Source organism: Schistocerca cancellata, chromosome 1 (genome assembly GCF_023864275.1).
Source record: "Schistocerca cancellata isolate TAMUIC-IGC-003103 chromosome 1, iqSchCanc2.1, whole genome shotgun sequence".
Taxonomy (NCBI): Eukaryota; Metazoa; Arthropoda; class Insecta; order Orthoptera; family Acrididae; genus Schistocerca; species Schistocerca cancellata.
The window spans coordinates 213,225,327-213,297,415 of NC_064626.1; positions in this window are offsets into that span (position 1 = coordinate 213,225,327).

A 72,089-nucleotide genomic window follows, 5' to 3' on the forward strand; every position below is an offset into this window, starting at 1 on the left:
CTAGAACCGCTCGGCCACACCGTCCGGTCTTTACTTTCGGAATACAGACTTCGCTACTGGAGTTTTACGATTCTATCGCCGTCAGAACGGTATTCGAAGCGGTAAAGGTCCAGTGACAAGTGTTTCTATGAAAAAGCTGATCACGAAGTTCGAAGGCACGGTTTTTTTTAGACGATGTGACAGTGCATGGAGAACAGGAAGAACCGGAGACTTCAGCGGGTTCATCTCCACCTGGCGAAGTCAGCGCTCTTGAAGTCGCACGTGGCACCGGCATTCCACGCTCTACTAGTTTGAGGGCACCTAGGCGTACCCTAAAATGCTATCCGTACAAAAGCCAACGTAATCATGAACTGTCAGCCACCGATTTTGTGATGCGGAGAGCGTTTGCGGTGTGAGCACTTAAAAAAATGCAGGAAAATGACGATTGTTTGTCTGGTGTGTTGTTGACCTACGGAGCCCATTTCGCACTTCGAAGATCTGTCAACGCCAATAACTGCAGAATTTGGGCTCAGTTGTTATGCTGATTATTATTTTTGTATCATATGAAGTTCCAACAGTTTGTTTTTGCGCACTTTCGTTGGTTTCAATAAAACCCCATGTCATGTCAAGCATGCATGTCAATTTTACATCTCTACCTACATTATTCTGTGAAACATTGAATTCGCAAACGTTAACAGACTTCTGGGTCACCTTGTATATTCACGACACAATTTGCAGAGAGCATTCACATACAACACTAAATGTACTTGCAAAATGATATCATTGTATAACTCATTGCGCAGAGACATGACATCATAAACAAAGGTATATTATCGTACGATACACAGTTAAGGAGATATAACACTGAGATCCGTGAATACGAAACTGCAGACCAAAATTCACTAGAGGTACAGGTGAATTATGTGTACAAATACGTGTGAAATATTTTAGATATGAGTGAAATATATGTGAAATGTGCGTATGCAGGATGAAAAACTGCTCCTAAAACCCTGAGTCGTTTTCAGTCGAACATGGTATAGACACTACCTAATGCCTGGAAAAAAAATACTATGGGGGTAAAAACCAGTAACCTTCTATTGGGATAGTGGCGGTAAAGGGAGCAAAAGAACGGACGGACAGCGAGGGTAAAGGAGGAGATGGACATGGACACAGATACGAGGAGGAGGAGGAGCAGGAGGAGGAGGGGATAGACAAAGGAAGAGGAGGAGGAAATGAACAGAGGGAGGGGGAAGGAGAAATAGGCAGGGAAAGGAAAAAGGAGATGGACAGAGAGAGGGAGAGGAGAAGATGAACAGATTGGGAAGGAGCAGATGGACAGAGGGAAAGGAGCAGATGGACAGAGAGGGAGGAGCAGATGGAGAGAAGGGAGAGGGAGGAAAAGATGGGTAGATAGGAGATGAGGAGGAGATGGAAAGAGAGAGGAAGGAGAAAATGGATAAAGAGGGGGAGAAGGAGATGCGGAAATACACTCCTGGAAATGGAAAAAAGAACACATTGACACCGGTGTGTCAGACCCACCATACTTGCTCCGGACACTGCGAGAGGGCTGTACAAGCAATGATCACACGCACGGCACAGCCGACACACCAGGAACCGCGGTGTTGGCCGTCGAATGGCGCTAGCTGCGCAGCATTTGTGCACCGCCGCCGTCAGTGTCAGCCAGTTTGCCGTGGCATACGGAGCTCCATCGCAGTCTTTAACACTGGTAGCATGCCGCGACAGCGTGGACGTGAACCGTATGTGCAGTTGACGGACTTTGAGCGAGGGCGTATAGTGGGCATGCGGGAGGCCGGGTGGACGTACCGCCGAATTGCTCAACACGTGGGGCGTGAAGTCTCCACAGTACATCGATGTTGTCGCCAGTGGTCGGCGGAAGGTGCACGTGCCCGTCGACCTGGGACCGGACCGCAGCGACGCACGGATGCACGCCAAGACCGTAGGATCCTACGCAGTGCCGTAGGGGACCGCACCGCCACTTCCCAGCAAATTAGGGACACTGTTGCTCCTGGGGTATCGGCGAGGACCATTCGCAACCGTCTCCATGAAGCTGGGCTACGGTCCCGCACACCGTTAGGCCGTCTTCCGCTCACGCCCCAACATCGTGCAGCCCGCCTCCAGTGGTGTCGCGACAGGCGTGAATGGAGGGACGAATGGAGTCGTGTCGTCTTCAGCGATGAGAGTCGCTTCTGCCTTGGTGCCAATGATGGTCGTATGCGTGTTTGGCGCCGTGCAGGTGAGCGCCACAATCAGGACTGCATACGACCGAGGCACACAGGGCCAACACCCGGCATCATGGTGTGGGGAGCGATCTCCTACACTGGCCGTACACCACTGGTGATCGTCGAGGGGACACTGAATAGTGCACGGTACATCCAGACCGTCATCGAACCCATCGTTCTACCATTCCTAGACCGGCAAGGGAACTTGCTGTTCCAACAGGACAATGCACGTCCGCATGTATCCCGTGCCACCCAACGTGCTCTAGAAGGTGTAAGTCAACTACCCTGGCCAGCATGATCTCCGGATCTGTCCCCCATTGAGCATGTTTGGGACTGGATGAAGCGTCGTCTCACGCGGTCTGCACGTCCAGCACAAACGCTGGTCCAACTGAGGCGCCAGGTGGAAATGGCATGGCAAGCCGTTCCACAGGACTACATCCAGCATCTCTACGATCGTCTCCATGGGAGAATAGCAGCCTGCATTGCTGCGAAAGGTGGATATACACTGTACTAGTGCCGACATTGTGCATGCTCTGTTGCCTGTGTCTATGTGCCTGTGGTTCTGTCAGTGTGATCATGTGATGTATCTGACCCCAGGAATGTGTCAATAAAGTTTCCCCTTCCTGGGACAATGAATTCACGGTGTTCTTATTTCAATTTCCAGGAGTGTAGATTTAAAAAAAAAGATTCAAGTGGCTCTGAGCACTATGGTACTTAACTTCTGACGTCATCAGTCCCCTAGAACTTAGAACTACTTAAACCTAACTAACCTAAGGACATCACACACATCCATGCCCGAGGCAGGATTCGAACCTGCGACCGTAGCGGTCGCGCGGGTCCAGACTGTAGAGCCTAGATCCGCTCGGCCGCGCCGGCCGGCGGGAAATGGATGTACAGGGGATAAAGGAGATGGACTAATAGAAGATTGGAATAAATACATACCAGAGCGACGCCAGGTACTTAGGTAGTTTTATATAAAAAAAATGTGACTGCTGCTCACTATTGTCCAACGGCGCACGATACGTGTTAGGCTCGAATACACCACAAGCTAAATGTCACCAGTCTCGGCATCCATAGAAATCTGCTCGCCATAATACTCCATAATGCCTCTAGGGGCTAAAATAAAATGGCACAGCCCACTGATAAAACGAAATAACGTGCAGTAATTCACTTTCTGCTATTCAAGGGCAGCAACGCTGCAACAATGCCTACTGGTGGAAGTGTATGGTAATAAAGCATCATCACAATACTGAGTGGTTACGTGGAGCTGACGCTTCAGTGTGATGAAACAAGTGTGAATGAAATAAGTGGCAGACCGTCTCTCTGTGAAGAAGCGGGAATCACAAGAGAAGTACCAACACTTGCCGCCGTCTGGCTATTGGAAGGAATTTTTTGAGTGCTCTAATACTGTCTGCTTGTCTTCACATACTCCCTATCGTGGACGCGAAAATAATCTTTAAGTCTGATCCAAGTAAGATCACCCACAGAAGAGGTGTAAAGTATCCTTAGAGGTAGCGGAAAGGTAAAATAACATGACAGCTCTGACCAAAACGTTACGGATTACTACATATACATGGATACTCTACAAATCCCATTTAATTTCCTGCAGAGTTGAAGTTCACCCGTACTCGCAGTTCTCTAAGAATAATTCTGAGTGTCAAAGAGTAATTTGTCTTGCACTTCTAGATGCAGTGGCTTCCTCCGGTTCTCTTTAAAAGAACTAACGTGGTTATAGGGAGTGTTTGAAATTTTCAGTAGCTGCCTGACTTCCGATTCCCAATTAACGGGTGTATTTAACATTACCTCGTAATATTCTGGTATCTTGAACGTGGTCAGCATCGGACCTCATCTCTTCTAGCAGAGGTTACTGATTATTAATTGAAGGGTTGTAAGAGGCAACAAGGAAATTCTACAGAGCAATAGTCGACATGTATCGTAAAACGAGAGCTGGCCTGTTACATTTAAAATATCGTGTGGTACACACATACTGGAATAGCACAAACCAGACACAGACAAAGTCTCGCCGCAGAACAAGACAAACGGAACCATTATGCAATATAAACGCCGGCCGGGGTGGCGGCCAAGCGGTTAAAGGCGCTACAGTCTGGAAACAGCGACCGCTACGATCGCAGGTTCGAATCCTGCCTCGGGCATGGATGTATGTGATGTCCTTAGGTTAGTTAGGTTTAAGTAGTTCTAAGTTCTAGGGGACTGATGACCTTAGAAGTTAAGTCACATAGTGCTCAGAGCCATTTGAACCATTTTTTTTTTTTGCAATATAAACGACAGTTCTGTTAACTCTTTCAGCCCTTGATCAGAGAGACAGAGTATACACTGATTGATAAATTGTAATGATTGTTATCACGAGAAGGAATAAACTGACGCACAGGTAGTGGCAGTACCGAACTTTCTCGCACAAGCATGATTAGCTTTGTCGCGCCTGGATATGAAAACCGTTGCATTTCTGATGGTTCCCGACTGAAATGATCGCGGTTGCATTTCCTTTAATGTGAAACGGTACTAATCCGAGTTTTAAAGTCCATGGCTGCTACTGAGAACAATATTCAAGCACAAAGACGTAAAATGGCGCAAAGTCTGCACTATTTAACTCCATGTACCTATTACAGTGTTAGCATACTGGAAACGCATTCCGGAGGACGACTTTTCAAACCTGTGTACGGTCATTCGTGATTTCCCTAAATCGCTTCAGGCAAATGCCAGTATGGTTGCTTTGAAAGGCCACAGCCGACTACCTTCCCTAGTCCGATAAGACCTATGTCCTCGCTATTTGCCTGCCCCCCCCCCCCACCAATCAACCAACCAACCTTCTCCAGCTAAAACTGCAAGCAACTCAGGGGGGGGGGGGGGGAGGGTGGCCTCTCCCGTCAGTATCGCAACCAAGTACGCGTCCTCCGGAAGAAAGAGGAATCCGTAGCCAATCTAACCAGAGTTAGGGTTCAGTTTTGTTCTGGGCCGCAAGGCCTGATCTCGCGGTTCGAAGGTTGGGCTCCCTGGAGTGGCGGCAATCCGTCGAAAAATTAAATGGCTCTGAGCACTATGGGACTTAACATCTGTGGTCATCAGTCCCCTAGAACTTAGAACTACTTAAACCTAACTAACCTAAGGACATCACACACATCCATGCCCGAGGCAGGATTCGAACCTGCGACCGTAGCGGTCACGCGGTTCCAGACTGTAGCGCCCAGAACCGCATGGGCCACACCGGCCGGCTCGAAAAATTAAGGACAGATTGGTGTCTCCCTGCCATGAAAAAAATCGTGGCCTGGAATTCAAATTAACGGAACGAGCAGCCTTTGTGGATGTCTGCCATACAGAACTGTTCAAAAGGAAGCAACATATTTCAAACATGTATTGTTCTCAAACTACAAATGATAGAAACACAACTCCAACGATTCTGGAAACAGAAAACTTCAAATTTTTATGCATTGAATGTTAGCACCATGTGTTACAAGACAATTTCCAAAACGTTGGATCATTTCCTGCTACAAACGAAGCAGCTGATCCCTCGTTATCGAATTCACAGCTTCAACAATGCAATGTCGCAGGCGTTTAAGAGTGTCAGGCACAGGGGGACAAAAATGCGGTGTTTTATGTAAACCCACAGATAAAAGTCACAAGGTGTGAGGTCTGGAGACCTGGCAGGCCACCGGTCATGAAGTTCATTTTCTACTCCTCCTCATAGGAGGAACGGTAAGAGAATGAAATTCATCCGCGAAAGAAGATTATTTCATCTTCATGCAAGCTGGTGCCCCGCCTCATTTCTCTAAGCGAGTGCGACGTTACCTAAATGACACCATTCCAGAAGGTTGAAATTAAAGAGGAGCAGCAGAAGATGAACTTCCTCTCTGGTGGCCTTCCAGGTCTCCAGGCCTCACACCTTGTGGCTTTTATCTGTAGGGTGACGTAAAAGACCGCGTTTTTATCTCCCCCCCCCCCCCCCCTATGCCTGACCGTCTTGAAAATCTGCGAAATTGGATTGTTGAGCATGTGAATTCGATAACGAGAGACCAGCTGCTTCGTGTGTGACAGGAAATGAGTCACCGTCTTGATTTTTGTCGTGTAACACATTGTGGTTACGTTGATTGAATATAAATTTGATCTTTCTCTTTCTGGAACGTTCGAACGCTGTTTTTCTGTCTTTTGTAGTTTGGAAGCAATAAATGTTTCAAATCTGTTGCTTTTTTCTTAATAGCCCTGTATTGCAAATTACTGGGAATAGATAACCAAGGCTCATCGGACAATTACTGCGACCCCACGAGACAATAGTCATTTGGTTAGGCATGTCTATGGTGATATCTGAGCACCGGGGAAAAGTAGTTTCATACAGCGTAATTGAAAATTAATTTCGTCGACTTCCAGAATATTAATCGGATCGACGTTTGTGATATAGCAACTGAATCGTAAATCTGCGCATAGTTTGAATTCACTTTCAGAAAAGCGTTTTCTTTTTTTTCTTTTTTTTACAACACTCTCTTTGTTAGAAAGGCTGAATAGCGTGGCAGTCGTTGCTAGTGCACACCTTGTGATGTGGTGGCGAAAAGTATCTGCACTGCACACTGTTCGTAATTATTTTCAAGTAAAATCAGCTGCTTCGGGGAATATCAGGCTGTAAATTAAACTCCGATACATTGTCCGTCAAATAACTAATGCAGCTCGTAGGTCCCTAACTATGCCTTAAGCTATTCAGAATACTCTAATTCAATATGAGTTCAATTAAAACTGGCCAGGCGCAAAATGAGTGATCTACGTCAGTTTATCAAGAATGCAGCACGATTGACAGTACATAGTGAGATTTTGCTCATGTTTCTTGTTCAGCAGTAGTGGCCTCCCCCACATTCTCTGGCTGCGGTAATGTCGACCTGCTGACGTGGCCGTAGCAGCTGCCCGAGAACTTCTGAATTCTCTACGGCTCGTTGCAGTAAACAGCTTCCTGTAACAGTTTTGCACCAAATTAGCACAAATACATCCTCCCTCGCACCACACTCATAGTGCGCATGGGCAACAACATTGATTAATAAAATCTCCTGTTATTATTAAGTACGCGATGACGAAAACTACGTACTGACGCCCGTGATTGGTGAATCATCACGTAAGTGGTTACTAAAACAAAGCAAAGCTATACAAACAGCCGAGCTAATCCAAAGAAACGGCAAGATTGCTCAACTGAAAATTGGCCTTCATATGAGAATATCGGCATAAATGTATTTTTGTCCTCACTATTGCAGTCATATAACCGGACCTTTGGGGGACACTGCACACGCATGTACTTTTATATCCGTTCCTAATGAACTATTTATAACACTTTAAAATATTTTCATTTCATGTCCATAGTTGGGACCAGCTACGACTGGACCAGAGTGTAAATATTTTTATCTCTTTGTGATATTCATCCTAACATTAAAATTGAACCTTTCAAATGACTGGTGCCGAGAATGTTACGTCACCAGCTTTCAAATGTGTCATTCTTTTAGCACAACATTTTTCAGGACTACGTTATCCAATTATCAAGTGCTATGAAACAAAGAAACCAATCAATAAATTGGAATCCCACACGTACTGATAACTATATAAAAATATTTATACCATCCTGTAGTGTAGGCTAGTGCTTTTTTGCCATTAGGCACCGTCGAAAGTAAAAATCCAATAGGAAACAGACTTTTTAAAACGGAAAACACTTCGTAGAACATCTCATACTGGCGTTTTGTACCCTCAAACCACAGTTGCAAACTAAAAGCAGCCGCACCATAGACAAGGCACTTCTGCAAGTCTTATGTCACAGTCCCCAAAGATGCAAATATAGGAACATCATAAGCCCTAGCAAATTTTAAAACCCCATACTGCCCCAATGTTGCCACGAGTGTATCCATATCAAATGAACAACACACAAATCCTAACGCTCTGCCTCGTGATGACTGGGTGTTGTGTGATGTCCTTAGGTTAGTCAGGTTTAAGTAGTTCTAAGTCTAGGGGACTGATGACCATAGCTATGAAGTCCCATAGTGCTCAGAGCCATTTGAACCATTTGAACAAATCTTAACGTTGCTAATACGTATAAGTCGAGGTTGCTACACAACGAGAAAGTGGACCCAGGAATGCCCGTTGGTCATTTAACATACTGACACATTCCTTTCTTTGAAGCGCGAAGATCTCCACGTAGTCGAAATTTCGCAACAACCGCCCTTTATCCTCAACACAACACATAACCAATCAAGTGACATGCACGGGAATTAAAATTACGTACTGGCGGTCATCATAGGTGAACCGTCAAATCCTGATGCTCTAAGATCGGTGTACCACAATGAAAGTGAAAGCGGAAAAAGTGAAAATCAGCCATGGATCAGTTGTTGTCACCTTGCACGAGCTGATCATAGCGGGCAAATGGTCACAGGAGCGTACGGGTACTAGCGGTATCTCCCAACGCGTCTAAAACCATCCGTCGTTAAAAGGTATGTGGACGATGAGCTGGTAACGTGACAGCTTGTGATTTCCACTACACTGCACTGCGGAGCGTGAAATGAAGTATCTTTCATGTTAGACTTTCAATTCGTGGAGAGCAACATGACCAATTAGATGCGACATCGTTTTACGTCACAAACAGGAGCTAGGAGCGCCATAATGTTTGGCGTTATGCATCGTTATTCGTGGGTTTTCTTCATCATGAAGTACCTTGTATGAATATAAACTGTTTCAAAGTATCAGGAAATTGAGCATGTCTCGAAAACGCGTCATTTTATATTAACTATATTCGGGTACTGTATCTGATTTCTAAAAGATTCTGGGTCTTTCTTGTCTGAAAAGTCAATGTTATTTACATTTTTTTAGTCATCAGTCTTCTGACTCGTCACACGAGGCGCGCCACGAAATGCTCTCCTGCGCCAGCCTCACCATCTCAGAGTAGCACTTGCAACCCACGTCCTCAATTATTTGCTGCATATAACCCAATCTCTGTCTTCCTCTACAGTTTTTGCCCTCTATACCTCCCTCTAGCACAATGGAAGTCATTCCCTGATGTCTTAACAGATGTCCTATCGTCTTGTTCCTTCTTCTTGTCAGTGTTTCCCACATATTCTCTTCCTCTCCTATTCTGCGCAGAACCTCCTTGTTCATAACTTACCAGTTCACCTAATTTTCGTCTGTAGCGTTCTGATTTTCGCATAGTCCATGTTTCACTGCCATACAATGCTGTGCCCCAATCGCACATTCTCAGAAAATTCTTCCTCATATTATGGCTTATGGCTGTTACTAGTAGACTTCTCTTGGCCAGGAATGCCCTTTCTGCCAGTGCTAGCCTACTTTTGATGTCCTCCTTGCTCCGTACGTCACTCTATACTTCGCTGCCTAGGTAGCAGAAATCCTTAACTTATTCAATTTCGCGACCATCAATCCTGATGTTAAGTTTTTCGCTTTTCTCATTTCTGTTACTTCTCATTATTTTCGTCCTTACTACTCTCATTATTTTCGTCCTTATTACTGTCTCTCCATATTCTGCACTCATTAGACCATTCTGTTCGGCAGATCATGTAATTCTTCTTCACTTTCACTCAGGATAGCAATTTTATCAGTGAGTCGTACCACTGATATCCTTTCACCTTCTATTTTACGTCCACTCTTGAATCCCTTTCTTATTCCCATATTGCTTCTTCGATATACAGACTGGACAGTAGGGGCGAAAGACTACATCCCGTTTTTAATACGAGCACTTCGTTCTTGGTAGACCACACTTATTATTCCCTCTTCGCTCTTTAACATATTGTACATTACCCGTCTCTCCCTATAGCTTACCCCTATTTTTCCCTGATTTTCGAACGTCTTGCACCCTGTTACACTGTCGAAAGCTTTTTTCAGGTCGACAAATCCTGTGAAAGTTTTTTGATTTTTCTTTAGTCTTCCTTCCATTATCAAAAGCACAGAATTGTCTCCCTGGTACCTTTACCTTTCCTAAAGCCAAACTGATCATCATCTAACACCTTCTCAATTTTCCTGTCCATTCTTCTGTATATTATTACTGTCAGCAGCTTGGATGAGGTGTTACGCTTATTATGCGATAATTCTCGCACTTGTCAGCTCTATCAGTCTTCGTAATTGTGTGGATAATGTTTTCCCGAAAGTCAAATGGTATACATTCGACACACCAACGTGAAGAGTCGTTTTGTTGCCACTTCCCCCAATGATTCTAGCAATTCTGATGAAATGTTATATATCCCTTCTGCGTTTGTAGCGTGGCAGATATTAGCACCTTACATGACATTTATTCAGAAAATAAATGACAATTACCACGCAGACAGGTATAGCCGTTAGGCAGAATAACACTAATAGCAAAAGCAAGGTTCATACTGGTAAGTAAGATTTTGAGAACTTTGCGTATTATGATTGGGAAGGTGGTTTGGACCGACACAGGAAGAGCTATTTTGGGGTGTAGGACAGACGACGTGGCCGGTGGCTGGCCGGAGCTTCACAGGGCGGCTGCTTTGCCGGCAGTGCCACCAGTGGCCACAGGGGGCACCGGGCCAGCCTGAGACCACACAGGTGGAAGGAGGGGGAGAGAGCGTGCATGCGAGACAGAGAGAGACTGCTGCTCGCCGTTGCGGCTGTAGAAAGGTTGGAACGGGACACACACACGGCGCGCCCATGAAAGGTGGGAGAACCGCGCGAAATTCCTGATTGCCCGAAAACGCGTAGGGGTACACGTGAGAGGAACTGCAAAGTTTGGAGGCAAAAAGAGGTAAGGGGACTCGCGTGCCTGGCGTGGTAAGGGCACACACGGTGAGTCAGGTCGGTGAGTGGATGCCTAGACATAGTTAGGTTTGGACATATTGTTGGCATTTCGACCAGTTATCCATCTCCATTTGTTCAGAGTTAGTGCCTACGTCACCACAAAAGCAGAATCATCTGTTGCTCTGCGAAGAGAAAACACATTTGTGCTCACTTGTGGCGTTCGAATGCAACATTAAGTGTTCCTTTGCTGCTGCGCTCTTGAACCTACCAACTACTCCTGGCATTTGTGCAAGTAGATTGTGTATCGACCAGTGACGGACTGTGCAGTTGAGCAACTTTTGGTCAGCAGTTTTTAGGACGGAAATCACGTCCACGTTTAGATAAAGTCCATATTTCGCAGGGGAAAGACGACGTCACGGCAGTACCTGCGACGACCGTCGTGATCTTCACGTTGAATTACGGTGATACTGGCGCAAACAGCTGGCAAAGTAGGGCACTGTAATTGTAAATGAGTACGTGTTCCACTAGCTCTTTGCTTGAGCTCTCTGATTCTGCGTCCGTCTAGGTGGAGCTTCAGTAGAACAGCGACTTGCGTGACCAGTGTCAACCAATAGAAGTTAAGGAAAAGAACGCGATAAGAAATAGAGTTTCCATTGTGCCAATGATAAGGTAGTTCGATTAGGGAGTTAATTTTATTTGTGTTGTAATGTCTTAGGTTAGTAATATTGCTCATACTATTTTAATTAATTATTTCTGATTACACACCATAATTAAATGTGTTGTAGCAAACCACTTATTCAGAATAATAATTTTATTAACATAAATTATTATTCAAAATTTATGCAAACGTTAATTGGGAGTATTATTTGCGGAGTTAAACAGAGCCAAAGTCGGATAGCAGTAAAGAAGTAAGGCTGTTTGATAGATATTATACTGCCGTACGTTGCACCTTATTTGATCTTAAATCCTCCACAGCTCTCTGAAATTCTGATTCAAATACTGGATGCCCTGTCTTCTAAATCGACTCCTGTTTCTTCTTCTATCACATCGGAAAAATCTTCCCACTCATAAAAGCTTTCAGCATACTCTTTCCATCTATCTGCTGTCTCCTCTGCATTTAACAGCGGAGTCCCCATTGCAGTCTTAATGTTACAACCCTTGCTTTTAATTTCGCAGAAGGTTGACACACCTATAAACCGATTCCGTCCTTCCGACAATCATTTCTTTTTCGATTTCTCCTAATTCTCCCTGCAGCAATTTCGTCTAAGTTCCCCTGCACTTCATGTTTCATTCCTCAGCGACTTTTATTTCTGTATGCCTGAATTTTCCTCAACATTTTTGTACTTCCTTCTTTTATCGATCAAGTGAAGTATTTCTCCAGTTACCCATGGCTTCTTCCCAGTTAACTACTTTGTACCTATGTTTTCTTTACCAAATTTTTTGATTGCCCTTTTCAGAGGTATCCATTCCTCTTCAATTGACCATCCTAGTGAGCTATTCCTTCTCGCAGTATCTGTACCTTAGCTTCAAGCATGTCTCGCTGGTCGTAGTTTGTATTCAAAAAATGAAAAGCATAGAGACAGAAGTGATGACACTTTCTGCATGTCGCAACCATCATTTTGCAGGACAATGCTCAAGCACGTACAGTGCAAGCTGCTACTGATTTGATTGACTGATTGGGCTGCTAAGTACTATACCACATACTGCACTCCTCTGACTTAAGCCCTCGTGAGTTCAACTCTATTTCTAAACTGAAGGAAACACTTCACGACATTCGCTTCAGAACTGCTAAAATTTCGTCGGGCAATAGACCACGCCGCTGGAACTGTCAACACAACTGGCACTGCTAAGAGTATCCTACGACTTCCACATGGCTGGCAACGGGTTATACACAATCCTGGTGACTACTTTGAATGTCAGTCAAACTTTGAAACACGTACCTATTTTGTAAGAGCTGTAAATAAATAGTTGCCACTGTTAAAGTTCCAAATCTCGTATATATAGTTCAGTTGACATCAAATGAATTCACAATCTGAAAATAAGTTTAGAGATCTGTAATACGAGTATGCTTCTTCAGCATTCCTTCAGATATGCGAAATAAAGTAGTATTGGTGACGTGCTTGTCAAGCGGAACCGCGAAGTAACAACTGCAGCTGGATCAAGACCAGGTAGATCACATGTACTGCCGGACAGGGCCGTCGATGTTTACGGATGGTGGTTGAAAAATTCAGCGGAAGCAATCATTCGTACATTCCTAAGTGCTACCAGTAGTCTAGCGGGCACGATGAATGTGCGTAGTGGCAGAATTTTCGAGATGCTCCTAATAAGCCACATATTTCGGTAGTCAATGCTAAACAACACTTGAGGTGGTGTAAACAGTGGCACCAGTGCACGCGTGTGATTTGGAGGGATTAATGATGCTATTACCTTTCGCATTTCATTGTAAGGCTTTGGGTCTGGGTTGGGTTGTTTGGGGGAAGAGACCAACCAGCGAGGTCATCGGTCTCATCGGATTAGGGAAGGATGGGGAAGGAAGTCGGCCGTGCCCTTTCAAAGGAACCATCCTAGCATTTTCCGGGAGCGATTTAGGGAAATCAAGGAAAACCTAAATCAGGATGGCCGGACGCGGGATTGAACCGTCGTCGCCGTCCGATGTGGAGGAGGAGATTAGTGTTTAACGTCCCGTCGACAACGAGATCATTAGAAACGGAGCACAAGCTCGGATTACGGAAGGATGGGGAAGGAAATCGGCCGTGCCCTTTCTAAGGAACCATCCCGGCATTTGCCTGAAGCGATTTAGGGAAATCACGGAAAACCTAAATCAGGATGGCCGGACGCGGGATTGAACCGTCGTCCTCCCGAATGCGAGTCCAGTGGGCTAACCACTGCGCCACCTCGCTCGGTTGTCCGATGTGGCCGTGCAGTTCTAGGCGCTTCAGTCCAGAACCGCGGTGCTGCTACGGTCGCAGGTTCGAATCCTGCCTCGGTCATGGATGTGTGTGATGACCTTTGGTTAGTTAGGTTTCAGTAGCTCTAAGTCTAGGGGACTGATGACCTCAGATGTTAGGTCCCATAGTGCCGAGAGCCATTTGCACCATTTTTTTGAACCGTCTTCCTCCCGAAAGCGAGTCCAGTCTGCGACCACTGCGCCACCTCGCTCGGTGCTTTGGGTTTGGCGAATGCCTGGAATATGTTACCTGCCATCATACGTAGTGCCAAAAGAGAATACGGAAGAAGTGGTGTTATGGTATTAGGGTGTTTTCCGTGGTAATGTCTGTTCCCGTCAGTGAGAGTAGAAATACCAAAAAGTGGAAGTATATGAATACATTTTACAGCATCGTGTACTGCATTTAGGAGAGGAACAGTTTGGAGACGTTTCAGCATTACACTGCACTACTGGACTCTGTCATGCAGCAGTCTCCCTTCCCGAGTACGGGGACCCGGGTTCGATTCCCGGCGGGGTGATGGGGTTTTCACCTGCCTCGAGATGACAGGGTGTTTGTCTTGTCCTCATCATTTCATCCTCATTCATGAAAGTGCCGAGGTTTCATCAAATGGTATATGTAGGAAGTAGTAATATGTTGCCTAACTCCTTTGGGAATCTCTGCACTCAATATTTCAACAGTACCCAACGCCTGTGGTAGCTTCTGCCTCGGAAGCTGGTTGAGAGTCGTAACGCTCTCGCACTTGATGAACGATCTTGTGACGAAACCTCGCACACTTCGTTGGATTTCCCTGAATCTGCTATTAATTCAGTCTAGTAGGGGTCACACGCTGACGAACAACGCTCAACAGCCGGTCTTACAACTGGTTTGCAGGGCAGTTCTTTCGTGGTCAAATTACAGTTCATTACGATCCTGCCAATTAATCATAGCCTCTATCTGTTTTTCACATGGCTGGATCTATTTGATCATTCCATTTTAAGTTTCTGCGGGCGACCACTGCTAGGTATTTACCTGCTGTCGTTCTTTATGTGCAGCGCTAAAGCATGGACTGCACACCGACCAGCACAGCGCTGCGAAGTGGCATCAAGAAGACGCTGAGCCACGCGCCAATGGGAAGAGAGGATAGCGAAACACCTCCAGGAAGATAGAGTTCAGGACCCCCTGTCAATGCTGATGTAACCAGCTGCCCATCGCTGGTCGGCTCCAGTACCGTCGCAGACTTCGAGAGCATCAGTACTAATAGGAAGACGATACTTAGCCTGCATTCATCGTACAGTAGTAGTGTATAAAAGAATTTGTGTGTAGGAGTCACAGGGAGCAAGTTATGTTCCTTGTCTTTTTAGAAACGCAGAGTTCTGTTAATTTGTAAGTGTTTTGTACAGATGATGTGGGATTCCTGCCACCGGTCATCGCAACTTCTCTCCTTCCTTGCGTCGATGTTGACTCCGACAGTAGTCGACACGACGCTTTCAACTAATTTATCACCAACAGCGTAACCGGAAAGTAGTGGGTCTCATCCCTTATTTATGCTCAACAGGTAACATTTATTTACGTTCAGGGTGACATACAGTTCTTTCGCCGCGCGGGGTAGCCGAGCGGTTTGAGGCGTCTTGTCACAGTCCGCGCGGCATCCCCATAAGAGGTTCGAGTCCTCCCTCGGGCATAAGTGTGTGTGTGTCATCCTTAGCGTAAGTTAGTTTAAGTAGTGTGTAAGCTTAGGGACCGATGACCTCAGCAGTTTGGTCCCATAAGACCTTACCACAAATTTCCAATTTACAGTTCCTTCACCAACCGTCGATCTTCCTCAGGTCCTCCGGCGTTCAACCTTCCTATGAATTAGTGCACCGCTTGCAAATAGCCTCATATTCCTTCTGAAATTATCCACTAAATCATTTATAGACAGGGTGTTTATAATTAAACTTTCGCTACTTGAGCCAAAACAGACATAAAAACATTTACCACATTGGAACCCAACTTTAGAGTAATGATATTCGGTCTGTGCGTTGCAGAATAAGCGTTGTTAGTAGTATTAGTGCCATGACATGACGTTCGGCGTCGGTTATGAAATGGTAACGTAGAGTTGAAGCAAAGCGACGCCCACGAGAGGGACGGGCCGCAGCGCTGGTGCCAGGGCACCTGAAAGAGCAATTAACTATTTCACATGAGGTTAGTAATTTTTGACTGCTCCTTTAAATCCATGCTAGCTTTCAACAGCAGACGACAAAATTAAGACCTTCAGTGGATACCTTTTCAATTACGTATTGATTTCCTGTGAGCTCTGCTCGGAGCCGAGCGTTCGCGAAGTGTGGCGGACAAGCCGACTAGTGTGACGTCACAAGTTCGTTGCAGGGCCCGTGTATCTCGTGGGCCCCGGAAACACAAGCATCAGTGTGCATTACGCTGGTAGCCAGTCAACATGGATCTGGACTGGGTGAGAAGAGCTTTACTCGTAAAACTATTTTATCAAAACAACAGCGCCAGTGCTGCTGTTCTTCGCGGGTATCGACGCGTTAAAGAAATACGTAGAGGTCTCTTCGCCGCAGGATTGAAGAACATGATTCGAGTGTCTGAATTAACTGGCGATTTATGAATTTAAAACTTTGAACATAGGTGCTAAGATTCAGTGACCGTTTCAGAATTATATTAGAACAAATAAGCCCTCGGTCACAAATATTAAGTCTAAATATACCAGGTTTCGACGCTACTATTCTGAAGACGACGCTCATAGTAGCGTCGAAACCTGGTCAATTTAGACTTAATATTTGTGACCGAGGGCTTATTTGTTCTAATATGATTTAGGAATCGCTCCTGGGAGACGCTGGCGGCCAATTTCGTCACGAACTGTTCAAGAAGTTACGATTGCCATGGCTGAGAATGCTGGGCACTATGTGTGATTTCAGGCACTGCTCGAGCTGCGTCACTACAGCTGAACATTCCGTGGTCCGCCATTTGAAAAGTGTTGCGAACAACTGCGGAATCGTATCCATAAGAACTTGCAGGCGACTCGTGGATGTAGATGATCGTCACACTGAGCAACATTTGTTCCCTAGAACGGAAAAGAGGTATACAACTAACAGAAGTTATTGTTTCATGCGTAAATTAAAATGTGTTTTCTTTTTTTTTTTAATTGCTTATTCATTATTTCTCTTCAGCATGTCCTTAAACATGTTTCCACAAAGATTCATTGTCCTGCAATAAATCTTTTTTCATGGGGCCTCTCTCAATTATCGAAAGTTTACTTATAATCACTCTGTACAGTATTCTAGAAGGTAACAGCGCTATGCTAGTAACTGAAACTTTTAAGCCTACCAGAATCAATTTTTCATTATACCTTCAGATTTTTGTTGCAAGAAGACCCACCACGTGTTTGTGCTCACGCAAGAGTATTAGTAAATTTGTAGTTCCATTTGTTAGCTTTGTGCAGTTATGACTGGCTGACAGGATACTTATACTCAAATAAGTTAAAATGATATGTTGTGGGTTTGGCCATTTTTCCCAATTTAGCAAGGCTAGTATAGTAATAATTAGGGACCACATTTTAAGGTTATAATCTTATACATCTTTAAAAGGACTAAATTTTACTTGAAGGCGCAAAGGGGGCTAAATAGGAGTCTCACAGAAATATTTGAGGCAAAGAGGAATTTGGCAGAAAAACACTTATTAGATTTTCTGAATTAATGGTTAGGAAACTAAGTAAAATGAATTTGCACATTTTGAGAAAAGACTTATTAAATAAATTTATAAACTGCACTGAAATTTAGAATGTGATGGCGCTATGTCGCACTTGGCTGCGTTGGTGAGTCTTCAGTCTACTTATTTTTCTTGTTCGGAAGGTGTAAGAAATACAAAAAAAGACCACCTCATCCAGGTCGTGAAGGCCTAAGGAACGTCTACCGACCGTTGTGTCATCCTCTGCCTTGCTAAGTCATGCGGATATCGAGTAGAGGGGCACACGATCAGCACAATGCTCTCCCGGACGTTGGGGAGACTTTCGAGGTTGTGGAGTCGCTATTATCCTGTCAAATAGCTCCTCGCTTGGCATCACTAGACAGAGTGCACTCCGCGCCTACCAGCCCTCCATCCAAGGCAAAATCCTTGCCATACCGGGAATCCAACCAGGGTCTTCCATATAGCAGCCATCTACGCTGCCCACTTTTTTTCCCAAAGGGAAATTCCTGGCCCTCAAAGAAAGCGGTTGGGGCAAAGTGGGCAGTGGTCGCAATCCGAAGCTTGGACGCACTGTCTCGTTCCCTCCTCCAGGAACCAAGGAAAGTGTATCTAACCTGGAGTAGATAAACAAAGCACAACAGAAAGAAGCGATTTTTTCTTTTATTCTTGTTTCTTTTATACCACCAAGCTTAGCGGGAAATGGATATCACGAGTAGGAGGGAAAGGCGATTAGGCACACATGGTGAGTCTATAGATTAGTTCTTTGAACAAGATTCCTATGACAAGAGAATAACCGGTACTGCGAGTGGAAAAGGCGTGGAACGGCTTTTTATTGCAGTATCATTCCACTCTGGGGTGGGTTAAGAAGGACACCACAAACAAAATTAGAGAAAAAAATACCTGTGCCAGAGATGGCTGACAACTGCAGAATATCGTTTATTATAGAAGTGCCAAAAATTATGGACTTTTTCTCGCCGTCAGCAATAAACTAATGCACTACGTGTCCAAAAATCCACTTCATGGGGTTCGTCCTCGTTCGTGGGAAGTATCCTCAGTCCGGAAGGTGGAGCATGTGAGGGGGTATCTGATAAGGAGTCGTACAGGTAATTTAGGTCAGAATCTATCGCCAATCCGTACACCAGGCGATGCTCGTCCGTGTCCAGAACATCACAGGCGACACATGACTGGATGTCTGCAAGGTGAATCCCATAAAGACGTGACCAGCGTATTTACTTCCCATTGACCATAAGGAACCATGTAGCCTGGACCTCAGTGGTGAGATGGCGCACCAGTGGACATGGGAATGTTTCCAATCAACCACATTTGGTGACCTGATGAAGATCTGCTTCGTGGACATCAAGCGCACTAACAGTATCGTTGTATAGGTACAGCTCATTTCCAGTAAGAAACGACGGACGTAAAAGAGGGGTGGCAGTACGTCCGAAAGGTGTAAAGCGGCTGAGAGAGAGCGTGGTACAAGGGCCTCCAGCAACAGGCTGATAAGGTACATGGGACAATGGCACCACAGCACCATTTGAGATCTGGTGAAAAGTGCTATTACACGCCTAAACCATCCTTGCGCGTGGGAAGGTGCGGGTCTCGAACTGTATGCTGAACAGCAAGCCCTGCAAGACATTTGAAACCAAGGTCTCCGTCATGAAAAACTCCATAGCCTTATGAATCCAATGCTGCTAGAATTCGGTGGACCATGGATGGCAGAATATGTAGTATGTGTCACGTGGGAGATACGCCACGCCAAATATATGGTTCAAATGGCTCTGACCACTATGGGACTTAACTTCTAAGGTCATCAGTCCCATAGAACTTAGAACTACTTAAATCTAACTAACCTAAGGACATCACACACATCCATGCCCGAGGCAGGATTCGAACCTGCGACCGTAGCGGTCGCGCGGTTTCAGACTGTAGCGCCTAGAACCGCTCGGCCACCCTGGCCGGCACACCAAATATACATTTACAAAGTGTGTCCACTGGAGAAGATCGATGGCTCGTAAACGACGACCTAGGAGCCCGGCTCGTATTTGGGTAAGCAGGAGCGGGCAGTTGAGGGCAATCGCGTGCCGTAAGTCACTTGCGTAATCGAGTCCTAAGCACCGATCGTAGCAGCTACACGCAGTGGATCAGCACTGTCTGCAGGAAACCCCACACCTACGCCATAGAGCTCGATTTGCGGACATTAAGGAAGCTACCAGAAGCTTTGCCGCAGGTGATAACCCATGCCAATGACTGCCTGCGTCAGCACCACTACGAAGAACGAGGGCGAGGTGATCTGCACAAGCAGCGCACTTGAATACACGGTCAGTGGATGACATCCCAGACAAGCGTTCACAGAGGCTACACAGCAATGGTTCCTTGACGAAAGCATTCAACAATGAAGAAAATGGGTAACACAGATGCACTATACAACGGATCAAGATGGGAGGAGTGATATGGCCATTGTGGAATATAAGTGACGTCGTGACGCGAAAGAGACACATTACGACGACGACGGTAGTATTAGCGTATCGCAAACTGCGGAGCACCCCATCCAGGTGGTCACGTTGGAACCAATCGAGCGCACGGCTGAAGTCAAGATTTGTCAAAAGTACGGGCATATGACGAACGAGATCGAGAGCAATTATGTCTTGTTAGCGACAGTGTGGATGTTACTGGTACCTCCCAATGAAATTTGATCAGGGTAAACCACATACTGGGCCGTCCGTTTAAGCCGTGCAGGCAACAACTGGGTAAAGATCTTCATGTTGCGGTTGAGCAACGACAAGGGGAAATAATCACGTATCCATGATGTACACGGCTTGGGGATTGAAATAAGGAGACCGTCGAGGAAACCTCTGGGATCTGCACGTTCGGTGATACGTCCTAACGAATTTCCTTCCACACTGGCGCCAGTAGCGGACGAAATGTCTCCAGTAGGTGGCCTTCATGGTGGGGCTAATTGTTCCTAGATCCTGCCAGAATAGCATCATGGATTTCGTCCTCCATGACGTTGGCAAGCAAATCCATTGTTGCATCCCCAGGGACCGAGCCAAAGAAGAGTCGGAAGATCGCCGTAATGTTGGCAGTATCGTGACGTTGTGCAGAGAATAGCACATTAGATCTTCGTTTCTGCGCTTGTGGTTACACCAGAACAGTAAAAACTATATTTACCTCTCATACCGGATATTACGTGCAAAATTTATGGGCATAAGTACGGTAGAACCAGTGGCTCTCGGCAACGAACAATGATATCGGAGAAAGTTTCAAGGTTCCCCAAGAATATCACGTTAAGAATACACGTCAAAAATTTCGACCAATTGTCGCGAATAGAAATTGCAGAAGTGGCAATTCCCACATTGGTACTTTTGGTACGCAAAAATTATGGTTCCTCCGTGTTTTCTCAGGAATCGTCCGTGAGCAAAGGCTGATTTTACAGCCCGCCTAAGGCCTACGCTAGACCATACGTTTTATTTTGGGTCGTCAGTTTTCTGACTGGTTTGATGCAGCCCGCCACGACTTCTCCTAACTCTTCATCTCAGAGCAGCACATGCAACATACGTCCTCAATTATTTGCTGGATGTATTCGAGTCTCTATCTTCCTCTATACAGTTTTTACCCTGTGCAGCTTCCTCTAGTACCATGAAGTCATTTCCTGATGTCTTAACAGATGTCCTATCATCCTGTCCCTTTTCCTTGTCAGTGTTTTTCATACCTAATGCGAAAGAAGCAACTCATTTGCTCAATTTGCCTGGGCTGGGGGAAGTGTGTAATGTTTAAAATTTGAACTTGTACAGTATGCTTGTTCTTCCGATAGGTATGTAAATGATCCCTAGGCGACGGCTATCCAAAACACCTGATCCCTTATCTCCGTAATCAATGTAAATGTAAATGTGGAGTGACTAGGGCCTCCCGTCACCGGGTGTAAGTCTTTCGATTTGACGCCACTTCGGCGACTTGCGCGTCGATGGGGATGATATGATGATGATTAGGACAGCACAACACCCAGTCCCTGAGAGAAGAAAATCTCCGACCCAGCCGGGAATCAAACCCGGGCCCTTAGGATTGACATTCTGTCTCGCTGACCACTCACCTACCTGGGGCGGACTCCGAATTCAATAGAACTTGGGGGATGTGATCTCCTGAAAAGTCATGCGACTTTTTGGAATATATTGGTACCGTCAACCGTCGTATGGAGACCAGTTGCCTAATTCCTGAGTACAGAGGACCCCGTACTAGACGCTGAGTAAAAACAGATGTGTAGTAATGACGTTACTGTTTAATAATAATGAAACTTAGGAGTTTATGTCCATTAGATTCTTTCCCAGCAACACCGAGGTGTTCAAACTTGACAGCAGTTTCACTTAGTTCGTGACTACAGTGCTGACGTCACGCACAGTCTCAAGAAAAATCAAACAGGAAGGAAAGGGAGCTAGACCTTGTTCCGTGGCGGCTGAGGCTATTTTTATTGGCGCAGGCTTTATTCGGGAATAATTCAGGCCGTGCGGGACTGGGTGCAATTGGAACCGTAAGAATTTTTTTTCCGGCGCCTCGCACAGCGCCGCGCTGTCTCGCTTTGTGCTGCAGCTGCCCGCGTCGCGTGTCTGGGCTCGCCTTTCAGCGACCGGCGTGGCGTGGCGTGGCGTGGCGTGGCTCGCAATGTCGGAGGAAAAGCCAGCAGGCCGCGCGCCGCGCCACAATACTTTTACGAGCGCACATAAATTTCTGCCAGAAATAAAATCTCGAGAAACTGAGCACAACACTCGGCGGCATTGGTTGATCCTGTGTTTGCTGAAAAGACTGCAGATGTATTGAAAAGCCGCTTGCGATGGGTGACAAGAGCCCACGTCATTGTGAAGGTTCGTAAAAGAAATAAGTTAAAAATATCGCAACTGAAAGTGCTCGTTTCAGCGAAAGTACATCAAACCTGGTTGGTAGGTACTCAAAGAGCACACGGCATAAGGTTATGATTGTGGATGGGGCCGTAAACAGTTACTGTGAGTTGTACAATCAAACACACGACTTTATTTTTCCAAGAACCACTTATTTACACATTGCTTTAAAAGATCACAATTAGACAACACGGCTGAAGGCCTAGTTAAAGAAAACTTGGGCTGAAGGCCCAAAACCAAACCAAAAACAAGAACGCCTGAAGACCAGGCTTAGAAATCAAAAGCAATTAAAAACAGTGAAAGGTCCCCTTAGAAAAATTTATGAATGACTGGCTGGTAAACCCCTTACGTTATTTGATTTTCAAACAGTTGAGCAGAACTGAACGTACTCAGATATTTCGCTCTTTACTTATTCTGATCAACACTAAACTGACACACAATATTTTTAGCGCAACACAATCTGACTTTCAAAAATCCCTACAAAAGAATGTCCCTGACTAACAACAACCTATACCTTTCATGAATCACTTACCTCACAAAAATCTTCGTTACTCGAACTGCTGCAATACAGCGAACGCCACCACTGCCAGCTAAATAAAAGATTCTAACTACTGAAGGGACTAACTGCTGATAGGCATAGTCAGCAAATGAAAGATTTTGATAAAGAACAAACAATGTATTTACCTTAATAATGTTCCATATATATATATATATATATATATATATATATATATATATATATATACACTCCTGGAAATGGAAAAAAGAACACATTGACACCGGTGTGTCAGACACACCATACTTGCTCCGGACACTGCGAGAGGGCTGTACAAGCAATGATCACACGCACGGCACAGCGGACACACCAGGAGCCTCGGTGTTCTACATCTACATCTACATCTACATTTATACTCCGCAAGCCACCCAACGGTGTGTGGCGGAGGGCACTTTACGTGCCACTGTCATTATCTCCCTTTCCTGTTCCAGTCGCGTATGGTTCGCGGGAAGAACGACTGTCTGAAAGCCTCTGTGCGCGCTCTAATTTCTCTAATTTTACATTCGTGATCTCCTCGGGAGGTATAAGTAGGGGGAAGCAATATATTCGATACCTCATCCAGAAACGCACCCTCTCGAAACCTGGCGAGCAAGCTACACCGCGATGCAGAGCGCCTCTCTTGCAGGGTCTGCCACTTGAGTTTGTTAAACATCTCCGTAACGCTATCACGGTTACCAAATAACCCTGTGACGAAACGCGCCGCTCTTCTTTGGATCTTCTCTATCTCCTCCGTCAACCCGATCTGGTACGGATCCCACACTGATGAGCAATACTCAAGTATAGGTCGAACGAGTGTTTTGTAAGCCACCTCCTTTGTTGATGGACTACATTTTCTAAGGACTCTCCCAATGAATCTCAACCTGGTACCCGCCTTACCAACAATTAATTTTATATGATCATTCCACTTCAAATCGTTCCGCACGCATACTCCCAGATATTTTACAGAAGTAACTGCTACCAGTGTTTGTTCCGCTATCATATAATCATACAATAAAGGATCCTTCTTTCTATGTATTCGCAATACATTACATTTGTCTATGTTAAGGGTCAGTTGCCACTCCCTGCACCAAGTGCCTATCCGCTGCAGATCTTCCTGCATTTCGCTACAATTTTCTAATGCTGCAACTTCTCTGTATACTACAGCATCATCCGCGAAAAGCCGCATGGAACTTCCGACACTATCTACTAGGTCATTTATATATATTGTGAAAAGCAATGGTCCCATAACACTCCCCTGTGGCACGCCAGAGGTTACTTTAACGTCTGTAGATGTCTCTCCATTGAGAACAACATGCTGTGTTCTGTTTGCTAAAAACTCTTCAATCCAGCCACACAGCTGGTCTGATATTCCGTAGGCTCTTACTTTGTTTATCAGGCGACAGTGCGGAACTGTATCGAACGCCTTCCGGAAGTCAAGGAAAATGGCATCTACCTGGGAGCCTGTATCTAATATTTTCTGGGTCTCATGAACAAATAAAGCGAGTTGGGTTTCACACGATCGCTGTTTCCGGAATCCATGTTGATTCCTACATAGTAGATTCTGAGTTTCCAAAAACGACATGATACTCGAGCAAAAGACATGTTCTAAAATTCTACAACAGATCGACGTCAGAGAGATAGGTCTATAGTTTTGCGCATCTGCTCGAAGACCCTTCTTGAAGACTGGGACTACCTGTGCTCTTTTCCAATCATTTGGAACCTTCTGTTCCTCTAGAGACTTGCGGTACACGGCTGTTAGAAGGGGGGCAAGTTCTTTCGCGTACTCTGTGTAGAATCGAATTGGTATCCCGTCAGGTCCAGTGGACTTTCCTCTGTTGAGTGATTCCAGTTGCTTTTCAATTCCTTGGACACTTATTTCAATGTCAGCCATTTTTTCGTTGGTGCGAGGATTTAGAGAAGGAACTGCAGTGCGGTCTTCCTCTGTGAAACAGCTTTGGAAAAAGGTGTTTAGTATTTCAGTTTTACGCTTGTCATCCTCTGTTTCAATGCCATCATCATCCCGGAGTGTCTGGACATGATGTTTCGAGCCACTTACTGATTTAACGTAAGACCAGAACTTCCTACGATTTTCTGTCAAGTCGGTACCTAGTATTTTACTTTCGAATTCACTGAACGCTTCACGCATAGCCCTCCTTACGCTAACTTTGACATCGTTTAGCTTCTGTTTGTCTGAGAGGTTTTGGCTGCGTTTAAACTTGGAGTGAAGCTCTCTTTGCTTTCGCAGTAGTTTCCTAACTTTGTTGTTGTACCACGGTGGGTTTTTCCCGTCCCTCACATTTTTGCTCGGCACGTACCTGTCTAAAACGCATTTTACGATTGCCTTGAACTTTTTCCATAAACACTCAACATTGTCAGTGTCGGAACAGAAATTTTCGTTTTGATCTGTTAGGTAGTCTGAAATCTGCCTTCTATTACTCTTGCTAAACAGATAAACCTTCCTCCCTTTTTTTATATTCCTATTAACTTCCATATTCAGGGATGCTGCAACGGCCTTATGATCACTGATTCCCTGTTCTGCACTTACAGAGTCGAAAAGTTCGGGTCTGTTTGTTATCAGTAGGTCCAAGATGTTATCTCCACGAGTCGGTTCTCTGTTTAATTGCTCGAGGTAATTTTCGGATAGTGCACTCAGTATAATGTCACTCGATGCTCTGTCCCTACCACCCGTCCTAAACATCTGAGTGTCCCAGTCTATATCTGGTAAATTGAAATCTCCACTTAAGACCATAACATGCTGAGAAAATTTATGTGAAATGTATTCCAAATTTTCTCTCAGTTGTTCTGCCACTAATGCTGCTGAGTCGGGGGGTCGGTAAAAGGAGCCAATTATTAACCTAGCTCGGTTGTTGAGTGTAACCTCCACCCATAATAATTCACAGGAACTATCCACTTCTACTTCACTACAGGATAAACTACTACTAACAGCGACGAACACTCCACCACCGGTTGCATGCAATCTATCCTTTCTAAACACCGTCTGTGCCTTTGTAAAAATTTCGGCAGAATTTATCTCTGGCTTCAGCCAGCTTTCTGTACCTATAACGATTTCAGCTTCGGTGCTTTCTATCAGCGCTTGAAGTTCCGGTACTTTACCAACGCAGCTTCGACAGTTTACAATTACAATACCGATTGCTGCTTGGTCCCCGCATGTCCTGACTTTGCCCCGCACCCGTTGAGGCTGTTGCCCTTTCTGCACTTGCCCGAGGCCATCTAACCTAAAAAACCGCCCAGCCCACGCCACACAACCCCTGCTACCCGTGTAGCCGCTTGTTGCGTGTAGTGGACTCCTGACCTATCCAGCGGAACCCGAAACCCCACCACCCTATGGCGCAAGTCGAGGAATCTGCAGCCCACATGGTCGCAGAACCGTCTCAGCCTCTGATTCAGACCCTCCACTCGGCTCTGTACCAAAGGTCCGCAGTCAGTCCTGTCGACGACGCTGCAGATGGTGAGCTCTGCTTTCATCCCGCTAGCGAGACTGGCAGTCTTCACCAAATCAGATAGCCGCCGGAAGCCAGAGAGGATTTCCTCCGATCCATAGCGACACACATCATTGGTGCTGACATGAGCGACCACCTGCAGATGGGTGCACCCTGTACCCTTCATGGCATCCGGAAGGACCCTTTCCACATCTGGAATGACTCCCCCCGGTATGCACACGGAGTGCACTTTGGTTTTCTTCCCCTCCCTTGCTGCCATATCCCTAAGGGGCCCCATTACGCGCCTGACGTTGGAGCTCCCAACTACCAGTAAGCCCACCCTCTGCGACTGCCCGGATCTTGCAGACTGAGGGGCAACCTCTGGAACAGGACAAGCAGCCATGTCAGGCTGAAGATCAGTATCAGCCTGAGACAGAGCCCGAAACCGGTTCGTCAGACAAACTGGAGAGGCCTTCCGTTCAGCCCTCCGGAATGTCTTTCGCCCCCTGCCACACCTTGAGACGACCTCCCACTCTACCACAGGTGAGGGAGCAGCCTCAATGCGGGCAGTATCCCGGGCAACCACAGTCGTAGTCCGATCGGGGGATGCGTGGGACGAGCTGGCCGTCCCCGACAAACCCCCATCCGGACCCCCACAGTGATGCCCATTGGCAACAGCCTCAAGCTGTGTGACCGAAGCCAACACTGCCTGAAGCTGGGAGCGAAGGGATGCCAACTCAGCCTGCATCCGAACACAGCAGTTGCAGGCCCTATCCATGCTAAAAACTTGTGCAAAGAACGTCTGAACTAATCTACAGAGAGCGCAAACAAAACGACACAAAATTGAAGCGGTTATTAAAATACAAGATTGCCTAGTAAATGCAGTAATGCTGCCACTTGTGCACTGCTGACACACTGCTCGGCGGCGGAAGGAGACTACGCGATTTAACACTATTCGAGTACTAAAACGTGATGCTACAACTCTCAAATACTATAATACGCCCGAAATTTATGAATTAAACAATGCAAGTACCAAAAACACGCAAAGAAATTAAGAATTAAACTATGTAACAAATGAGTGAGCTAGGAGTATACGACTTGCTGCTGCAGCTGCTTATCCAACGGCGGCAGGGAGCCGTCGAATGGCGCTAGCTGCGCAGCATTTGTGCACCGCCGCCGTCAGTGTCAGCCAGTTTGCCGTGGCATACGGAGCTCCATCGCAGTCTTTAACACTGGTAGCATGCCGCGACAGCGTGGACGTGAACCGTATGTGCAGTTGACGGACTTTGAGCGAGGGCGTATAGTGGGCATGCGGGAGGCCGGGTGGACGTACCGTCGAATTGCTCAACACGTGGGGCGTGAGGTCTCCACAGTACATCGATGTTGTCGCCAGTGGTCGGCGGAAGGTGCACGTGCCCGTCGACCTGGGACCGGACCGCAGCGACGCACGGATGCACGCCAAGACCGTAGGATCCTACGCAGTGCCGTAGGGGACCGCACCGCCACTTCCCAGCAAATTAGGAACACTGTTGCTCCTGGGGTATCGGCGAGGACCATTCGCAACCGTCTCCATGAGGCTGGGCTACGGTCCCGCACACTGTTAGGCCGTCTTCCGCTCACGCCCCAACATCGTGCAGCCCGCCTCCAGTGGTGTCGCGACAGGCGTGAATGGAGGGACGAATGGAGACGTGTCGTCTTCAGCTATGAGAGTCGCTTCTGCCTTGGTGCCAATGATGGTCGTATGCGTGTTTGGCGCCTTGCAGGTGAGCGCCACAATCAGGACTGCATACGACCGAGGCACACAGGGCCAACACCCGGCATCATGGTGTGGGGAGCGATCTCCTACACTGGCCGTACACCACTGGTGATCGTCGAGGGGACACTGAATAGTGCACGGTACATCCAAACCGTCATCGAACCCATCGTTCTACCATTCCTAGACCGGCAAGGGAACTTGCTGTTCCAACAGGACAATGCACGTCCGCATGTATCCCGTGCCACCCAACGTGCTCTAGAAGGTGTAAGTCAACTACCCTGGCCAGCAAGATCTCCGGATCTGTCCCCCATTGAGCATGTTTGGGACTGGATGAAGCGTCGTCTCACGCGGTCTGCACGTCCAGCAGGAACGCTGGTCCAACTGAGGCGCCAGGTGGAAATGGCATGGCAAGCCGTTCCACAGGACTACATCCAGCATCTCTACGATCGTCTCCATGGGAGAATAGCAGCCTGCATTGCTGCGAAAGGTGGATATACACTGTACTAGTGCCGACATTGTGCATGCTCTGTTGCCTGTGTCTATGTGCCTGTGGTTCTGTCAGTGTGATCATGTGATGTATCTGACCCCAGGAATGTGTCAATAAAGTTTCCCCTTCCTGGGACAATGAATTCACGGTGTTCTTATTTCAATTTCCAGGAGTGTATATATATATCACTTCATGATACCCAATATTACAAATTTTCTTTTTCTGGCGGACACCATCCAGATCGTCCGCTCTCAAAATTCTGCCATCTCTCTCCCAACATCCACCACTGCTGGCGGCTCACCTCCAACTGCGCAAGGCTACGCGCTGTTAACAGCCAACTGCCCAACACTACGATAGCAAATTCCAACAATGCAAACCAGCCACAGACTGCACACAGCACAGTCAGTGATTTTCATATAGAGCGCTACATGGCGTTACCAACATAAAAACCTCAACGGCCTACTTACAACAGAATGTAATTTTTTTCAAAAAAGGAAGCAACTGAAAAAAATTAGCAGCTGAAGGCCTACACTACACGTCTGAAGGGCAACTATAATTAAAACACATTAACAAACAATGTTTTCTAACCAAGAAATTTCTTTTGAAACTTACAACAGAACGGCCAAAAGCCTAATTAAAGAAATATTAACTTATTGCACGGCTGAAGGCCACAAACAAATCTGAAACAACAGCTGAAATCCTGAACAACAAGTCAGACAAGCAGCCCCTTCCTTCTTATGAAAAATTTTCCATTAAAGAATATGCACGGCTGAAGGCCTTATAAAAATGAGTCCACGTAAATCTTCAGATGAAGGCCACAAATAACACATCGAACAACTAACGGCTTAGGGCCTGGATTACAAACAGTTTCAGATAGATGACAATTAATTGAAACCCTCAGCTACCGACAGGTATTGTTGACATACCTTGATGGGGACAGCTGAAAATGTGTGCCATGTAAGCAGGAGATCCCGGGTTAGATTCCCGATCGGGGCACACATTTTCAGCTGTCCCCATCAAGGAATGTCAACAACACCTGTCGGCAGCTGAGGGTTTCAATTAATTATCACTTATTCTAGAGAAGCTGCACAGTCATCAATGGTATCTGTTCTTTCGAGAACAGTTACTATCTTCAAATATAATTTCAGATAGAACATATTTTATGGAAAAAAAATTTTTTTTAAACAAAATCAATCTTCAAAGTTTTAATTTAACACGGCTGAAGGCTTTTATGTAAATTTTGAAAAGAACTGAACGAATACACGGCTGAAGGCCTCGCACAATACTTCAAACTGAAATGAAAATCACAAGCTAAAACAAAGAGAACAAGTGGTGCTCGGAAGTGTTGCAAGGGTTGGCCTGAGAAGGTAGCTGAAACGTAAGGTGAGGTGAGACAGGCAGCCAAGATTGGAAGTTAAATAATTGTGTGGCAACTCAAACTAGGGACGGCCCAAGGACCGACCAACAATTTAACCAATTCCCTTCCATCCGACCAACGACACAACGATGGAAAATATCGGCCGAGAACGAGGATACGAACAGCACTACATCTTCAGAAATTGGCGTCCAAAAACAGCCAAGGGAACATTAACCACTCTAAGCAAAATATAAACCAAACAACCTGAAAGGGAGTCGAACTACACGCAGTGCCGGACAGCAACAACACGACGAGGAAACGCACACTGCCGGAAAATTACACTAGCGACCCGTGCAGGTAACTGGGGCGTTAACGGCCACAGGGCAGTAAATACCGCTGGTGCACTTCACTGGCAAGTAACAGTCAATTTATTAATTAATCACACTATAGGGAGAGGGCTGCAAGATTTTGCCTACTCCAACACATCAAACGTTGCTGGTAGCCCAAACGGCCCAGGGAGCAACAACCCGCAAATGAATGAAGAGATGTCATAATAGTTGAGATATCGTAACAGGTTAATTGATCACTAATCTTTAGCGTCCAGGTTCGGTGGGCAACGAACTTTGTCGCTCTCGCAGCTAGCGCCTCACGATCCGACAGCGCGCGCACGCCGCCAGTGATTCCGGCCTGGCTTAGCGCCACGGAGACTTCCTCGCTGCTCCGTCCCAACCGACTGACCACGACACACACCACCACCACACGGAAATACTAGCGGTCACTGCAAAGATAGTACGACAGTACCACTTACGATAAGTGCTGCTGCTGCTGCCACTCAAGGAGGCAAGCCAATAGGTAACGAAGAAACAAGACGCCACTCGATGTGACAAAATGCCAGAGAAAAAAAGGCATGAACACGAGCCGCACAAGGCTCAGTACATTCAGCGGTTTTCGGAACGTAGGCTATGAAAACAGCTTTGAACGAGAAATTTCTGACTGAGTGATAATTCAGACAATGCTTAAGATGGTGCCACCCTCTGGAGCTTCTACAGACGCAAATTACATTACGTCAGACTGATTCCGTGATTCTCAAGGAGATGGGTTTCTAAGATGTGCAAAAATGTTAAAAATAAACATTTTATTAAAGTTGGATGTTCTTAAGAGATTTACTCTACCAGTGATTGTTTTATTGTTATGTGAATGTTAATCATACAATAATGCAGCTTTACTGTATGGTTAAATGATGGCGTCCTCTTGGGTAAAATATTCTGCAGGTAAAATAGTCCCCCATTCGGCTCTCCGGGCAGGGACTACTCAAGAGGACGTCGTTATCAGGAGAAAGAAAACTGGCGTTCTACGGATCGGAGCGTGGAATGTCAGAACCCTTAATCGGGTAGGTAGGTTAGAAAATTTGAAGAGGGAAATGGATAGGTTAAAGTTAGATATAGTGGGAATTAGTGAAGTTCGGTGGCAGGAGAAACAAGACTTTTGGTCAGGTGAATACAGGGTAATAAATACAAAATCAAATAGGGGTAATGCAAGAGTAGGTTTAATAATGAATAAAAAAAATAGGAGTGCGGGTAAGCTATTACAAACGCCATAATGAACGCATTATTGTGGCCAAGATAGACACAAAGCCCACGTCTACTCTAGTAGTACAAGTTATTATGCCAACTAGCTCTGCAGATGATGAAGAAATTGATGAAATGTTGTTGTTGTTGTGGTCTTCAGTCCAGAGACTGGTTTGATGCAGCTCTCCATGCTACTCTATCCAGTGCAAGTTTCTTCATCTCCCAGTACCTACTGCAACCTACATCCTTCTGAATCTGCTTAGTGTATTCATCTCTTGGTCTCCCTCTACGATTTTTACCCTCCACGCTGCCCTCCAATACTAAATTGGTGATCCCTTGATGCCTCAGAACATGTACTACCAACCGAGCCCGTCTTCTAGCCAAGCTGTGCCACAAACTTCTCTTCTCCCCAATCCTATTCAATACTTACTCATTAGTTATGTGATCTATCCACCTAATCTTCAGCATTCTTCTGTAGCACCACATTTCGAAAGCTCCTATTCTCTTCTTGTCCAAACCATTTATCGTCCATGTTTCACTTCCATACATGGGTACACTCCATACAAATACTTTCAGAAACGACTTCCTTATACTTAAATCTACACTCGATGTTAACAAATTTCTCTTCTTCAGAAATGCTTTCCTTGCCATTGCCAGTCTACATTTTATATCCTCTCTACTTCGACCATCATCAGTTATTTTGCTCCCCAAATAGCAAAACTCCTTTACTACTTTAAGTGTCCCATTTCCTAATCTAATTCCCTCACCATCACCCGACTTAATTCGACTACGTTCCATTATACTCGTTTTGCTTTTGTTGATGTTCATCTTATATCCTCCTTTCAAGACACTGTCCAATCCGTTCAACTGCTCTTCCAAGTCCTTTGCTGTCTCTGAAAGAATTACAATGTCATCGGCGAACCACAAAGTTTTTATTTCTTCTCCATGGATTTTAATACCTACTCCGAATTTTTCTTTTGTTTCCTTCACTGCTTGCTCAATATACAGATTGAATAACATCGGGGAGAGGCTACAACCCTGTCTCATTCCCTTCCCAACCACTGCTTCCCTTTGATGTTCATCGACTCTTATAACTCTCATGTGGCTTCCGTACAAATTGTAAATACCTTTTCGCATCCAGTATTTTATCCCTGCCACCTTCAGAATTTGAAAGAGAGTATCCCAGTCAACATTGTCAAAAGCTTCCTCTATGTATACAAATGCTAGAAACGTAGGTTTGCCTTTCCTTAATCTAGCTTCTAAGATAAGTCGTAGGGTCAGTGTTGCCTCACGTGTTCCGATATTTCTACGGTATCCAAACTGATCTTCCCCGAGGTCGGCTTATATTAGTTTTTCCATTCGCCTGCAAAGAATTTCTCGTTTCAGGGAGAGCATAAGGGAACAATTGACAGGAATGGGGGAAAGAAATACAGTAGAAGAAGAATGGGTAGCTCTGAGGGATGAATTAGTGAAGGCAACAGAGGATCAAGTAGGTAAAAAGACGAGGGCAAGTAGAAACCCTTGGGTAACAGAAGAAATAATGAATTTAATTGATGAAAAGACAAATTATAAAATGCAGTAAATGAAGCAGGCAAAAAGGAATACAAACGTCTCAAAAATGAGATCAACAGGAAGTGCAAAATGGCTAAGCAGGCACGGTTAGAGGACAAATGTAAGGATGTAGAGGCTTATCTCACTAGGGGTAAGATAGATACTATCCACAGGAAAATTAAAGAGACCTTTGGAGGAAAGAGAACCACTTGGATGAATATCAAGAGCTCAGATGGAAACCCAGTTCTAAGCAAAGAAGGGAAAGCAGAAAGGTGGAGGAAGTATATAGAGGGTCTATACAAGGGCGATGTACTTGAGGACATTATTATGGAAATGGAAGAGGATGTAGATGAAGATGAAATGGGAGATACGATACTGCGTGAAGAGTTTGACAGAGCACTGAAGGACCTGAGTCGAAACAAGGCCCCGGGAGTAGACAACATTCCATTGGAGCTACTGATGGCCTTGGGAGAGCCAGTCCTGACAAAACTCTACCATCTGGTGAGCAAGATGTATGAGACAGGCGAAATACCCTCAGACTTCAAGAACAACATAATAATTCCAATCCCAAAGAAAGCAGGTGTCGACAGATGTGAAAATTACCGAACAATCAGTTTAACAAGTCACAGCAGCAAAATACTGACGCGAATTCTTTACAGACGAATGGAAAAGTGGTAGAAGCCGACCTCGGGGAAGATCAGTTTGGATTCCGTAAAAATGTTGGAACACGTGAGGCAATACTGACCTTCCGACTTCTCTTAGAAAAAAGATTAATGGTAGGCAAAACTACGGTTCTAGCATTTGTAGACTTAGAGAAAGCTTTTGACAATGTTGACTAGGATACTCTCTTTCAAATTCCAAAGGTGGCAGGGGTATAATACAGGGAGCGAAAGGCTATTTACAATTTGTACAGAAGCCACATGACAGTTATAAGAGTCGATGGACATCAAAGGGAAGTAGTGGTTGGGAAGGGAATGAGACAGGGTTGTAGCCTCTCCCCGATGTTATTCAATCTGTATATTGAGCAAGCAGTAAAGGAAACGAAAGAAAAATTCGGAGTAGGTATTAAAATCCATGGAGAAGAAATAAAAACATTGTGGTTCGCCGATGACATTGTAATTCTTTCAGAGACAGCAAAGGACTTGGAAGAGCAGTTGAACGGAATGGACAGTGTCTTGAAAGGAGGATATAAGATGAACATCAACAAAAGCAAAACGAGGATAATGGAACGTAGTCGAATTAAGTCGGGTGATGGTGAGGGAATTAGATTAGGAAATGAGACACTTACAGTAGTAAAGGAGTTTTGCTATTTGGGGAGCAAAATAACTGATGATGGTCGAAGTAGAGAGGATATAAAATGTAGACTGGCAATGGCAAGGAAAGCATTTCTGAAGAAGAGAAATTTGTTAACATCAAGTATAGATTTAAGTGTCAGGAAGTCGTTTCTGAAAGTATTTGTATGGAGTGTACCCATGTATGGAAGTGAAAAATGGACGATAAATAGTTTTTACAAGAAGAGAATAGAAGCTTTCGAAATGTAGTGCTACAGAAGAATGCTGAAAATTAGATGGATAGATCACATAACTAATGAGAAGGTATTGAATAGAATTGGAGAGAAGAGGAGTTTGTGGCACAACTTGACAGGAAGAAGGGATCGGTTGGTAGTACATGTTCTGAGGCATCACGGGATCACAAATTTAGCATTGGAGGGCAGCGTGGAGGGTAAAAATCGTAGAGAGAGACCAAGAGATGAATAAGTTAAGTAGATTCAGAAGGATGTAGGTTGCAGTAAGTACTGGGAGATGAAGAAGCTTGCACAGGATAGAGTAGCATTGAGAGCTGCATCAAACCAGTCTCCGGACTGAAGACCACAACAACAACAATTTGAAGATAAGTTATTACTTGTTTTTCCCTCTTAAGCTTACGACAGTTAAAGAGTTTTTGTTTCAAAAGATTCCTTTCGCATTCATTTATGATGCAGCTCCTGTGACCATCTTGGAGAGTTGGATGCGTAACGTGTCTTTACATCTTGATATTTATGGATTGAAGACAGTATTTCCTGATAAAATTGGAATTAAATTTACTTACAGTGTTTCTGCCTCTCATTTACACGTATATTCCGCAAACCATTGCCTTTACTGGCATTGTTATCGGTGGATGAGGTCGAAATAAACTTTGTTAAACTTTCGTTCTTCGCAGTTTTTCGCATTTTTGAAACCACGAATCCTCACGCCTGTTTGGTGTTATTTCCATTGCAACTAACTTTTGTGAATCTTCTCAAGGTAAGTCCCTACAAATACCAAAATGTAGAGACATATTATGTATCCATATTTGAAGAGTGGCCATAGGGGATGCTTTTTATATAAAAATGAAAATCTTTTGGTAATAAATAATCTTTAATCACAGTAGTTTTACGTCGAAATATGAATAACACTGGTTTGCGTCATTTTTTTAGGTCAAAGTTTTTAAACTGTTTTTAACATAGCGTGCAAACTGAACTCACACATTTAACTCGTGTTGCTCATTCGGGTGAGATTGTAAAATGTAATATTTAAGAAATATTTTTGTACATTGTGTACTCCGATTGCGGTTAGAAAACAACCTAGCATTTGGATGAAGTATAAATTAGGTATGCAAGATAATACGTTTACATCATTTTATGGAAGATAGGCTCTTTTCAAGGACTTTCGTATGTGTTTTATATATGGACTCCCTCTTTGAAGCAACGACAGTAGTCTAAAAGCATCCCAGCGATCGTGGCACTCTAATGTCCCTACGAAAACGCTCATTCAGTTCCTCGCTATAATCTCCGCAGTCGCCAGAAAAGTAATTTAACTGTAATCTGAGAAACAGCATCTGTATTATTATATATGCACTACGTTATTGGAAATTTTGCAGGAGTTTCTCGACAGAATTTTCATTCTCTGTGCTTCTTTAGTTGTCAAGAAAGTTTTTTTCTATTTACTTCAGTGCTAACCAGGAAATTCGAGTTAAATTTACTTACAGTGTTTTTGCCTCTCGTTTACACGTATATTCCGCAAACCATTGCCTTTACTTGCATTGTCGCCGCGCGGGATTAGCCTTGCGGTCTAAGGCGCTGCAGTCATGGACTGTGCGGCTGGTCCCGGCGGAGGTTCGAGTCCTCCCTCGGGCATGGGTGTGTGTGTTTGTCCTTAGAATAATTTATGTTAAGTAGTGTGTAAGCTTAGGAGCTGATGACCTTAGCAGTTAAGTCCCATAAGATTTCACACACATTTCAACATTTGAACTTGCATTGTTATCGGAGGTCTTCCATGCCCTCGCCGAATTGTGGATCTTCCGTACGTTTTCATCAAAAATAATTGCATTATGTTTGACCTCACTTTCACTTGTTAATTTCTGTTTTAAGAAAAAAATGCCCTTCTTTCCTTGTTCACTGCCTTTATAAAGATCACCACCATATGAAGTTTAATGTGTAGCTGTGGAGGTTGAATTCATGGAGAATGTGTGAACCTGGCACCAATTAAGCATGATAAAACTTATCACGGTTCGCGCGGCTCCCGTCGTCGGAGGTTCGAGTCCTTCCTCGGGCATGGGCGTGTGTGTTATATTTAGCGGATAAAATAGTTCATAAGCTTAGGGACCGATGATCTAAATAGTTTGGTCGCATAAGACCTTACCACAAATTTCCAATTTCTAGTAATTAATCAGAAGCTTTGTATAAGCAAAAAACTCGTGTCTAATCATTCATAGGGATCTTGGTTGCCATGACTCTAAGAAAGGCTTGATATATGTCACCAGTGTCCTCTATATGCATTTCATCATCTGGGCCAGAAAATTCACACTGGGGGATCAGAATTCCTGGTCGCTGAGGTACTGGCCTTATGGCAGACGCCACATCTCGATATTTTACACTCTCCTTGATTTTGAGTTTACACATTAAAGTAAAGGCACATGTACTGATTAAATTAATTTAGATTTATTTATTTACACGTCAAGTTCCGTAGGACTAAATTGACGAGCAAATATCCAAGGTCTTGGAACGTCTCAGTACATGACATTACAAGTTTATAAACCCGTAAAAGTCAGTCCATAAGTTGAAGTAAACGCAATCAACAATACAGCAGGAGTTAAGTAAGCTTGATCCATATGCAGGTTGGATTTCTGCCGCGTATTAACTGAGTGAAATAAAAAAAATCAAATGTGTTTGAATTCCTAAGGGACCGAACTGCGGAGGTCATCCGTCTCTTGACTTACACACTACTTTAAAATAACTTAAACTAACTTATGCTAAGAACAACACACACCCGTGCCCGAGGGAGGACTCAAACCTCCGGCGGGAGGGGCCGCGCAATCCGTGACATGGCGCCTCAAACCGCGCGGCCACTCCGTGCAGCTGACTGAGTGAAAGCTGCTTGCTCTTGGGAATAGGCATATATTGTTAACAAGAAACGACAGTAAAGAATATATGTATTGAGAAGCCAGTGTCAAAATACCGATACTAGTCAACTGGGATCGACAAGAGGTTGGCGAACTCACACCACTTATTGCACAAAAAGCGCGTTCCTGAGCGAAAAATATCCTTTTAGAATGGGAAGAGTTACCCTAAAATATAATACCATACGACATAAGAGAATGAACATAAGAAAAGTAAATTAATTTTCCTGTCAAACGATCACTTGTTTCAGATACCGTTCGAAAGGTAAAAATAGCAGCATTAAGTCTTTGAACAAGATCCTGGACGTGGGCTTCCCACGACAGTTTACTATCTATATGAACACTTAGAGATTTGAACTGTTCAGTTTCACCAAACACATGACCCCTCTGCGAAATTAAAACATCGGGTATTGTTGAATTGTGTGTTAGAAACTGTAAAAACTGAGTTTTACTGTGATTTAGCCTTAGTTTATTTTCTACAAGCCATAAAGTGCACTATTTGAAACCAAGCCAATGTTGTACACAACATCCTTTACTACCAAGCGAGTGTTATCAGTAAACAGAAATATTTTAGAGTTACCCATAACACTAGAGGAAATATCATTTACATAAATAAGGAACAGGAGAGGCCTCAACACTGACTCGTGGGGCACCCCCAATTTGACTGCACCCCACTCAGACCCCACATCACAGCCGTTATCAAAATTGCGAATAATGACCATTTCCAAAGGAAAAATTACAAATATGGGTAAGTACAGGGCTAATATGTAGCACAGTACTTCAATATTCTGTTAGGCATTCCATCATATCCATCAGAGTCCTTAGTTTTCAGTGATTTAAAAAAGAATGGTTCAAATGGCTCTAAGCACTATGGGACTTAACATCTGAGGTCATCAGACCCCTAGACTTAGAACTTCTTAAACCTAACTAACCTAAGGCATCACACACATCCATGCCGGAAGGAGGATTCGAACCTGCGACCGTAGCAGCAACGCAGTTCCGGACTGAAGCGCCTAGAACCTCTCGGCTACAGCGGCCAACTCAGTGATTTAATTATTGACTCAATCTATCGCTTGTCTTTATCACAGAGGAGTATTTCAGACATCAATCTCGGAAAGGCATTTGCCAAGTGCAAAAATTTAGAAACTAAATTTTTATTTAATTCACCAGCAATGATCAGAAAATGATTTTTAAATATTGCACATACACCTGGTTTATCAGTAACAAATATTTTCACTACGAATTTATTTTATATCGTCGATCTTGTGCTGCTGACCAGAAACTTCCTTCACAACTGACCATATGATTTTGACTTTATCCTGTGAATTAACTTTTCTATTTGCTTAGCACATACCCTTCCCCTTACTAGTAACACTTTTAAGCACCTTACAAAAAAATGGCTCTGAGCACTATGGGACTCAACTGGTGGTCATAAGTCCCCTAGAACTTAGAACTACTTAAACCTAACTAACCTAAGGACATCACACACATCCATGCCCGAGGCAGGATTCGAACCTGCGACCGTAGCGGTCGTGCGGTTCCAGACTGTAGCGCCTTTAACCGCTCAGCCACTCCTTACAATACTATTTGTATTGGACTACTGTAGCTTGATTGTACCAGCTTCTAACATTTTGATATAATTCCCGCTTTGTTCTACATGATATCCTTATACCATTAGTCAGCTGGGCTGCCTTTTAGTGCTAGTACCGCGCTTAGAAAGTTCTAATAGAAAGCAACTCTCAAAGAACATGAGAAATGTGTTAAGGAAAGTATTATATTTATCATCTATGTTATCGGCACTATAAACATCCTGCTACACTTGTTCCTTAATGAGGTTTAAAAAACTCTCTATTGCCTTTGGATTTAGTTTATTACATAATCTGTAATTTCATGTGACGTTTGTTTGAGCGCAAAAGCTTTTTCGTGTTATAATTTGAGCATCGTGGTCTTTACTAACAAATGCCCATCAAGTAATGATGAATGAATAAAAATATTGCCCGTGGCTATGCTACTGTTCCTCCGTACCATAGTTGGAAAAAACACAATCTGCATTAGATCATATGAATTTAGGAGATCTACCAACATCCTTTGTCTTGCACCATCATATACAAAATTTATATTGAACTAATTTCTGGTATTTCCTAAAAAGTGAATCAAGAACCATCTCTAGCTTGGGTAGACATGCTCTGAAGTCAGAGTTAGGGGACCTATAAACAACAACAATTATAAGTTTCGTTTCACTAAATTCGACTGCCCGTGCACAACAATCTAATATCCGTTCAGTGCATTGCCGTGATACGTCTATGGACTCAAATGGAATACAGTTTTTACGTACATAGCCACTCCCCCACGACGCAAGGAACTCCTTGAAAAACAGCCAGCTGATCTGTATACTGGTAAAGGAAGCCTCTGAATTGTCAAGTTATTTAAATGGTGCTCCGATACACCAATAATTTCAGAGTCAACATCTATAAGCAGTTCATTAACTTTATCTCTAAAACCTCTTATATTTTGATGGAATATGCTAATTCCTTGTGTACGTCCTCTGAAGGTGAGCCCTTAGTTAGAGGGGCTTCCTTTAAGCAGGTTTACCTATCAGTTCAATCTAAAAATGGTGCAACTCTTAACACCAACTACTACAGGAATTTTTCCATGAGTAATACCTCCACCTATAAGCTTCGCCAGCCTCCCCTTCCAATACCTATTGATGTGTCGGTCATGCCTAGTGAAACCCGACGTACTGACAGACTCAACTGGCACCACTGCTGTGCCGGCCGTTGTAGCCGAGCGGTTCTAAGCGCTTCAGTCTGGAACCGCGCGACCGCTACGGTCGCAGGTTCGAATCCTGCCTTGGGCATGGATGTGTGTGATGTCCTTAGGTTAGTTAGGTTCAAGTAGTTCTAAGTCTAGGGGACTGATGACCTCAGATGTTAAGTCCCATAGTGCTCAGAGCATTTTTTTTTTTTTTTTTTTGGCACTACTGCAACGTTATCCATGCCCTGCGCCCCAGCCCCGTGTTTACACGCCTGAAAGCCGCATCAAAATGCGGTCGATCATGACGCTGAAACAGTGGCACGAAATGCACATTAGTGCTACCAGTTTGAGTAGCTACCTTTACCAGGTCACCACCTACACCATATTCTTCGTCCCTATTAAGACTATTCCGTGCTCCATCCACTATCACTATGTGATCCTCCTTCAAAAAGTTCCCTAAACCAACCCTGCACAAGGCTTCACTAATGCTCGTGACCTGGTACTTACTCCCCAACACTTGCTGCAACTTATGCAACGATCTGACTGACAGGGTACACAGCAGTCTGAACCCTGTGTACGAGAAGGTGCAGGCACTACGTAACATAATGAGGGTTTATTTTGCAGACTTACTAACAGATGCTAAGATTGTCAGTTTGTGTTTAATGTGCTTAAATGTGGACAGATGCGGTTGCCTAGAAGAGAAGTTCGTGTACTTTTCGAATACAGCGTTAATAATATGTTACCTGACTTAGTTAGACGATGAAATAACTTACGTAAGGGCGCGAAGCGATATGAAATTGAAAACCAAATTGAAAACCAACGATGTCTTTGTAGGACCCTAAATGAAAGTTCAAATCAATTTTTAATAACTTTCGGCCTGAATTTTATGATTTTTCAAGAACTCTTTGCCAACCTTGTGGCCAGCATAGGATCGGTTGCAGAGCACATTTTACAGTCGATTGTATGATGATTGTTAGCCGCCCGAGCCGTATGCCGCAGTGAATATATCGAAACTCAGTGAAATACAAGTCATTAATTTATTGAATATTCATTTTTACTTACAGATTTTCACACTAAATGTTGAACTTGTCCCCTCTGTTGTTGAATACACAATTTAATTCGTCTAATCATGTTTCCAAACACAAGCTGTAACATTTCTTCTGTAACAGAAGCAGTGAAAGTGGCTATTGCAGTTTTCAATTCATCGATGGATTTTGGACGGTTTTTATAGGCTGTTGCTTTCGCTGCACCCCAGAAGAAAAAATCAGGTGGTGTCAGGTCAGGCGATCGTGGAGGCCAAAGTCCCTGTGAAATTATGCCATCACCCAGAACATCAACAAGCCGTGACAGTGAAACGCGAGCTGTATGCGGGGTTGCACCATCTTGTTGAAAATAACCGTTCAGTATTTCACTTAACACAAATTCTCCTATGAATGGGTACAGAATATCACTGCAGTATTATTGTGCTCTTATTGTTTCGCTGAAAAATGTGGGACCCACAATCCGACGACTAGAAATTACAATCCAAACATGAAAACACAATGGATTTTCAGTACTCCACATTCGAGAATTTTGCGAGTTCATGTACCTGAATAAATGTAACCACGCCTCATCAATGAAAAACGTTTCATTAGCAACATCCCTTCCATTTTGTTGAACGAAGTTTTTGAACCATTTACAATAACGCAGTCTCTTGCCATGCTCAGCATTTTTCAGTTCTTGTACGACTGTCACTTTGTATCGGAAAAGTCCTAATTTTTTCGTTTCAGCTGTGTGGGCCGTTCCGACACTAACTTCGATATTCTGGACGAGTTTTCTTACTGACGTGTTCGGACTCATGGACATTTTATCGGAAATATCGAATAGTTTATCCTCAGACAAAACGTTAGGTCGACCACTTTTCGGTGCATCTGTCACTGAACCCGTACTTCGAAATTTGTTAGTTAAATCTCGCACAGTATCGCGATGTGTGAGTACTGTCTCCGGGAAAACTGAATTAAATGTTTGAAGAACTGAAACTTTGTATTTACCGCCAGCTTTGAACACTTATTCGACTAAAAACACACGTTCTTTAGTGGTTAGCATTTTAACAGTGACAAAAACGAAACAAACGAACAAAGGAACTAAAACGTTCACGTCAACACGTAACGACACACACCAACGATACTAAAGACGCTGGGTGAGATAAACAAAACAGAGGAATGTTGGGAGGGCCCACTTGAAGGGAAGTAATCTAGGCAGGCGAACAATCATACGACACGCGTGGCTAACAATCATATGGCACTGAGGAGAGACTTTTTGGACACCCCATATAAGTTTCGTTGAGCTACATTACTTGGCAGTTACGCATGATGTGAAAATTTCTTTCGTCGTTGAGTTGTGCGCACCAGTATGCGTAATTGGGCGGCTAGAAAGGAAACCTGGGGCCTGACATATTTTATTCGACCTTACCTTCACGTTTTACATGCAAATAAAGTAATACACTTTTAAACAGTGTGGGTTTATATTACTCAGCAGGAGACTCATGATTTATGAGGGCTATGAGCCCCATGCGAGCTTTATCCGCCGCTGAAATGAGAGAAACCAGGGATCACAAAAAATGCAATCATTTTTCTGTCGTTCCATTTTCGATTAGAACAGGAAAGGCGATGACCATCAATGCTACAAAGTACTTTCCCTGATGCAGTGCACAGTGTGGCTTGCTGAGTGTTTACGAGTGGTGGCCGTCAAGAGTTAAGTATCACCGTCAATGAATGAAGCTGAGGGCACGAAACTTGGTGACGGTGTCCGCCTTCTCGGCGTATTCACACTTCAGCGTGATAAATTTCTGTCACCAGTAAATGACTTCTAGCTGATACTGGTTATAGGGTGTCTGCGTTTTTCTGTTCAGGATAATGCCACTGGGTGCTACGTCCGATAATACAGAGGAGTGAGGCACAATTTGATAGCTCAGAGAAGTGTGACTGTGCCCTGTATAGAGTGCGCTGGGTATTACGTCGGAACAAAACCATCTAACCGGACAGTTTCCTCAAAACGGTCATTATAGTCTCTCGTAATAAACTCATCAGAAGGTTTTGATAGGGCACTTCTATGACGGTTAGTCCCTTATGCACATAATCTGGCACATTTCAGATAACTTCAAAAGGATTATCATATTTCAGTGACGTTGTGGGATGAGAGGGGGAGGTGGAGGACTTGCATGTGGAAATTAAGAGACGGTCATGTCGAAACTTTATCAGAAAGAATCTGGGTCCTTATAAATTTAGTGATGAGCTTCTGTGTGTTGAGTATTGCCAGTGACTTGTAAGTGAAATGGAATCATGAGACCGCCTCGTGGGGTATCCGCGCGGTCTAAGGTGCCTTGTCACGGTTCACGCGGCTCACCCCGTCGGAGTTTCGAGTCCTCCCTCGGGCATGGCTGTGTGTGTTTTCCTTAGCATAAGTTAGTTTAAGTTTGATTAAGTTGTGTAAGCTTAGGAACAGATGACCTCAGCAGTTTGGTCCCATAGAACTTACCACAAATTTCCAATTTTCCAATCATGACATTTGAATGAAGAATTTTTCATTACTTCAGATGAGGCTCGTTTCAGTCTGTCAGGGTATAAAAACTCACAGAATGTGCCCCATTATGCTTGATCAAATCTCCATCAATACTTTTAAAGTACCATTGCTCAGTCTCAAGGTTGGTGTTTGGAGCATAATGTCTGGTGTTCATAAGACGATTTTCTTCACCAACCTCTTAATGCCATCCGGTACGTCCAGTAACTACTTGATCCATCCGTTGATTAAGTCACAGGAGACGGACGACCGTATAGACATTTTAGGCAAAGCGGAGCAACAGCACGCACCATCTTGACATCTTTCTTACGAGGAAAAAACAATTAGCAGAGGCAGTGTTCAGTCTCCCAACTACTTTAATCGCCTGATCTCTCTCGCTGTCATTTTCAGCTGGGGTAAAATTCAATAGTCAGGTGGATTGGAGTGATCCTCATAAGCTGTTATGCATATGTTTCAATATGATAAATCGAGAACGGTGCTGTATCGACGTGATTGGTGGCCATATCTAAAATCTTCATTGATGTTCATTAGTGAGGGTTAGTCTTACATTAGTCTTACAGTAAATATTTTCCGCGGAACTTTTATTCTGAAGTTGAAATCTTCTGGGTTATTAAGCCACATCATATTTCCTTCTAAAATAATCGACCCCTCTTCTGGGATCTTCTTCAGGATGTTTCAGTGTCCTCTATTGCTAGAACATTTTTATTTTGAAGTTAAAATCTTCTGGGTTACTAGGCCGCGTCATGTTTCTTCTAAAATGTTCGACGTTTCGACCCCTCTGCTGGGATCTTCCTCAGGATCTTTTGGTGTCCACTACTGCTACAACATTGCCATCCAGTTATTAGAGCAGTTTTCATAAAAAATAAATTTGCCTATTCAACCTCGCGCTGTGAGGTAAGAATACGTAGACGTGGAGAGGCATACGCAGTGTGTACTATTACCCGCAACTGAATAAAATAAAAAGCATTAAAAATAAATACATGGGAAATAAGAACTCTTCACTTTTCGGCGAATTCAAAGGGGCAATTTAATGACCAGTGAGTACGGCCGAGAAACGTTTATTGAGGGAAATGCATGCTGTTCTATTGCTTATTCTTCCTCCAGATAAAAAGCTCACGTGAAACGTGTGAGGTGCTCACTACCACTGTCGGTTTTAAGAAATTTTGTAAACGCAGACTCGGAAAACCCAATAGCTGTGTATGTTTGCCGCATTGAGCTCCCATCTCAATGGGGTAAAGAGCTTGCTGTTAAAGAGGCTTTGTTAATGGCTGTCGAGCAGATGATCTCGATTGGTTTATGGGAAATAAAAGATGTCACTATAGAAATCATGATTATATTCGAAGTCTCTTTGATAGCTACATACGTTTGCGAAAACCATTACACAACGAAAAAAAACTGCACAAAATAACAATTAATTTAAGTTTTCTGATGTGAAGAGCGAGGCATCTAAGATAGAAAGACCTCCACAAGTAAAAGCAGAGGGTAACTGGTTAAGGTTCGTAAATAGTTCACTGATGGGGTGAAAATATGCCCTGCAAACTTCTACCCCACTACATGTGTGCATTTTCACCTGTTGTGTACGACATCATACACAACGTTAAGAAGAGTAGTGTGACAACCGTCGTTGTACGACAGATGCAGAAATGATTAGCGGACAAGCTAACATAATATACAGAAAATTTATTTAATCTGTATTCCTACAAGTGTACGAAGTCTCACTAGAAATAACAGAGCAAAAAGAAGAGTTCAGTTCTGAATATCAACAAGGAGGCTGTCTGAAGTAAGGCACGAGTAATGGTGTCGGAGCTACAACTAGACACATCAGCAGAGCATCATGTAGTGAAGAGGATCCAAGTGCGAATGGGCTGTATGGCTGCCACCGACCATCCTATATTGGAGTGGCATAGGGAGCACCTGGTACCGAGCTGCTGAAGGCATGGCTCAGCAGGAATGCACCATTGGGTCCACTGGATCCTGCACGACTGCTATCGCCACCTGACAGAAACTTGCAATTCCACTGCCAACTTTGGCACCTGTAACGTGGTACTGATACGTGATACCACACATCCCACCCTACTGTTCTCTTTTTCGGCAGTCTACAGGTAACACACACAGCTAATGGCTCTGAGCACTATGGGACTTAACATCTATCGTCATCAGTCCCCTAGAACTTAGAACTACTTAAACCTAACTAACCTAAGGATATAACACAACGCCCAGTCACACACACACACACAGCTAAAGTCGTCGAGATAAAGAAGGATACTGGAAGCTTATATCCTCAGGTTGCAGTATCGAGTTTACTTTTTAAATAGCTTCAGATTCACCTAACAGTCAAAACTATACAAGTTTTACATCGCAGATGTACAAAAGTGACTTAACGAATTTTCTGTAAGCGTCCAACAGCCATGATATTCCAGAACAAAACTGACGAGATGATGACAAATGAGCTGCCTGGTGGGAGAATTGTGAACTTCTGCTTTAGGGAATCTGGTAGCGTGTTGTGTGCTCTTGCCCAATTCGTATTTCTAGCCTCAACTCCCCTACGCTTAGTCCGTGACATTAGTGTAGTTCCGTAAACCCTTCCTGCGTATGACGCTGACGCAGCGCCTGCTCTTTCAGTGGAGGAGATACGAGAGGACGGTGCGGCGGCCGCGGTCTTCTTTAAGGGCTGGGGATGTACGCCGCCTTACAGTGGTAGGCCCTCCCTCCCCCTCCACCCCCGCCGCCGCCCTGCCTCGCCGCCAGATATGAGTCTGAATATATTTGCCTTCTGCCGCGGCGCGCAGCCCCTCCTCAATATTATCGCCGAGCGCTCCGCCGGCCGCCGGCTGCAACAGCGCCAATAACACGGCCGAATTAGCCGCATAAATTCCCTTCGAGGGAGCGCCACGCGCTCAGCCACCGCGACCAGTGCCGCCGTTATGCAACCACACTGCACAGTAATGCCTACCGCCTCCACAGTAAACTCCCCCCGAATGCAGTACGATACCATCTGCGAAACTTTGATTATACAGGGTGTTACAAAAAGGTACGGCCAAACTTTCAGGAAACATTCCTCACACACAAAAGAAGAAAATATGTTATGTGGACATGTGTCCGGAAACGCTTACTTTCCATGTTAGAGCTCATTTTACTACTTCTCTTCAAATCACATTAATCATGGAATGGAAACACACAGCAACAGAACGTACCAGCGTGACTTCAAACACTTTGTTACAGGAAATGTTCAAAATGTCCTCCGTTAGTGAGGATACGTGCATCCACCCTCCGTCGCATGGAATCCCTGATGCGCTGATACAGCCCTGGAGAATGGCATATTGTATCACAGCCGTCCACAATACGAGCACGAAGAGTCTCTACATTTGGTACCAGGTTTGCGCAGACAAGAGCTGTCAAATGCCCCTATAAATGAAAGTCAAGACGGTTGAGGTCAGGAGAGCGTGGAGGCCGTGGAATTGGTCCGCCTCTACCAATCCATCGGCCACCGAATCTGTTTTTGAGAAGCGTACGAACACTTCGACTGAAATGTGCAGGAGCTCCATCGTGCATGAACCACATGTTGTGTCGTACTTGCAAAGGCACATGTTCTAGCAGCACAGTAGAGTATCGCGTATGAAATCATGATAACGTGCTCCATTGAGTGTAGGTGGAAGAACATGGGGCCCAATCAAGACATCACCAACAATGCCTGCCCAAACGTTCACAGAAAATCTGTGTTGGTGACGTGATTGCACAATTGCGTGCGGATTCTCGTCAGCCCACATGTGTTGATTGTGAAAATTTACAATTTGATCACGTTGGAATGAAGCCTCATCCGTAAAGAGAACATTTGCACTGAAATGAGGATTGACACATTGTTGGATGAACCATTCGCAGAAGTGTATCCGTGGAGGCCAATCAGCTGCTGATAGTGCCTGCACACGCTGTACATGGTACGGAAACAACTGGTTCTCCTGTAGCACTCTCCATACAGTGACGTGGTCAACGTTACCTTGTACAGCAGCAACTTCTCTGACGCTGACATTAGGGTTATCGTCAACTGCACGAAGAACTGCCTCGTCCATTGCAGGTGTCCTCGTCGTTCTAGGTCTTCCCCAGTCGCGAATTATAGGCTGGAAAGTTCCGTGCTCCCTAAGACGCCGATCAATTGCTTCGAACGTCTTCCTGTCGGGACACCTTTGTTCTGGAAATCTGTCTTGATACAAACGTACCGCGCCACTGCTATTGCCCCGTGCTAATCCATACATCAAATGGGCATCTGTCAACTCCGCATTTGTAAACATTGCACTGACTGCAAAACCACGTTCGTGATGGACACTAACCTGTTGATGCTACGTACTGATGTGCTTGATGCTATCACTGTAGAGCAATGAGTCGCATCTCAACACAAGCACCGAAGTCAACATTACCTTCCTTCAATTGGACCAACTGGCGGTGAATCGAGGAAGTACAGTACATACTGACGTAACTAAATGAGCTCTAACACGGTAATTAAGCATTTCCGGACACATGTCCGCACAACATCTTTTCTTTATTTGTGTGTGAGGAATGTTTCCAGATAGTTTGGCCGTACCTTTTTGTAACACCCTGTATATATAGTGGTCCATTGATGGGGACAGGGCCAAATTTCTCACAAAATAAGCATCAAACGAAAAAACTACAAAGAACGAAACTCGTCTAGCTTGAAGGGGGAAACCAGATGGCACTATGATTGGCCCTCTAAATGGCGCTGCCGTAAGTCAAACGGATATCAACTGTGTTTTTTTAAAAATAGGAACCCCCATTTTTATTACATATTCGTGTAGTACGTAAAGAAATATGAATATTTTAGTCGGACCACATTTTTCGCTTTGTGATAGATGGCGCTGTAATAGTCACAAACCTATAAGTACGTGGTATCCGCCAGTGCGGACGGTATTTGCTTCGTGTTAAAATGTGCCGTCTACCAATTGCGGAAAAGGTCGATATCGTGTTGATGTATGGCTATTGTGATCAAAATGCCCAACGGGCGTGTGCTATGTATGCTGCTCGGTATCCTGGACGACATCATCCAAGTGTTACGTTATTTATGGAAACAGGAAGTGTTCAGCCACATGTGAAACGTCAACCACGACCTGCAACAAATGATGATGCCAAAGTAGGTGTTTCAGCTGCTTTCGCGAGTGATCCGCACATCAGTAGCAGACAAATTCCGTGAGACGGGAATCTCAAAAACGTCGGTGTTGAGAATGCTACATCAACATCGATAGCTCCCGTACCATATTTCTATGCGCCAGGAATTACATGGCGACGTGTACAGTTCTGCCACTGGGCACAAGAGAAATTACGGGACGATGAAAGAATTTTTGCACGCGTTCTATTTAGCGACGAAGCGTCATTCACCAACAGCGATAACGTAAACCGGCATAATATGCACTATTAGGCAACGGAAAATCCACGATGGCTGCGACAAGTGGAACATCAGCGACCTTGGTGCGGCATTGTGGGAGGAAGTAACAGAACCCAATACGTTGTCCTCGATAGTGAGTGTTCATCGGAGGTGAGGGTATCATCTGGAGTGCCCCAGGGAAGTGTGGTAGGTCCGCTGTTGTTTTCTATCTACATAAATAATCTTTTGGATAGGATGAGAGCAATGTGCGGCTGTTTGCTGATGATGCTGTGTTGTATGGGAAGGTGTCGTCGTTGAGTTACTGTAGGAGGATACAAGATGACTTGAACAGGATTTGTGATTGGTGTAAAGAATGGCAGCTAACTCTAAATATAGATAAATGTAAATTAATGCAGATGAATAGGAAAAACAATCCTGTAATGTTTGAGTACTCCATTAGTAGTGTAGCGCTTGACACAGTCACGTCGATTAAATATTTGGGCGTAACATTGCAGAGCGGTATGAAGTGAGAGAAGCATATAATGACAGTTGTGGGGAAGGCGGATAGTCGTTTTCGGTTCATTGGTAGAATTTTGGGAAGATGTGGTTCATCTGTAAAGGAGACCGCTTATAAAACACTAATACGACCTATTCTTGAGTACTGCTCGAGCGTTTGGGATCCCTATCAGGTCGGATTGAGGGAGGACATCGAAGCAATTCAGAGGCGGGCTGTTAGATTTGTTACTGGTAGGTTCGATCATCACGCGAGTGTTACGGAAATGCTTCAGGAACTCGGGTGGGAGTCTCTGGAGGAAAGGAGGCGTTCTTTTCGTCAGTCGCGACTAAGGAAATTTAGAGAACCAGCATTTGAGGCTGACTGCAGTACAGTTTTACTGCCGCCAACTTACATTTCGCGGAAAGACCAGAAAGATAAGAGAGATTAGGGTTCGCACAGAGGCATAGAGGCAGTCATTTATCCCTCGTTCTGTCTGGGAGTGGAACAGGGAGAGAAGATGCTAGTTGTGGTACGAGGTACCCTCCGCCACACACCGTATGGTGGATTGCGGAGTATGTATGTAGATGCAGATGTAGATGTAGGATAATTGGCCCCCATTTTATCGATGGCAATCTAAATGGTGCAACGTATGCTGATTTCCTACGTTATGTTCTACCCATGTTACTACAAGATGTTCCGCTGCATGACAGAATGGCATTGTACTTCCAATATGATCGATGTCTGGCACATAGATCGCGTGCGGTTGAAGCGGTATTGAATAGCATAGTTCATGACAGGTGGATTGGTCGTCGAAGCACCAACCACGGTCCGCACGTTCACCAGTTCTGACGTCTCCGAAGTTCTTTCTGTGGGGAAAGTTGAAGGATAGTTGCTATTGTGATCCACCGACAACACCTGAAAACATGCGTCAGCGCATTGTCAATGCATGTGCGAACATTACGGAAGGCGAACTACTCCGAACTACTCGCTGTTGAGAGGAATGTCGTTACATGTATTGCCAAATGCATTGAGGTTGACGGACATCATTTTGAGCATTTATTGCATGTATGTGGTATTTACAGGTAATCACTCTATAACAGCATGCGTTCTCAGAAATGATAAGTTTACAAACGTACATGCATCACATTGGAACGACCGAAATAAAATGTTCAAACGTACCTACGTTCTGTATTTTAATTTAAAAAATCTACCTGTTACCAACTGTTGGTCTATAATTATGAGCCATATGCTTGTGACTATTACAGAGCCATCTGTCACAAAGCGAAAAAAGTGGTCCAACTAAAACATTCATATTTCTTTACGTACTACAGGAATATGTAATAAAAGATGGGGGTTCCCGTTTTAAAAAAAAGCAGTTGGTATTCGTTTGACCTATGGCAGCGCCATCTAGCTGGCCAACCATAGCGTCATATATATATATATATATTTGAGAAACTTATTGACCATTCGTGTCACAGTAGCACACCAAATATTGCGCTTGGGTTGCGTCAGTATTTGCCGGCCGTTGTGGCCGAGCGGTTCTCGGTGCTACAGTCTGGAACCGTGCGACCCTACGGTCGCAGGTTCAAATCCTGCCTCGTGCATGGATGTGTGTGACGTCCTTAGGTTAGTTAGGTTTAAGTAGTTCTAAGTTCTAGGGGACTGATGACCTCAAATGTTAAGTCCCATAGTGCTCAGAGCCATTTTTTTGCGTCAGTATTTGATCACTTGTCTCGATATTTTCTGTTGTCTACCACGCAAACATTTCATACTCCCGATACGATTCAAGTATATCTCTCCAATCTTATGAATAACAATATTTTACATGTACCACAAATAAACTTTAACAGTTTTCAGAAATCTGATCACACTGTCTGCCCAGGGATGAAAACACCATTTGTGAGTTAACAACTATTTCGCTCTCATTTAAGAATGTGGCCGAAAGAGTCAGCCTTCAGGAAATGTGAAAGAAACCCTGTCGTCCAGGACCGTGTACCACAAAGGGTGCAGAGTCACCAGGAAATTGGGAAACTCACAGGCGTCTATTGAGGCCTAAGTGCTGTAGCGTGTGAGTGAGACAGACGAGAACCTACGTCATAGGGAAACACAGTAGAAGCTGTTTGCGGCCAAGGAGACGTAGCAGTGTTAAATACGGAAGACCTAAGATCGGCCATAAAAGGAAACATTTATGAAAAATATTTAAATCTGTAGTAATGCAGGGAATCAAGCCACAGCAATTTTAATCTGCCATGCTCCATAAATTTTCATGGTGATCCCAATAAAACTTAAATATTTATCATATCTATAATGGTTTAGGATTTACTATTAAAGTGAAATTAACAAGTTTTGTAACGAAGACCTGAATGCTAAAATCTGGACGCTTTGGTCGATCTTAACGACCGATATTTCATACTGAAGCGCATTAAAATGTCAAATGTTGTAAATATCAACTCTGTAACTTTATTTGTTTAAAAGATATAATAAATTCAATTTATCAGTATTTACAGTTAAGCATCAGATCATGATTTCCTCCACACAAAACACATTGAACGATGACAGCATAATACCTTATCGAATCATTAGGTAATAGAATCTTTGTTGTAAAATTTAGTGCATAATAGTTACTTTTGTTCTTTATGTATTTATCAGAAACCACACTGGTGCAAGGCTACTGGCCGTGGCATTCAAAGGTAAGAAGGTAATTCTATTGATTTTATGTAAAAGAATTGAACGTTTATTATGTAATGGATATTATTGCTACTTTATTTAGAACATGAAAGTGGTCAAGCTTTGATTATTTAAATATGTTAAAATGCAAAATTATATAGAATAAGCTGTAACCAATCCCGTGGATGGCTTCAGGAAAGGGAACTGCCCTAGGCAGTTGAGCGAGGATGATCGGGAAATGCGGCAGGGGACGGGAAGAGGGTTACTGCTGGTGCCGACGCGAAAGTGGACAGTTCGGCTGGAGACACCAAAGGGTACAGTTCAGATTGTGACGCGAAAGCGGGCGGTCGGTCTTTAGGCAGCTAGCAAGTGAAACGATTTAGAAAATTTCGCGTTTTGTGGTACGTCGAACAGATGTGCAGAACTATAGACCTATATCTCTAACGTCGATCAGTTGTAGAATTTTGGAACACGTATTGTGTTCGAGTATAATGACTTTTCTGGAGACTAGAAATCTACTCTGTAGGAATCAGCATGGGTTTCGAAAAAGACGCTCATGTGAAACTCAGCTCGCGCTATTCGTCCACGAGACTCAGAGGACCATAGACACGGGTTCACAGGTACATGCCGTGTTTCTTGACTTCCGCAAGGCGTCCGATACAGTTCCCCACAGTCGTTTAATGAACAAAGTAAGAGCATATGGACTATCAGACCAATTGTGTGATTGGATTGAGGAGTTCCTAGACAACAGAACGCAGCGTGTCATTCTCAATGGAGAGAAGTCTTCCGAAGTAAGAATGATTTCAGGTGTGCCGCAGGGGAGTGTCATAGGACCGTTGCTATTCACAAAACACATAAATGACCTGGTGGATGACATCAGAAGTTCACTGAGGCTTTTTGCAGACGATGCTGTGGTGTATCGAGAGGTTGTAACAATGGAAGATAGTACTGAAATGCAGGAGGATCTCCAGCGAATTGACGCATGGTGCGGGGAATGGCAATTGAATCTCAATGTAAACCAGTGTAATGTGCTGCGAATACACAGAAAGATATATCCTTTATCATTTAGCTACAAAATATCAGGTCAGCAACTGGAAGCAGTTAATACCATAAATTATCTGGGAGTACGCATTAGCAGTGATTTAAAATGGAATAAGCATATAATGTTGATCGTCGGTAAAGCAGATGCCAGACTGAGATTCATTGGAAGAATCCTAAGGAAATGAAATCCGAAAACAAAGGAAGTAGGTTACAGTACGCTTGTTCGCCCACTGCTTGAATACTGCTCAGCAGTGTGGGATCCGTACCAGATAGGGTTGATAGAAGATATAGAGAAGATCCTACGGAGAGCAGCGCGCTTCGTTACAGGATCATTTAGTAATCGCGAAAGCGTTACGGAAATGATAGATAAACTCCAGTGGAAGACTCTGCAGGAGAGACGCTCAGTAGCTCGGTACGGGCTTTTATTAAAGTTTCGAGAACATACCTTCAGCGAAGAGTCAAGCAGTATATTGCTCCCTCCTACGTATATCTCGCGAAGAGACCATGAGGATAAAATCAGAGAGATTAGAGCCCACACAGAGGCATACCGACAATCCTCCTTTCCACGAACAATACGAGATTGGAATAGAAGGGAGAACCGATAGAGGTACTCAAGGTACCCTCCGCCACACACCGTCAGGTGGCTTGCGGAGTATGGATGTAGATGTAGATGTAGATGCAGATGGCAGGACTTACTCTCTGAGCGGCGAGCAGCTGCGCCCCTGGTGTGAATTCTTTTCGTGCAAATGACGAGGTGGAGTATCGGACTCTCGTTTCGCGACGAGATACTGAATGATCGAACTGTGTCAAAATTATATGCGCTCGAGTGTAACAGTAACTCTAAATACGACCACTTTCACTATTAGTTTGTTTTCTGAATAAACATTATTCTAACCAAATCCCAACTGAGTGGCGTACATCAGTTATGGGTCGTTAATTTAGTTCCGGATAGTTTATTACTATTCAAAATGGCTCTGAGCAGTATGGAACTTAACATCTGAGGTCATCGGTCCCCCAAAACTCACAACTATTTAAACCTAACCAACCTAAGGACATCACACACATCCATGCCGGAGGCAGGTTTCGAACCTGCGACCGTAACAGCAGCGCGTTTCCTGACCGAACCGCCTAGAACCGCTCTGCCACAGCGGCCGGCATTATTACTATTATTATATGTTATATTAACTTTGTATTTCGAAAACTTGCCATCAGCCAGACAATTTTACCAAAGGGTCACAAGTGTGTAATTTAGGACGTGTAATGCGACATGTACCGTTTAACCCCTAGACGAGTTCGAGCCAAGAGATTTCGATGAATGGAAACCGAATGTGAGCCCGAACATCTTTGGGATGTTAGCTCGCACCTTCCTGCTTTTAAATAATACTGCGTTTCATCGACATGTCTCCTGTCCTCCATTTTCCGACAGTTTCGTTCAGACTACCCTTCTCCATCAACTTCAATCCCTCTCTTGAACAAAAACTCTAGTCACATAACGCTTACTTCACTCTCAGAATCAACAAGTCCTATTTGCCATCCATTCCCATTCCCTTGCAGTCCCAAATCGTGCACTACCAGCACCGCAGTGTCTAGCAAGGATGGAGGACGTGTATTTCTGATAGCATCATCGATCATAAGAGGAGTCAGATTTTTATCTTGTGACATTACTGTCTCATCTCGCTACACGATAATGATTCATTTCTGCCACCATTTCGTGGTTAGTTTTATTGGGAATACAATGCGCACATTTGCTGCGTTTTTCTCATTGGGAAGGTAGGTGTTCTCCCAGTGTCGTCTCCGGGTGCTCTTTACTGGCAGGAGGTAGTCAGTGAATCTCAAGATCTGCTGGTAGCTGGGCAGTCTTCGCAAAATAAAGACTGCAGGCTGCTTCATGCTTTTGCTGAGAAAGCCGGCACCTCTCTTAGGAGTGAACAGTAGGTGCTTTACCTCCACTGCCTTCCCCAGAGAATAACTGAACATGGCATTCTTAATTACTATGTTCAGGCCTCAAAAGACGGGACACCGAGACGCTGCTTGACCAGCATGGAAAGTTCCATAGCTTTCGCTCCAAAATTTAGTTTACTCTATTGGATCGAGTCACCCTGCCAATGTATTTGTTGCGAAGAAGTTGACCAATGGATGGGACACTGTGCCATCCCAGTACCAAACTCCTATTAGTTAAGGTGCGTTTTCTACGCAAAGAGTGGAAATTTTTTTGCAAAGCTCCCCAATTTTTACATGAAATAATAAAATTTCGTCTATCATATTGGAAACAACTTTAAGTTATTCCCTTCTGTAGAGTTGTGCAGGGAGGTCTATGTGACCTGATCATTCGATCGCCAGCCGCCGTGAGGATCACTCATCTCGTAGCTGCCGTTTGGTGCAGATGGGTGCATGATTTGCTGATTTTGCGAACTGTGAGCATCTCATGGACTTTTATTTATTTTGCAAGCTGCCCAGAGGAACAGATATTGTTAAGTTTAGAGAACTCCGCTCTATGTCGATTTTCACTATGACTTTTGTCAGTCATTAAAGCTTGCAGACCTCTGTAAATCTACCTTGACTTCGATTCCAAGATCCTTTGCTTTCTCCTACAACTTTTCATGGTTGGGTGTCCCACTAGTAACAACAATAATCTCGTGAGCACCTAAGCTGGTAAACGCGTAACCCTGTTCTTCTCAATGTGACGACATTATCGTTGTTCATAGCGGCCAAACTCAGTGTCCAGTTATTAGGATTCCAGAGAAAACAACATCTTGCGCTATCAAAGACTTGTCTTATAACGAGTTCTGAAATTACGCTCCCCGACTCTGACCCAGAACTGGGATCCAGCTTTCACCCCTTTAATAAAAAATTGCACAAAGCGATCGCAAATGTCGCTTACGAACCACAGTTACAATGCTGCCCATTAAAACTGCAACAGCACGAAAATAAAGAAACTTTTACTTATCCTCCGAATATAGTTGAGCCGTGCTTGGCTCGCGCTCGTACCACCTCTAATTTTACATCCTTTTTTTTTCAGTTTCAATTTGTGTTGTCACTATGTTGCTGCTTTGTCTGCCCATGAGCGGCAGCAGGCGTATTATCTTTGCTGACTGCTATGACCTCCCGATTGTCGTCTGCCGTGAGTGAGTTGGAACGTGCCAGGAGTGCAGTTCGGACCTGCCAGTCGGGGAGTTGGAACGCGGCACTAGATCAGTCGGTTGGCGCCACACATTACTTGAGCCAGGGACGGTCTTCGTGGATCGTCGGTCGGTCGTTCTACTGGACGACGTGAATTGGCTCACCGATCGCTTATGGTTTGGCTGTGTGTGTATCGACTCCCGATTAGTCTTCGTGATTGCACAGCCACTGCTTAGTGTCGTTCAAGTCTTTGTGCAAGTGTTTGTCAAACTCTGTGTGTAGTTGGTGTCATTTCCACTGACAACTTGTTTTAAATGTTGTCGGAGTACTGACAGTGAGTCGGTCGTTGGTGTGGATCAGCGAGGAAATCTTCGCGCGGCGCAGTTGGCCGTGGCCCGCTGGCGGTCTCTACGTAGAGTCAGAGTGTGTGGGAGCTGTTCCGATTGCTATGGAGTCCGTGGCTCACCGACCTAGGACATCAAGGTTGAGTGGTGATTTAATTATCGATACCAGACTGTTCACACTGTGCCGTTGGTTTTCATGGTTGGCTGTTGGTGGTATTCCCGTGAGCAACAGTGAGTGTTCGAGTTGTTGCAAGTCTGGCCACCATCCGACGGAGTTTAACTGTATTTTGGGTGATTGGCGATTCCATGGAGTGCCGCGTGCACAACGACCATATATGTTAAATTAAAAGGAAGGTCAGCGTTGGCCGTAACATTGATGGTTTATTGATAGCAAAATCGATTTTCAATCACATAGTGATCATCTGCAGTGCTGTGATGTATAAATTAAACTCATAGGGACTGGTATCAAGTTATCAGTAACCAAAACTGAGAAAACGATTACAGTTGAGTTATTGTGATCGTTTTCTCAGTTCTGGTTACTGATAACTTGATACCAGTCCCTATGAGTTTAATTTATACATCACAGCACTGAAGATGATCACTATGTGATTGAAAATCAGTTTTGCTATCAATAAACCATCAATATTACGACCAGCGCTGACTTTCCTTGTAATGTATTTTGGTTATTTGACGTCCAAATGCACCAGCGAAAATTCCTGCCTTGTGGCCGTTAGCATTCCAGTTACCTGCCCTGGCCGCTGACGTAAAATTCAGGAAGTGTCCTTTCCTCACCATGTTGTCGCTGTACAACACGTTTGTGTAGTTTTGACAGCCTATACGTACTTGGTTGTGGGCGGCTACGCCTTTTACGTTTTGGCTTTGGAGTTCCTCGTGCACTGATCGGGTGGAAGGCAAGTCGTCTTGTTGGTGGGTCCGTTGACTGTCTCTTGGTTGGGTTGCCGGTGGATCGGATATAGTTGGGCCGACTACCTGTCTCCCCTAAGAGAACGTTAATATTTCAAGTTGTCTTGTGACAGCCAGCGCGTGAGCACCAGCAGCAGCGAGTACTGTTTGTATAAAGCGTTTATTTTGCGTTTTGTTTACGACCTTCCACTAAGGAAGGGATTCTATTTGTGTTTATCTGCTCTGCATAGTAACTAACAGTTCTTGATAAAACTTTACGTAGTTTTCGTGTTAGATTTCTTAGTGTTTTCTTGATCGTTTAGAACAGAAAGCGCCCTAAAACCGTCTTTTGTTTGTTTCGCGGCCGTTAGCCACTAGTCACTTGAATCAGCAGTTGTCTTGTGACAGCTAGAGCGAGAGGACCAGCAGCAGCGAGTACTGTTTGTATAAAGCGTTTATTTTGCGTTTTGTTTACGACCTTCCACTAAGGAAGGGGTTCTATTTGTGTTTATCTGCTCTGCATAGTAACTAACAGTTCTTGATAAAACTTTACGTAGTTTTCGTGTTAGATTTCTTAGTGTTTTCTTGATCGTTTAGAACAGAAAGCGCCCTAAAACCGTCTTTTGTTTGTTTCGCGGCCGTTAGCCACTAGTCACTTGAATCAGCAGTTGTCTTGTGACAGCTAGAGCGAGAGGACCAGCAGCAGCGAGTACTGTTTGTATAAAGCGTTTTTGTACTTATTTGCTGCGCTTAGCTTTTAAATAGTTTTTCTGGGAAAACCTAGCGTAGTTTTCGCGTCTCGTATTTCAGTGAGTGTTTCTTGATTATCAGAGTAGCTCATCAGAAGATTATCTTGGGAATTTGTCACCGTATAGGGTAGGGTAAACATAGTCATGTGTAGGGACTGTGGTTGTTGTGAGCGGACGCAAGGAGAATTGGCCACTCTTCGGGGGCAGGTGGAGGCTTTGTCTGTTAGGCTCATCGAGCTCGAGGCGCAGGCGTCGGCTCGTAGTGGCGTTGGGGCAACTGTGGTGAGACCTATGCCTACTTCGGTGGCCTTGGAATCACATGGAACCCCTGATGTCGCTGCGTCTTCCGGCAGTGAGCATCTTACCGGTCAGCCATCACTCCAGGGTGAATGGCGGACAGTGGTGGGCTCGCGCGTGCCTGGCCGAAAGGCGAAGGTGGGATCTGGCCGCGTGGCAGCTGCCTTACCCCTTTCCAACAGGTACGGGGTGCTTCCTAGTGGTGATGACATCGTTTCCGAGCCACCACAGGATGCCTCGCCTGTTGGGCCAGTGGCCGATTCTCCGGCAAGGTCCCGACAGTCACAGAGGGCGGGCCTATTAGTTATAGGGAGCTCCAACGTTAGGCGGGTGATGGAGCCCCTCAGGAAAATAGCGGGTAGGTCGGGGAAGAATGCCAGTGTGCACTCGGTGTGCTTGCCGGGGGGTCTCGTCCGTAATGTGGAGGAGGCCCTTCCGGCAGCTATTGAACGCACTGGGTGTGACCGGCTGCAGATAGTAGCACATGTCGGAACGAATGACGCCTGCCGCTTGGGTTCTGAGGCCATCCTTGGTTCCTTCCGGCGGCTGGCTGATTTGGTGAAGACAACCAGCATCGCACGCGGAGTGCAAGCTGAGCTTAATATCTGCAGCATAGTGCCCAGAGTCGATCGCGGTCCTCTGGTTTGGAGCCGTGTGGAGGGTCTAAACCAGAGGCTCAGACGACTCTGCGACTATAATGGTTGCAAATTCATCGACCTCCGTTATTGGGTGGAGAACTGTAGGGCCCCCCTAGACAGGTCAGGCGTGCACTACACACCGGAAGCAGCTACTAGGGTAGCAGAGTACGTGTGGCGTGCACACGGGGGTTTTTTAGGTTAGAGGGACCCCCCCTTGGGCGAAACGATAAAATACCTGACGGCTTACCAGAGAGGACATTATCATCATTGATAAAGAACGTCCGTCCTCAGAGACCAAAAACAGGAAAAGTTAACGTAATATTGGTAAACTGCAGGAGTATCCAGGGCAAGGTTCCTGAATTAGTATCTCTTATTGAAGGAAATAGTGCGCATATAGTATTAGGAACGGAAAGTTGGTTAAAACCGGAAGTGAACAGTAACGAAATCCTAGACACAGAATGGAATATATACCGCAAGGATAGGATAAACGCCAATGGTGGAGGAGTATTTATAGCAGTAAAGAATTCAATAATATCCAGTGAAGTTATTAGCGAATGCGAATGTGAAATAATCTGGGTTAAGCTAAGTATCAAAGGTGGGTCAGATATGATAGTCGGATGCTTCTATAGACCACCTGCATCAGCAACCGTAGTAGTTGAGCGCCTCAGAGAGAACCTGCAGAACGTCGTGAAGAAGTTTCGTGATCATACTATTGTAATAGGGGGAGACTTCAATCTACCAGGTATAGAATGGGATAGTCACACAATCAGAACTGGAGCCAGGGACAGAGACTCTTGTGACATTATCCTGACTGCCTTGTCCGAGAATTACTTCGAGCAGATAGTTAGAGAACCAACTCGTGAAGCTAACGTTTTAGACCTCATAGCAACAAATAGACCGGAACTTTTCGACTCCGTGAATGTAGAAGAGGGTATCAGTGATCATAAGTCAGTGGTTGCATCAATGACTACAAGTGTAATAAGAAATGCCAAGAAAGGAAGGAAAATATATTTGCTTAACAAGAGTGATAGGGCACAAATCGCAGAATATCTGAGTGACCACCATCAAACGTTCATTTCTGAGGAAGAGGATGTGGAACGAAAATGGAAAAAATTCAGAAACATCGTCCAGTACGCCTTAGATAAGTTCGTACCGACTAAGGTCCAAAGCGAGGGGAAAGATCCACCGTGGTATAACAATCATGTACGAAAGGTACTACGGAAACAAAGAAAGCTTCATCATAGGTTTAAGAGTAGTCGAATCATAGCTGATAAGGAAAAGCTGAACGAAGCGAAAAAGAGCGTAAAGAGAGCAATGAGAGAAGCATTCAACGAATTCGAACATAAAACATTGGCAAACAATCTAAACAAGAACCCTAAAAAGTTTTGGTCATATGTAAAATCGGTAAGCGGATCTAAATCCCCTATTCAGTCACTCGTTGACCACGATGGCACCGAAACAGAAGACGACCGAAGAAAGGCAGAAATACTGAATTCAGTGTTCCGAAACTGTTTCACTGCGGAAAATCGTAACACGGTCCCTGACTTCAGCCGTCGCACGGACGCCAAAATGGAAAATATTGAAATAAACGATATCGGAATTGAAAAACAACTGCTATCACTTAGTAGCGGAAAAGCATCCGGACCAGACGAGATACCCTTAAGATTCTACAGTGATTATGCTAAAGAACTTGCCCCCTTTCTATCAGCAATTTGTCGTAGATCGCTGGAAGAACGTAAAGTACCTAGCGACTGGAAGAAAGCGCAGGTCGTTCCCATTTTCAAGAAGGGTCATAAATCAGATGCGAATAATTATAGGCCTATTTCGCTTACGTCAATCTGTTGTAGAATAATGGAACATGTTTTGTGTTCTCGTATTATGACGTTCTTAGATAATACAAATCTCCTTCATCATAACCAACATGGATTCCGCAAACAGAGATCATGTGAAACTCAGCTCGCCCTATTTGCCCAAGAAATTCACAGTGCCGTAGACACTGGCGAGCAGATTGATGCCGTATTCCTGGACTTCAGGAAGGCATTTGATACGGTTCCGCACTTACGTTTAGTGAAAAAAATACGAGCTTACGGAATATCGGACCAGGTTTGTGATTGGATTCAGGATTTCCTAGAAGAAAGAACACAACATGTCATTCTTAACGGTTCAAAATCTGCAGATGTAGAGGTAATTTCGGGAGTACCGCAAGGAAGCGTGATAGGACCTTTATTGTTTACAATATACATAAATGACTTAGTTGACAACATCGGTAGCTCCGTGAGGCTATTTGCAGATGACACGGTTGTCTACAAGAAAGTAGCAACATCAGAAGACTCGTACGTACTCCAGGAAGACCTGCAGAGGATTAATGCATGGTGCGACAGCTGGCAGCTTTCCCTAAACGTAGATAAATGTAATATAATGCGCATACATAGGGGCAGAAATCCATTCCAGTACGATTATGCCATAGGTGGTAAATCATTGGAAGCGGTAACGACCGTAAAATACTTAGGAGTTACTATCCGGAGCGATCTGAAGTGGAATGATCACATAAAACAAATAGTGGGAAAAGCAGGCGCCAGGTTGAGATTCATAGGAAGAATTCTAAGAAAATGTGACTCATCGACGAAAGAAGTAGCTTACAAAACGCTTGTTCGTCCGATTCTTGAGTATTGCTCATCAGTATGGGACCCTTACCAGGTTGGATTAATAGAAGAGATAGACATGATCCAGCGAAAAGCAGCGCGATTCGTCATGGGGACATTTAGTCAGCGCGAGAGCGTTACGGAGATGCTGAACAAGCTCCAGTGGCGGACACTTCAAGAAAGGCGTTACGCAATACGGAGAGGTTTATTATCGAAATTACGAGAGAGCACATTCCGGGAAGAGATGGGCAACATATTACTACCGCCCACATATATCTCGCGTAATGATCACAACGAAAAGATCCGAGAAATTAGAGCAAATACGGAGACTTACAAGCAGTCGTTCTTCCCACGCACAATTCGTGAATGGAACAGGGAAGGGGGGATCAGATAGTGGTACAATAAGTACCCTCCGCCACACACCGTAAGGTGGCTCGCGGAGTATAGATGTAGATGTAGATGTAGACCCCCGGAAACTTCTGAGCGCCGCTGGCTGTACTGCCTTTTCTTATTGGTGTTTGATTGTGAATTATAATGGCTTATAGCCGATGGTTTGAATTTGTATGCTCTAGTTGGGTTTTAAGTAATGGACTTTCAGTCGCTTTAAAACTGAAATTTTCTTATGTGTCAAGTGTTGCATTGTTTGGGCCTTCAGCCTCATTTAAAATATTTTTTTTGGATAAAGTTTTGGGCCTTCCGCCTTTTGAAAATTTACTGTAGCTGTGTTTTTCAATAATGGTCCTTCAGCCGCTTTAAAATTGAAATTCCTTACTTGTTAAATCTTAGACTGTGCCTTCAACCTGTGTGAGATATTGTTTAAAGATAAAGCTTTGGGCCTTCTGCCTACTAAAAATTATTTTAGTTGTTTTAAGTAATCGGCCTTCAGCCATTTTTAAATTAAAGTTCTTGTCTTTCAAGTATCAGACTGTGTGGGGCCTTCAGCCTAATTGAAGATAAGGCCAACTGCCTTCTGCTTTTTTAAAATTAATTTTACCTGCAGTCTTACTTCATGGGCATTCAACCGTCTTCAAATTAAATTTTCTTGCCTTTCAAGTCTTAGATTTGTTGGGCCTTGAGCCAAGTTATAGCACTTACGTGAGGCCTTATACTTTCTAAATATTCTGTTTTGACTCTGAATTTCTAAGTTAGTAGCTTTCAGCCGTTTTTAAATTTAAGAGGTTGTGCCCTTAAGGCACAGGATACTGTGGCCTATTCAGACGATAACTAAGTTGAAAAACTTTTGCTTTATTGTTTGGACAACTAAATAAAGTTGTATGTGTTTGAGTGGAACTGACAGCCCCATTTTGGCCCCTTTCCACAATTACAACTACTTGTTCTGGCCTGCGGATTTAAGCAGGGTGTTTCAGCAATGTAGTTGCAAAAAAGCGTTGTTAAACTTATAGGTCTTTCGGGATATGTAGAGTGCGCACTGCTGTACATAAAGCTGTCATTCCTGGTAGCAACAATGCCTGTATCTCGACTACGCGTTCACTTAAACTGAACTTGGATGACAGATATTAATACGACATTTAATGCTGCTTCACCCCTGTGCCAGAGGTCATTACTCGTAGCGGCTGGCGATTGGATGTGTACCAGACTCTCGAAGCCTTGAAAAGACATCAATCTTGAGAACGAGTTGGCCAGTGCATCAGTCATGAGCTCCGCACCGAAGTACGCTGAGGTGATGAAAGTCATGGCATACCTCTCAATAAAGTGTCGGACCTGCTTTTGCTAAGCGTAGTGCTACAACTCAGCGTTTCATGGACTCAGCAAATCGTTGGAAGTCTCCTGCAGAAATATTGAGCCATGCTCCCTCTATAGCCATCCATAACTGTGGAAGTGTTGCCGGTGCAGGATTTTGTGTATGAACTGACCTTTCGATTATGTTCCGTAAATATTCGATGGGATTCATATCGAGCTATCTGGTTAGCCAAATTATTCTGTTTAACTGTCCAGAATGTTCTTCAAACCAGTCGCGAACATCTGTGGCCCGTTGACATGACCAATTGCCATCCATAAAAATTCCATCGTTGTTTGGGTGTATCCGAACACAACCGTTTCCAGTCAATGTGTAAGTAGGCTGTTTATGTTTTCTTTAATGTAAGTAGGCTGTTTATGTTTTCTTTAATGTAAGTAGGCTGTTTATGTTTTCTTTATGTAAGTAGGCTGTTTATGTTTTCTTATTGGCAAAGTTACGTAGCGCTCTATATGAAAATCACTGGCTGTGCTGTGTGCAGCCTGTGGCTAGTTTGCATTGTTGTCTGCCATTGTAGTGTTGGGCAGCGGCAGCTGGATGTGAACAGCGCGTAGCGTTGCGCAGTTGGAGGTGAGCCACCAGCAGTGGTGGATGTGGGGAGAGAAATGGCGGAGTTTTGAAATTACATATATTATGACTTTTGATGATATTAAGGTAAATACATTGTTTGTTCTCTATTAATATCTTTCATTTGCTAACTATCCCCATCAGTAGTTAGTGCCTTCTGTAGTTTGAATCTTTTATTTAGCTGGCAATAGTGGCGCTCGCTGTATTGCAGTAGTTCGAGTAACGAAGATTTTTGTGAGGTAAGTGATTCGTGAATGGTATAGGTTAAAGTTAGTCAGGGCCATTGTTTTGTAGGGATTATTGAAAGTCAGATTGCGTTGCGCTAAAAAATATTGTGTCAGTTTAACCACAGTCGTGTACAATTGTTCTAAGGGGACGTTCCAAATGTCAGGCTCAGTTTGACTGTAGTAGACAAGCTGCTCAGTACACTAGTCGGTTCGCTGACGTAAGATACTGTTGCGCGGTGTCGACAAAACTCTTTCGAAGCCAACAAAGGCGACTTGCGGCGTTATAAACATCGTTCACATAGTCACATTTTTCGGTCTGAATACAAACTCATAGTGGTTCAAAATGCCCAGAGTAAAGCGCTCCAAAAGCATGAAGTTGCGAAGATTTGTTCGTGATTTTGGAGAGAAGATCTTCAGTACTGACAGGAAAATATTATTTTGTAAACTTTGTGACTTTAAAGTCAATCTAGGAAAGGCTTTAATATGAAACAACACTGTAATACTGCTAAACACAATAGTTGTGTGAAGCAAAATGCTGAAACACTGTTATTTGAGTACGCCTTCAACTGTGCAATCACGTGTCAACGATTTCTGTGAGATGATGGTGTCTTGCAACATGCCATTGGGAAAGGTGAAGAGTTAACGCTCCAACTACTTTTTGAAAAAGTACACAACGCATGCAGTTCTACTTTGAGAAAAATTATTTATCCCTGTGTTATGAGCAGGTGGCAACGGCCTTGTAGCAGTGGATACACCGGTTCTCGTCAGATCAGTGAAGTTAAGCGCCGTCGGACGTGGACGGCACCTGGATGGGTGACCATCTGGGCTGCCATGTGCTGTTACCATTTTTCGGAGTGCACTCAGCCTCGTGATGCCAACTGAGGAGCGACTCGATAGAACAGTAGCGGCTCCGGTCAAAGAAAGCCGTCGTAACGACTGGGAGAGCGTGGTGCTGACCAAACGCCCCTCCTATCAACATCCTCTGTTGAGGTTGATGAGGCGGTCGGGTGGTCCCGATGGGCCACTTGTGGCCTGAAGACGGAGTGCTATATATGAGGAGGTGCTCAACCAAATACCAATTAGCGTTGCTGATCAAAAGTTCTTGATGTCTGTTAATAAAGCCACCGATGTCGATAAGTGTTATGTTGCAAATTTTGTCGTTGGTGTTCTAAACGTTGACGGGTCTGTAGAAATGTTCCTCCTAACGTGTGAAGCTCTGGAGACAATAAACAACTAGAGATTTACCATTTCGTTCGACAGCTTCATAAAGCTATAGCGACCGCATTGTGTGAACATAGACAACGCTCCGTTGCTAGCAAAAGATGGTACTTCATCATGGCTAAAGCAGTCAAATGGGTTGAGATTCTTTATTCCAGTATCATATACATCGCTTGCCTGCCACATGCGTTACACGGAGTTGCAGAAGACGTGCAATCAAATTACGCTGAGGTGAACAAATTAATTTCCTGTAGCAAGAAAGTCAATATGAAAGCTTCTTTAGGGGTCCAGAAATTCAAAAAAAATAATCACCTTCAGTGCCCCTTCCGCATCATTCCGTTCTTACACGCTGAGGTTCTTGGCTTAATACTTCTGAGTTTTAGTGCACAAACTACAGCAAAATAAATAAACCTTTGTGAGCTTCGTGACGATGAATAAAATGCTATCAAAACTGTGAAAGAGATCTTTACAGATACCGTGTCTGGAAACTTGGCATTCATCAAAAGCCATCACGCAACTGGAAGCTGGTGATACTCAAAAGAGTAGCGGCCTGGATGTTGTGCAACATGTTCAGAGTCAGATGGGACGAGATATGGACATGTGGCTGACAAAGTGAACAACATATTGTAAAGCGTCCTCCAGCGGAATCCTGGACATTCTACAATGTGCAAAATTGGTGAGAGTCTTTCTGGGAAGGCCGTAACATTTGAACACAATGAACCAAAGCTGGCCCGCAGTGACCTGACTGCCTTCAAGCATGCTCGCGCAATGTGGAGATGGGTTTTACCAGGTGAAAAACTATCCTTAGCGATAACCGTAGGTATTTGACAATGGAAAACTTGTTAATCCATTTAGTGATTCAGTGCTACTTTGCAGAAACAAAAGACTGACTACGTTTTAACTACAATGAAGCACCAAAGAAATTGGTATAGGCATATATATTCAAAAACAGAGATATGTAAACAGGCAGAATACCGCGCTGCGCTCGGTAACTCACATATAAGATAATAAGTTGTTCATGAAACTTCGACCGTGCAGACGGTTAAATTCAGCTTCTACTTCTAATATTTCGTCTGAATACCGTCCAGGCATCTTTAAAGTGAGCCGAGGTGACTAACGCCCCAGCACTCGCTTCGTCTTTTTAAACTCTACGACTGCGTATGCGGCCAAAGATACACAACGCGCCAGAGACGTTGATAGGCCGCAAAGAGGTGTTAACATATGCATGGAAATTAAATCTGTGGTTGCGCAGTCGATCCACACGGTGATATCGACGTGTCGCAAAGAACTGCGCCGTCGCGACGTCTTTGTGATTTAAGTGTAGAAATTGGCAGATTCCATGATTTTTCCGAGCTGACGTCGCTATCTCTATTAATTAAGCCCCAGGAAAACGAAGGCGAGGGTAAAATTTTGACATTATCGTACACCATAGAGCGCCCAGTGTCAATACGGCTTTGAGGAAAAAATCACAAAATGTCACGCAAACAGCACTGAAAAGCTCCTCTACTGAGCAACACTCAGCTATACAATGCCTCTGCGCGAAAGTAGAGCAAAAACGGTGGGAAGTTCCGATTGGAAGTAGTACCCTATACTGTCCACTAGGTAGTATCACCGTACAGAGGTGGGAACTGTGAATCCCACGTGACTAGAAGCGAGTTCATTGTAGTGGGAAGAATGTTTCCCACGGCTCACGAAAGGGATAATTACATCACAAAGACGTCGCGACGGTGTAGCTCTGGTGACACATCGATATCACCGTCTGGATCGACTGCGCAACCACAGATTTAATTTCCATGCATATGTTACACCTCTTTGCCAACTATCAAAGTCTCTGACGCCTTGTGTATTTTGGCCGCATACGCAGTGGTTCGGTCCTCGAGTTAAAAGGTCGGAGCAAGTGCTGAGGCGTTAGTCACATCGGCTTACTCTTAAGATGGCTGGACGGTATTCAGCAGAAATATTAGAAGAAGAAGCTGAATTTATGCGGCTGCACGCCCGAAGTTTTATGGAACAGTCTTTACGTCGCGAAAACATGAAGATGCACATCAAGACAATAAGTATCTGGCGTAGTTCATCGGTTGCTGCTGCTACAACGGCATGTTATCAAGATTTAAGTCAGTTTGAACGTGGTGTTATAATTGGCGCACAAGCGGTGGCTCACAGCATGTCAGAGGTAGCGATGAAGTGCTAGTTTTCCCGTACGACTATTTCACGAGTGTACTCGTATTATGAATATCAGGAATCCGGTAAAACAAATCTCCGACATCGCTGCGGCCGGGAAAAGATCCTGCAAGAACGGGACCAGCGACAACTGAAGAGAATCGTTCAACGAGACAGAAGTGCAACCCTTCAGCAAATTGCTGCACATTTCAATGCTGGGCCATCAACAACTGTTAGCGACCCGAAACATCATCGACATTGGTTTTCGGAGCCGCAGGCCCACTTGCACGTCACAAAGCTATACGCCTCGCCTGGGCCCGTCAAAACCTACATTGGACTGTTGATGGCTGGAAACATGTTGCCTGGTCGGACGAGTCTCATTTCAAATTGTATCGAGTGGATGGTCGTGTACGGGTATGGAGAACTCATGAATCCGCGGACCATGCATGTCAGCAGGGAACTGTTCGAGCTGGTGGAGGCTCTGTAATGGTGTAGGGCGTGTCCAGATGACGTGATATGGGGTCCCTGATAAGTCTAGATACGATTCTGACAGGCGACACGTACGTAAGCATAGCGCGAGGTATATCTTGACTTGTCATGTGAGGTTCTACAGGAGCCGTACAGTAAGAACGTTAGGCGTCAGAATACGTTTTGTGGAGCATCGTGTCCAGCGCGTAAAGGAACTCTACTCCCTTTGCTGATCCTGCGATGACTGTACGTGCCGGTTTTTCTCGAGTTATAGACGCTGTGTCTCGCGATTGTGAAGTGGAGACATCGAAGGGACTTCATTCTGGATTATGGAGAGATTGTTGCTAGCTTGCACGTCTGCGCTGCGTTAACGTGATTGTAAGTTACGTGACATTTCAGATCTGGAGAACTGGGTTTCTGTATGAAAATACATTCGTCCTTGAAATTGTCAGATCTTTGTTTTCCACTCCAAACGTCTTTAGAATACCTGGAGCTCAGTCCCTATTTTCCAACGTGTCAGGTGACTTATCTCAACGTCTCAGGATTTTTATTTGTGTATCCGATTGGGATGTGTCTGCACATGGTAGTCTGAATTATGTTTATACATGAAGCATGATATCCTGTCACGAATATTGATCATTATATCACGCCTGGGTACAGTTAGAATCTTGCAGATTCATTACCCTGTTCCCTGGCATTTGTTTAATGTAGTTTTCCACCTGATCCATAACTCTACATATGTTAACTTAAGCACAACATTCTCGAAACGTACCCAATTCATTTTAATGGTATTCAAAGTTGGGATGAAAAAGCTTGCCTTAAATAGTGATTACAAATGTGTTAAGTAACAATTTCTGCCTTACAGGTGAGTCAGTGTTGATGTACAAATTCGAGACGCGTGTCAGCGGATACGTTATCATCGAGATTTCTGCTACCATACAAACTCAGGACTTTTCAGATTGTTAGGTAGCTTAGGGCACGTATGCCCTAATACTTGTTTTGCACCAGTCGTATCTATAAGATAAAATTTAGTTGCATATACAGATAGAATATGCGAGAGGTCCGTAGTGAAGATTCTGACATCAATATTGTCTTGTTTGACACTTGTTAATCCGCACCGCCTTTTTATTCCACTATCATTAGCGAAAGTCCTTGTATATCCGAAACTTTAATCATCTTAGTCAGATTTTGTGGGGTTACTTCACGTGGAAGAGTTTAGATACAAAGGGCTAATATTTTATGAAACCAAGTAGTAATCTCTTATGAACTAGAGTAATAAAAGTTATTAAAGGAGGGCCAATTTTCAAACTGTTCAGTATTTTAAATCAATTTATGAGTATATGTCCTTCATCTCTCTAGCTGGTACAAAGGGTTCCACAAAAAGTTCGCACCACCAGTGCAGACACGTAATGGTTTTCCTTCATCAACTACAGCGTTATTGTGTGAAATGTTTTCTACTTGTTGCTGTTTTAGCTATTACTACAATGTGGTGGTACCCTATAACAGTCTGACTTACAACGGTAGATTGTAACTAAATTGTTTACATTTGTATACATATATAAAGTGAACTGTTTAAATATAATTAAGTTTTATAATTAATCGTTTAACGTTATAAGGAGTGAAATAAAATTTTAAAAAAATGATGGTAGCATTAGGAGTCGAACCCCAACCGACATTTATCCGTTAGTGGGCTTGTCCATTCTTTTTTTCTTTTTTAATGAGATTTAATGCCCCCCTGCATAGCAAGACGTGTTGAACGATTGTAATTATTATTGTGTATCTTTTTAGGACACAGAATATCTTTGTACCAGGAGGAAAGAACGAACACAGTCATCTTCAGACTGGGTGGGGACAAGGTAGGCAGGGCTCGAATCGCCCCCCCCCCTCCCCCCACCTGTCATTGCGCTGGTTCTCACATGGCACTGGACTGTTTTTATTTTTATTTTCATTTTTTTCATTTTTAAAATTCTTACGAATTGTTACACAAAAAGAAAGAATGTGAAAAAGAAAAGGAGTTCATCTACATAGCATCCGCCACTTAAAAAGAAAAAATCCAGTAACTGCCTGCGACAATTTTAATTATTTTTTTATTAATTAAGGAAGAAAAAAAAGACAAACAGGGAAACAAAAATGAAATAAACTGCGTAACAATACTCCTGAAAGGGACTGTGACCAGAATACTAAAAGGACCGGTTAACTCAACGGATAGCTTGACGACGAAATGCAAGGTTCAACATTATTAATGAATAAGTAGCGGTACCGTGGCAGGCGCAAACACTTCCAGTCTGCATCTACATCTACATTTATACTCCGCAAGCCACCCAACGGTGTGTGGCGGAGGGCACTTTACGTGCCACTGTCATTATCTCCCTTTCCTGTTCCAGTCGCGTATGGTTCGCGGGAAGAACGACTGTCTGAAAGCCTCTGTGCGCGCTCTAATCTCTCTGATTTTACATTCGTGATCTCCTCGGGAGGTATAAGTAGGGGGAAGCAATATATTCGATACCTCATCCAGAAACGCACCCTCTAGAAACCTGGCGAGCAAGCTACACCGCGATGCAGAGCGTCTCTCTTCCAGAGTCTGCCACTTGAGTTTGTTAAACATCTCCGTAACGCTATCACGGTTACCAAATAACCCTGTGACGAAACGCGTCGCTCTTCTTGGGATCTTCTCTATCTCCTCCGTCAACCCGATCTGGTACGGATCCCACACTGATGCGCAATACTCAAGTATAGGTCGAACGAGTGTTTTGTAAGCCACCTCCTTTGTTGATGGACTACATTTTCTAAGGACTCTCCCAATGAATCTCAACCTGGCACCCGCCTTACCAACAACTAATTTTGAATGATCATTCCATTTCGAATCGTTCCGCACGCATACTCCCAGATATTTTACAGAAGTAACTGCTACCAGTGTTTGTTCTGCTATCATATAATCATACAATAAAGGATCCTTCTTTCTATGTATTCGCAATACATTACATTTGTCTATGTTAAGGGTCAGTTGCCACTCCCTGCACCAAGTGCCTATCCGTTGCAGATCTTCCTGCATTTCGCTACAATTTTCTAATGCTGCAACTTCTGTGTATATTACAGCATCATCCGCGAAAAGCCGCATGGAACTTCCGACACTATCTACTAGGCCATTTATATATATTGTGAAAAGCAATGGTCCCATAACACTCCCCTGTGGCACGCCAGAGGTTACTTTAACGGCTGTAGACGTCTCTCCATTGATAACAACATGCTGTGTTCTGTTTGCTAAAAACTCTTCAATCCAGCCACACAGCTGGTCTGATATTCCGTAGGCTCTTAGTTTGTTTATCAGGCGACAGTGGGGAACTGTATCGAACGCCTTCCGGAAGTCAAGAAAAATAGCATCTACCTGGGAGCCTATATCTAATATTTTCTGGGTCTCATGAACAAATAAAGCGAGTTGGGTTTCACACGATCGCTGTTTCCGGAATCCATGTTGATTCCTACAGAGTAGATTCTGGGTTTCCAAAAACGACATGATACTCGAGCAAAAAACATGTTCTAAAATTCTA